Here is a 72,089-nt window from a genome sequence, read left to right as displayed (position 1 = left end):
TGACAAGGGGGGGTGGAGACCAAGAGATTTTCCATAAATGAATTTCTTGTCTCGACCCTCCTCAAGGTACGTGGGGGAGAGTTCCCAATGCACCTAAGAGGAATAAAAGGAATTAAGAGGATTATTTAGAAGAATTAGGTCAAGATTAGGAGCAAGTGGGATTTGTAGGAAGATTTGACTAGGAGAGAGAATGAGTGGGGATAATTAAAAATTGAAGAATAATGCTAATTAGGATTAAGGGAGTTCTAGAAGAATTAATTAGCCTAATGATGGAAAGCCTACCCATAGTTAGATAATACTTCTTCAGTAAGTATGTGAAGTACAATGAAGAGGCTTGCACTTGCAGGAAGGCCAATAGCTTAGAGTACACTACTCATCATAAAAGGAGACTCACTGACTACATATAAATCCAAACTACAATCCAGAGAAGTGTTGAACGGAAAAAGATAGCATCTCTTATGCTATAGTACAGTTCTAGTTAAGCTCAATACCAGAGGACTAAATCATCTTCCATAAACCTAATTTGATCTCTACTGATCAACCAACTCCTCTTCCTGAATGATCTTACATTATTTGCACATTAAATTCATTGACCATGACCTCTTACATTAACCATGATGATCTACATTGAGATCTTACATCTATATATACTAACCCTCGACCATAAACAATCAGCTTGGCCACTAGACAATAAACCAATTACATAATTACAAACCATGTCAGCCTTAGACCAAACAAGTAATATCAACACATAAGACATCCTGGAAATACATCAATAGGTCTTATCCACACATTACGTTAAAGCTAGTTCATAACCTAGATCAACCGGGACCAAGTATAGGTCCACACACCAAAATAATGATCTCCAACCACCAAGTCTCATAAATGATCACCAATAGCATCCTGATACTCCATTAGAAGCTGCACCAACATCACTTATGCAATTCATCAAAGATCTTCATCAAAAGCTCTATCAGTGAAACCCTCACCGGAACCAAAAACCAATCTTCTAAGCAAATAGGATAGCATCCAACCACCAAACCAAAATTGACTGACTGAATATGAGTATAAGTATCATGAACAAGCCAATTCCATCATCAGACTATACCGGAGCATACTAGATCATACTAGATCCAAGTTAACCACAAACCACTCAACCTACCAGGACTAGAAGGGTGTCGGTAAAGCATCCAAATAGCTAGTGTTGGCATCAATGACAAAACATCAATGCAATAGATAATTAATTCCATCAAATGGCCAACAATCTCCCCCTTTGGTATTGATGGAACACTAGATGTGAAAAATATCTAAGTACCAAGAAATGCCAAACAAGTCTTCCCTTGTGGAAGATAGCCAACAATCACCTGCATATAGCTCTGAATAACTCTAACTTTTACTTTTCATATTTCTCCCCCTTTGACATTTTCTTTTTCTTTCTTTAACTTTTTCACATCAATATCTCTCCCCCATTGACATCAATGCCAAAAATCTGACAGAAATATCAAAGCAAAAACATAAGCCTTTGAATCACAAAGCTGACTACTCCCCCTTAGCAGTAGCATCCCACATTAGTGCCAGAATGAATAATATATCTAATAATGCAAGCTAGACTGATGCCAAGCTTCATCAATCAAGTCTCTACGAAGGGGCATAAACTCCCAATCTGTCTCTCAGGTACTCAAATGATTCCTTGGATAAAGGTTTAGTGAAAATATCCACAATCTCTTTAGTGTTCACATAAACTAGTCTAACTTCATTTACTTCCACATTCTCCTTCAAACAGTTATGCTTGATAGATATGTGCTTTGTTTTATAATGAAATACTCAATTCTTTGATATATCAATAGTAGGAAAGTTATTATAGTGAATAACTACCAGTGCATCACAATCCACCTTTATATTATTCAACATTTGATTCATCCATAAAACTCGTGTACAGTTAGTAGCAGCAACAACATACTCATCTTCAATAGTAGATAAAGAAGTACATTACTATTTCTTGCTGATTCATGAAACCAACTTCTTTCCAAGAAAGAAAGCTCCACCATAAGTACTTTTCCGGCCATCAGCATCTCCAGCCCAATCAACATCTGTATATGCATATAAAGTAAGTTTATCATCCTTAGGATACCATAAGCCATATTTTGATGTACCTTGCAAGTATCTAAAAATCATTTTCACTGCCATCTCATGATTTTCTCTAGGATCACTCTGAAATCTTGAAACGATACGAACAACATTAATAATGTCAATCCTAGTCTGAGTCAAATAAAGTAGACCTTCAATCATATATTTGTATGTTATAGGATTTACAGCTGCAGAAACATCTTTTCTTGTCAATTTCTCGCTTGTAACCATAGGAGTACTTACTGGTTTAGAATCTCCCATACCAAATTTCTTCAATAATTCCTTAGCATATTTAGTTTGACAAATGAAAATACCCTTGTCAGTCTGAGTAATCTACAAACCTAAGAAAAATTTCATCTCACCAATTATAGACATCTCAAATTCTTTCTCCATATTCTTAGAAAATTCTATGCATAACTATCTTCACCTCAAAAAATAATGTCATGAACAAATACTTCAACAATCAATATATCATCATCAATGATTTTATAATATAAATTAATTTCAGCACCACCTTTAGTAAAACCAACCTTCAAAAGATATTTATCCAACCTTGCATACCAAGCTCTAGGTGCTTGTTTCAATTCATATAAAGCTTTCCTTAATCTGCAAACCATATCTGTATCATCTGATAGTGAAAAACCATCAGGTTTCTCAATATAAACTTCCTCATCAAGATCCCCATTTAACAATGCACATTTAATATCCATCTGATAAACCTTGTAGTTTTTATAAGCGGTATAGGCAAGAAATAATCTTACATCCTCAATCCTAGCTATAGGTGCAAAAGTCTCTCCATAATCAATTCCTTCCTTATGAGAATATCCTTTACAAACCAATATAGCCTTATTACTTATAACTTGACCATCCTAATTCAATTTGTTCCTAACCACCCATTTAGTTCCAATAACATTTTTATTTTTAGGCCAGGGAACCAAGGTCCATGTGTTATTTTTCTCAATCTAATCTAATTCTTCTTCCATAGCTTTCAACCAGTGTTCATATTTATATGTCTCAATTGTTGATATCAGTTCAAATTTTGAAATTAAACATACCTCATTAGTTTCCAATCTTCTTCTTGTCATTACTTGATTGCTCTTATCCCCAATGATTTGGTCTTCTGAATGATTCAATCTCACATACCTAGGGCTCTTCTGACTTTCTGTTCCTCTTCCCTGTTCTTCAGTTACTGTATAATTATCTAATGTTACAAGAGTAACTAGTTCAACTCTATATTCCTATAAAGGTGCTACTAGTTCAGATATAATTATTTCCATTGTTGGTTCCTTCTCATAAACTTTGATTTGACTTCTATTTTTCTCATCTACTTTGACATTGGCACTCTCCACAAATCTCTGCAATCTCTTGTTATAAAATCTATATGCTTTTCTTTCATTAGAATAACCAAGAAATATGCCTTCATCACTTTTAGGATAAAATTTCCCAATAGTATCATCTCTCCTGATATAACATTTACTACCAAAAATTCTAAAATACTTAACTGTAGGTGTATTTCCAAACCATAATTCATAAGTTATCTTAACCGGTTTCCCCTTTGATATGTACTCTGTTGAATGTATAAATCACTGTACTCACTGCTTCTCTCCAGTAGATATGAGTTAGATTAGCTTCTATCATAATTTTTCTAGCAACATCTAAGATAATTCCATTTTTTTTCCTTTCCACAACTCCATTCTGCTGAGGTGCCCGGGGAGCAAAAAAATGTCTTCTTATACCATGCTTGTCACAAAGTTATTAAACTCACTGGATGTGAATTCTCCTCCATGATCTGATCTCAAACATTTAATCTTCAATCCTATCTCAGTTTCCACTTTGGCCTTAAAGATTTTAAACTTTTCAAACGCTTCATATTTTTCTCTTAGAAAAGTAACCCATATCATTCTAGAATAATCATCAATGATAATATGAAATATCTATCACCATGTAAATTTTTAACTTTAGCAGGGCCACACAAATCGGTATGAATAAGATCGAGAACATTATTTGATTTATCTTGTATACTCCTAAAAGAGTTTCTGACCTGTTTACCCATTTGACATTCTTTACATACCGGATTATAGGGCTTCATAATCTTAGGTATACCCCTAAGTACCTTAGTTGAACTAATCTTCACAATGCAATCAAAATTCACATGACACGGCCTTTTATGCCATATCCAACTCTCATAAACCTTTGTAATTAAACATGTCTTCTCACAAGAGTTGAAATGAAATATATTACCTTTTGTCTATGTACCGGTTGCAATCTCCAAGCCAGATCTGTTAATGATTTTGCATTTTCCATCCTTGAACTATAATTGAAATCACTTATCTATCAATTGTCCTACACTCAAAAGATTATGCTTCAAATCTTCAACATAATAAACATTGTGAGTATTATTCTTACCATCCAATGATATAGTTCCTTTTCCTTTGATAGAAACCACCAAATTCTTGCAAGGACAGAAACTTCCCTTTATCTCTTGTCATATGATGTGAACAACCACTGTCAATTATCCATTCATCCTTGTCTTCAATTTTAGCAGCAGCTACCTTCTCTTCAGGTACATTCTCTTCCAATGTCAGATCATCTTCCTTGATAGCTAGGAATACCCATTCCTTCCCATTATCAGATCCACTAGCAGAGTCTTCTACCGGTTCATCATTTGAACCAGTAATGCCTTCCTCTTCCGCTATGTAGCATGATTTGTCTTTGTTTTTCTTGTACTTATATTTGTTCTGATATCCAGGGTTAGGCTTAAATGATCTTCTAACTCTTTTTTCAAATCTTGAATTCCTTTTAGGACATCTAGATGAAAAATGACCAATCTTATTACATGCAAAACATTTAAAAGGTGCTTTTCCTTCATACTTACTTCCTACCGGTCCTTTAGGTACTCTTCTAGAAAATAGTGCTTCAAGTTGCTGAAACTCATCATCTTCTCTCTTAATATCTTCCAACTCCTTTGCATATAAAGTTTTCTAGTCTTTCTTACTGGTTGTAGAAGTAGATGCATGAAAAGAAGGTTCATTCTTCATATCTCCAGAAGGTCCAAATTCCTCAAGCTCAAAAGAAGATAGTTTCCCAACCAAAGTATCTATGTTGATAGATGTGTTTCCATTATTCTCAACTCATTAATATCAGTAGCCTTCATTTTGTAAGGTGGTGGTAGGGCTCTGAGGACTTTAGAAACAATTCCATCTTCGCTCAGAGTTCCACCACAACATTGAATTCCCATAATCTCATTTACCCTTTCCGTGAATGCAGTAATCCTTTCATCTTCTTCCATCTTCAGGTTTTCATATCTGACCTAGTAACCATAAAGTTTAGCAATATTCACTATAGGGTCACCTAGATTAAAAGTCTTCAACTTATCCCATATATCCTTTCTAGATGATTTGTTAGTTAATCTTATTATTTGTTGATCAAAAAGTGCACACAAGAGGGATTTCTTTCTCTACAATCATTCTCAAACTCCTTGTCCAAGTTAGCCAGAGGAGGATTGCCAGATCCCGGATTATAGGGTGTGACAACATTCTGTGTGATCTCCCAAATCTCTTTGCCAAGACATCTTAGATGAGTCTCCATCCAAATCTTCCATAGTGTGTAATTTGTTCCATCAAGCCTTAGAATATTCCTTTCAAAGATATCTTGAGAAGAACTGGATGAACTTGAACTGTCAGTCACCATAGGATCTTCTTCAAGCGGTTAAGCTTTCTGCAGAGAGGACCAAAGCTCTGATACCGATTGTTAGACAGTTGAGATAACCGAAAGACAACTGAGGAGGGGGGTGAATTAGTTGTCATAGATTACCAGAAGAATTAGAAATTTTAACTTTAATACCAGAACCCCAAAAAATAATGCCAGAGTAGCAGTTAATATATTAAGCATAAACAATAATCATAGAATAAAATCCATCCACACAACACCAAGATTTGTACATGGACAACCTGGTAAAGGGAAAAACCATGGTGGGAAGCCTACCAATAGTTAGATAATACTTTTGTAGTAAGTATGGGAATTACAATGAAGGGACCTACACTTGTAGGAAGGCAAATAGCCTACAGTGCACTGCTCATTACAAAAAGAACGTCACTAACTACATATAAATCTAGACTACAATCTGGAGAAGTGTTGAACTGCAAAGGATAACATCTCCTATGCAAGAGTACAGTTCCAGTTAAGCTCAATACCAATGGACTAAATCCTCTTCCATAAACCCAATTCGATCTCCAATGATCGACCAACTCCTCTTCATGAATGATATTATATTATTCACACATTACATTCATTGACCATGACCTCTTACATTAACCATGATGATCAACATTGAAATCTTACATCTATATATACAAACCCTCGACCATAAACAATCAAGATGGCCACCAAATAATAAACTAATTACATAATTCCAAACCATGTTGGCCTTAGAACAAACAAGTAATATCAACACATAAGACATCCTGAAAATACATCAATAGGTCATATCCACATGTTACGTTAAAGTCGGTCCATAACCTAGATCAACAAGGACTAGGTATAGGTCCACACACCACAACAATAATCTCCAATGGCCAAGTCTCATATATGATCATCAATAGCATCCTGAAAATCCATCAGAAGCTTCACCAACATCACTTATACAATTCATCAAAGATCTTCATCAAAACCTCTGCCGGTGAAACCCTCACCAGAACCAGAAACCAATCTTCTAAGCAAGCAGGATAGCATCCAACCACCAGACCAAAACCAACTGACCGAATATGAGTTTAAGTATCATGAACAAGCCAATTCCATCACTAGACTATACCGAAGCCTATCGGATCATACCAAAACAAAGTTAACCGGAAACCACTCAACCTACCGGGGCGAGAAGGGTGTCGATAAAGCATCCAAATAGCTAGTGTTGGCATCAATGACAAAACATCAATGCAACACATAATTACTTCCATCAAATGGCCAACACCTACCATGTAATTTGATAGATTTAGGATAGAATTTAGGGGATAGAATTAGGCCAAAAGTTTAGTGGGGTGGATGCATTGATCACCATTTTAGCTTGTGCCCCCCTAGGTTATCGCGAGTATTCTCAAATAGTACCAGTGCATGTGGAGATTATAGTTCTAAGGGGGTTTTAGGGTTCGACATATGTGCATGGAATGAGTGCCCATAGTGGTCTAAGTTAGGTTTTAGATCTGGGGGTCAGAAAAAGGGGTGTGTGGTGCGAACACCCGCTCCAATTGAGGTTAGGTCCCAGGTCTAGGTTTTTAGTGTGTGTGACTGTGGCATAGCACAAGTGCCACTATTTTGATGTGAGTGTTGGATGAATCAATGTAAGCACTAGGGAGGATGGAAAATGAATAATTTAATGAGTATAGGTGTAAAAACTGACTTAGTGGGTAGCATGGATGCTTCAGGAATAGGATAAGGGGATAGTTAGGAAGAATGCCAAGGGATAATGAAGTGGTTTTCTTGAATGCAGATAGATTTAGGGTCATTGGCATTGAGAGACCACTAGCCGATGATGATGCAGCTATACAGGCGGTCAGGCAATGGTCGAGGATCATAGCGCACTCTGCCATGATGACTACACTGGTAGAGAGGTGGGATAGCAGGACCTGTACCTTCCATCTACCTACATGAGAGGCCACTATGACACTATTGGATATATGGAGGATCTTGAAGATCCCTATTCATGGTGTGATTATTGAGTATAGGCTGGATATGGCAGACTTCTATCTTTGGGAGGTTTGCGAGTGGGATGCACTGCCTATGATGGACATGACACATGCATTTAGGGAGAGCGATGGAGAATGGACATATTTCTTGCCTGGTGCTTGTGATTTGTGGATTTTTGAGTGGATGGGTGATGGTTGACCTGGGAGGACATGGATTTCCCATTGGGTAGAGCAGGTGCGTGTACTATATGATACACAATTGTGTGGAGTATGCATGGGGATCAATGATGCTTTCTTAGTTATATCATGATATGCTTTTAGTTGTGTATAGAGATTATGCAAATCTATCAACAAGGGTTACCTTCAAATGTGCTTCTGAATTTGGCTATGTAGATGTTTTTCCATCAACATTTCGAATCACACTATGTGATTCATCATTAGGATGAGAGAGTTGTAGAAGAAGAATCATGAAGTGTGATTCGAAACATTGATGGAAAAACCTCTACACAACTGAATCCAGAAGCACATTTGAATATAGCATGAACTATGGAAATCTCATCTCTCAAGGGTTACCTTGCTTCACTTAAGGGTATGGGAGCACATTGTAGTGACTCGGCTGCTCAGGATACAAGACAAGCATCAACGATGACAATATGCAGATTGATACAGGGGATTACTGCACTACACATGGATAGGGGCTATATGGTTTTGGCATTGCATTTTTTATGAGCTTATGCAATTTACATGGTAGCCATTTTTGGATAGCGAGTGTTGGAGGGGAGACAGGCAGTTGCATTGGGCGAGTGTTGAGATGTGGCTTTTTGGTAGGTCAGTATATTTTATGGAGTACTATACACCATATAGGGTGGCTCAATAGTTCAGAGAGGTACAAGATATAGTGGGTGATATACCATTATGTATTATTTTTGACCCTTTGAGGCGGCCATTGTACTATGATTGTTATATTCATTTTTTTGAGAGACATATATATGTGATATATGATTTTTTGGTAGCGCTTATATATGCATGTTCTTTATTATGGAGAATATGATGTACATTATTTATTATTTTATGATGTGAAGTATTGATAATGATTATGCATATGTTGTGTTGACCTATTTGTGATACACAATGGATGCTTGCATATGCATATACTTATGATATGTTACTAACACTTTTGTGGGTGCAGGATGGATACTTATATATGCATGTGTTTATGATATGTTATTAACACTTTGATGGATGTAGGATGATTATCTTGTCTTATACAAACTATATGGATGCATATGTTTTAAGATTCTATGATATGTATATATATTGCATGATGTATTATTTTTGGATTTTTTGATGATTTTGAGAATACATAATGTGATTTAAATGGATTAATCTATAATGAATATGCACACTATAATGAATGACCTTAAATAAAATGAATAATGCAAAAAAAATTGGAAACTCCAGCTAAGTGACGTGCAACACTAAAAATGAGTAATGCAATCAAAATTTGAAATGCAACCTAAATGATGGACAAAAAATGAGTAATGCAACACACGAAAGATTAATGCACTAGATAAAAATGAGTAATGCACCTATATGAATAATGTAAAATTTGTTTGAGAATATGCCAATCACAATGCAATGACCTTTGGTAGGATAGAAGAACATCGAGGGGGGACAAATTGAAGTCTTCAAAAGGTGAAAGGGGTATATGATGGAAAAAATGAGATGATATGAGATGGATAGGGAGATTTGTTGTGCATAAAATATGGAGAGCCAACCTAGTTTGATATTTCCAAAGGTAGTCTACACCACAAATTATAGGAACTGAGATGTCATGAAAACCTAAGGTATGGACTGGCTCTCAGAAAAACAAGTATGTCTTTAATACAATCCTACAAGTGTTGATAAACACTAATGCAAGGTTGTCAGTACGTAGAAAAACATGCCCCAATATACCCCTCTCTATAACATACCAAGATATAAATTGGTCTTGGCAGCCATCGATAGGAACAGTCATAGGAAAAGTGATGAAAATTAAAGCAGATAAATGAAATCATGCAAAAAAATGCACAAGGCCAACTGGCATTTCCTTCCAAGAGTAGGACTTAAGATTCGTGGATATACTGTCAAATAGGGGATGGATACATCCTTATGGGTAGAAGTAACTGATCGATGTGAATAGGCAATAGAGTAGATGGTATGAACATCTGTATGTAGATATGATACTTGAGTACTGAGAGTTGATGGAGTGCATGTGGATGGGCATTTGAATAACACATGAATCAAGAAGAAGGTTAAGCGTAAGAGTGGGAAATAAGCTCAGTTAACTAGGATGAAAGCTCTATTTGATGGGATGAAAGCTCAATTTAATGGGCTGATACATATTCATAATTCAGGAAAAGACTCATCGTCATATGGGTGGTTATTTTGTGGAGTGTTAATGATTGGATGGTTTTCATGTTGGGATGAAAGGGACAACCGGCAGCAGACGGGGTGATGGATGCCATGGTAGAAGGTTTATGCAATGGCGAGTATGGATATCTAGTGAGTGAGTGGTGGAGGTAGAGTCTGACTTGATAGATGATGGATCTCACTTATTTACCTTGACACCTACGAATAGGTTTCAACCAAGGTACTTGCCATAGTGCCACAAAGTGGTTGTCACTAATGGATGAATTGATTATTTATTTATTATTTATTGATTTTTTTGTATTTTTTATTTTATCAATATTGAAACCTAGTGTTTGAAACTCCATATTTTATCAATAATGAAACCTAGTGTTTTAATAACATATCTAGGAAGTTGGTAGCAAAACCAAGGAAAGGAAAAAAATAGCTTCCTAAAATAATTCACAGGTCTCTACTGATGGAAGATGTCACTAATATGGTTATTTTCTTGAATCGGGTCACAAGAAATGAAGACTCAAATGACTTTGAGGGGTGAATGTTCTTGTTAATTAATATCATATGTGAGGGCATACAATTTATTAATTGGGCCGATATTATTAGTAATAATATTTGTGAGCAGTTACTCAAACTAAAGGACAATCATAACTTCTACATGACATCGTACCTCTTCTATGCCATTGTTGGGATGAAGAAATGGCTAGGATTGAATGCTGAAGGCATTTATAATGATGCGACTCAGATTTACAATTATCATCCACAATTGCAGTTGGAGGAATGTTATCATCACTTCAGGAGGATTAATGATGCTTTCACTATGCTGACAGTTAGAGAGCTATAGGGAAATATTGGACGCAAAATATGCTCAGAAGTAGAAGCATTGATTCAAAAATATGGTAGTTACTTTATACAGTTTCCAAAGTTCACATACATTTGGATAGGATGTTATGATGGCTTCCCTCTCATGTTGTCAAGGTTTGTTGAAGATAAGTTGATCCTCATTGAGGTATGCTGACAGATTGCACAAGTTAACAAAATTTGCTAGAATAAAAGAAATGGTATTATTTCTTTTCCCATTGGACTTGGTTATTATAGCTGTGAGAGCTTTACAGATGCTCAAAGTATCGAGAGGTCTATAGAAAAGATTCACCTATATCCTTATGAAATTATATTTCCCTTTGATAGCAAAGGATATGCTATAGGAGAGTTAGAGCTCAGCACCGGATTTGAACACTTTCCTGGTATGGAAGATTTTTGGCAAGACTGTGAAGATGATTTTGAAGTACAGAAAAGGGACTGGATTGTATTTTCTATCAAATAGATAATTGATTATAGAATTGAAATAAATGTGAACATCATTGAGGATGATGAATCTGATTTGAACGATGGTTTTTACTTTGAAAGGATTCAACTTCTTCCAATTCTACCCATCAATTGGTTAGTTTCAGAAATAAGAAGTATTCAAGAAAGATCAGCTTATGTGGTTCGAAGGACCCTTGAATGGGTTAAAAGTAAGAAGATTGAGTCTACGGCAACTAGACTTTCAAATAAAGTTAATTCCTTAAAGGATAGAAATGGAGCACAGGGAAGTTCTTCCATTCCAGCTAATTTGCAAAGATCAAACCCAGGGATGAGTCCACACCAAAATATTTCCAAAGGAGGTGATGATGGAGAAGATCCAGAAAAGGGGAAGGATCTTGCCAAGGCATGTGAAGTTAGTATCATCACTACGAAAAAGAGATCGAAGATAAAAGGAAAAATAATGAATCTTGTCCAGGAGCTTGAAGATTAGTTGGAAAGTGTTTGACCTCAATACCCTCCCAATATTGAAAGCTAACAAATTCCTTCCGCCTCACCATCTATCATTATTTCATCTCCTCAACATGGTGATTTTGTTATTCATGAAGAAGCTGAAATGAATGATGCTCATGCTAAAATCCAATCTCCTTTTTTCCCAAATAATTTAACATCTTTAACCTTTGAATATGTGAGCAATCAAGAATCGTTGGTATCATCTTCATCATTCTAGTTACAGCAAAGATTGCAGAATAAGAAGAGGAATGTCCAGCTGGGAACTCCTAGTTTTGATGCAGTTGCAAATGTACTTCACAAGACAGCCAAACCCAAGAAAACCAAAGTTGCATCCAGATTGGGAATTAATCCATCATCGGGAAATTTGTGTGTTGAAGTAGCTCAGCCCATTGTTGAAAAAGATGTAAGTGAAGCTAGTGAGGCAGATTTTAACATGACACTGTTGGATCTAGGTCCTACAACTCACGAGGGAGCTATCCATAATTTTCAAATTTTAGCAGCTATTCTTGTTGACAAAGCAAATAAGGATAAGTAAAATAAGGATCAACTAAAGAAACAAATTTAGGTTCTTTCATCCTACATCAAATCTATTGTGGATTCTTCAAATACATAATTGGAGTCATCCTCGACTTCAACATTAGTGCATACCGGAGGAATTATTGAGAAGAAGGTGATGGAATATATACACAAATGCAAGAAACAAAGTAGGATGTTAGAAGAGTGGATTAATCAAATGAAGTCTGAAACACAAGATTTTATTGAGAAGGCCAAGGATATTCACATAAAGTTGGATGTACAGGAACAAGAAATTGCAGCAGAATTGAAGAATGCTAAGGAACAAGAAATGTCTTGGCAAGATACTTTGAAGGAATTCCAAAAGATAGGAAAAGAAGATATGAATGTACTCATTGCTGAGAAGTTTTTCTCTCATAAAGAAGAAAATCAATCCACTACATGGTGCAAAAGTATAAGTTGGAAATTGGAGAATATCAAGCAATGCTTGGATGAGTATCAAAAACTCTTGATAGCCTGACAAAGATGAAGATAATAGAAGATACAATGAATATGATTGGTGATGTATCAGTAAAAGAGGATTTTCAGCAAATAGATAGTCAACTTCTCTTAAGATATTTTCATGACAAAATTGATACTGAATTAGTAGATGCACATGTGTCAAATGCAAATAGAATGAAGAGACTTAGTGTTGTTTCAGTTGCCTTAGATGTTTGTGGAATGTCTTCATATTATCAGGATTTGGTTAACATTCAAGATAGCCAAGCAATTGCTAAAATAAAAATGGATAATGTGGTCATTCCTAGGTACAAGTTCATGGTGGACACACTCAAAGCATACAAGTCATTTAAGGCCAAAACACCAATTTAACAGAAACAAATAATCAGCTAGCATGATTTTTGGGATATCGAAAAGTAATGCCATGTTCATATCTTTGTATATTTTCTTTTGTTATGTGTTTCTTGGTTAGTCTTGAGTTTATTTCTGGTTTCATTGTATCAGTTGTAATTTTCTATCTCATAGAGTCAAGGTTAATAGGTTGACTTTTTCTGTGCATATATATGGTAGTTATTAACTCATTGTAATTTGCACAGAAATGAGTTAGTTTTTAACTCATAATCAAAGTTGGTTATGAGGTAGTTATTTTGAGAGGCTATAAATATTAGAAAGATAGATGGAAGAAGGACTTTTTGGATTTTATGAGTTTGGGACAGCTAAAATTTTTGGATTATATTATTTCACCATTTTTTAATACAAGGCAGATTGGGAGTGCTCCTATGATTGTTAAGTATTCATTTGCTTGATGTTATGTAATTATTGTGTGACATTGAAATAACAAGCTTGCAAATTACTTTCCTAGTTTCATGAAGATGATGGTCATGTAACCTTATAGATTTCATTAGTATCTCTGAAATATATAGGCGTTATGCAAACTTAATGTTCTATTTCACCCTCTTCTCATGTGTAGTCTAGAGTTGATAGTGATATGTTTAAAATCTAGTGTAATCTAAATGTCAATTCTTTTCAAAGTTAATTATACGTGAAAATAAAAATACCCCTATCATACGAAGGAGCTTCCCCTTTCAAATGCAGAGGAAGATCATGTTTCAATGAAAGATCTATCTAACTGTTGGGAACTTTTTGTCACTCTTCCATTGGGCACATAGTAGAATATTTTGAAATGACAAATCTATTTACTAGCAATAGCAAAACACATAAGATCAATATCAGAATACATAAAGCAATTACCAAAATAACAACTATATCAATTAAGCATAAGCAACAATAAGAGAATAGATACCATCCACATGACACCAAGATTTGTATGTGGAAAACCTGGTAAAGGGAAAAACCATGGTGGGAAGCCTACCCACAGTCAGATAATACTTCTGTTGTAAGTATGTGATTACAAATTGAGGGGCCTACACTTGTAGGAAGGCCAACAGCCTAGAGCACACAACTCATTACAAAAGGAGTCTCACTGACTACATAAAAATTCAGGCTACAACCTGGAAGGAAGAATGAATTGCAATAATAGCATCTCCTATGCCTAATTATAGTTATGGTTAAGCTCAATACTGGAGGACTTAAACCTCTTGCATAAACCCAACTCGATCACCTATGGTCGACCAAATCCTATGCATGAATGATTATTACATTATTTGCTTACATACCATTCCATCATCATTATCCATCATGATCTACAATGAGATCATACACATATATATACACTAGAATCCGCACCAACACAGCTAATGTATAATATCAAAAGATCTTCAAAAAAGATCTGCTAGTGAAACCCTCACTGGACCAATAAAGCAGGCTTACCAGTATATAAGATAGCATCCAATCACCAAGTAAAAACCAACTAACTCAACATGTATCTGAGTAGCATGAATAGAAAATCTAAGCCAATTCTGTAAGCCAAAGCATACTTGAGTATACCAGATAACCATGAACTTACCAACTAGAAACCAATCATCCTACTGGGACCAAAAGCATACCGATAAACAACCAAAGTAGCTAGTGTTGACATCAATGAACAAACATCAATGCAACACATAATCAATTCCTCTAAATGGCCAACAACATTTCTTCACATAATTGTATGCATCTACCATTGTAGCGCAATAGTATCCTATTCGCAAAAGGTTTTTAGCCAAAGTGAGACCACTTGAGTGTGCCCCATAGATACCTTCGTACACTTCACATAGTGCCCATTCTGTTGGTATTTTGGTATGGTTTTGTCATTGATGTCAACACCTATCAACACTTATCAACTTTGGCACTTTGGAGAAATGGTTATGTTCATCGGCAAGCAAGTTACTTTATGCACACTCACTAGTATCTGGTACACCAATAGGATATATTGTTCACTGGCACTTGGAATAACATGGAAAACATCTAGTTATGTCAAAGACATTGTTTGGACACTTTATCTTGGACAATTTCTCATTGGTATATTCATATTTGCATATTTGTTGTTACAAGCAAATAGGTCCAGGTTATGCACCGGCATGCTTATCTATTCTAGATTAGCACGACACACTTTGGAGATGATTTTGTTGTTATTGTAAATGCATTAAGCCGACATGTTGAATCAGTTATTGCATTGCTTATTGATTTACTTATAATCATTTTATTATAATATCTTTAAGAGCCGACCTACTAAAAATGGTCTTAGGTTATGGTATATATGTAAGATCGATAAGCGATTGGGAAAAAGAATTATAAGAAGGTATATGCGAGAATAAGAAGAGCTATACATGCAGACATCATTTGAAGGTGAAATAAGGTTTTTGTGAAGGCAATCAGAATTACATCGATACTGAATCCAACATATGAAGATGCTATTTTGAGCAGTACATCGTTATTGGATTTAACCATCCAATTGTAGTCAGTGTGACTCCTATTTGCGTTTGAGAAGTGAGCTCTAGGCACTTGGCCTTTCTGCATGTGCAGACCCCATTTGTATACATATACTATCTGCAGTAGTATCATCTGATTGTGGGTAAGGTTTCCTACCATGGTTTTTCCCCTTACAAGGTTTCCACGTACAAATATTGGTGTTATGTGTTGTGGATGTTATTGTGTTTCTATTTCATATATTAATCTTTACTGGTACTGTAATTAACTGATAAATTGTCTACCAGCATAAAGTCTGATTTACCGGTATTAAGCATTAAGGTTGGTTAAGTTGTTTTTGGTTTGAATTTGTTAGACATCTGATTCACCCCCCCCCCCCCCCCTTCTCAGTTGTCTCTAGGACCTAACAATTGGTATCAGAGCTCAGTCCTCTTTTTGCAGAAGTTTAACAGCTTGAGGAGATCCAATGTCTACTAACTATTTCAGGAAGGACAATCCTAAACTTGATGGAACCAACTATGGTATATGGAAGATCAGAATGGAGACACATTTAAATTACATTGGAAAGGACATTTGGGATGTTACAAAGGATGGCTATATTGCTCCTATATACGGTCAGCCTAATCTACCTACCTTAGGAAAAGATGAAGAAAATGATTGCAAAGCAAGAAAAGCACTTTTGAGTGCATTATCAGATCAACAAATCATGGGATTATCAGATAGGTCTACTGCTAAAGCTATTTAGGATCATTTGGAAAGATTGAATGAAGGAGATTCCATAGTCAAAATTGCAAACTTGAAAGCTTTCGGGTCAGATATGAAAATCTAAAAATGGAAGAAGATGAAAGTATTTCTACTTTTATGGAAAGAGTAAATGAAATTGTTTTGGGTATTAAATGTTGTGGAGTAACCTTAAGTGAAGATGAAATTATTTTAAAAGTTTTAAGAGGATTTCCACCAGCATATAAAATGAAAGTTACTGCTATAAATGAGTTGAGAATAATGCCTAATACATCAGTAACTAGGGATACATTGATTGGAAAACTTTTAGCTTTTGAAATTGAGGAATTGGGTCCTATTGCTACTATAAAGATAGATTTAGCTTTTAAGGCATCAACATCATCTGCACCATCATTTGACAAATCTGATTGGAAAGCCTTTTATGCAAGAGAACTTGAGGAAAGTAGGAGAGAAAATGAAGAACTTGAAGAACTTGAAGCACTATTTGCAAGGAAAATGCCTAAAGGTCCAGCTGGAAGTAAGTATGAAGGTAAAGCACCCTTTAAATGTTTTAACTATAATAAGATTGGTGATATGGCTTCAAGGTGCCCTAATAGGCATGCTCAACTAAGAGAAGAAGATAGAAGAACATAGAAGCCTAACCCTGAATATGAGAGATACAAATTTAAGAAGAATAAAGGTAAATCTTGTTATCTTGTTGATGAAGGAGTCACGAATGATTCTGATGAAGTTCTGACAGACAATGGATGGGTTTTTGTTGCTATAATAGAAGATCAACCAACACCTACTGGTCAACTGGTAGAGCAGGCCCTGGCATGTAAAGTTGAAGTTAAGGATGAATGGATCATTGATTCAGGATGTTCACATCACATGACTGGTGATAAAGGTAAATTCTTGAACTTTTAGGAATATAATGGAGGTCTGGTAAGATTTACCTATATTTACCATGCAATCAAAATTTACCTAAGATCCAATACAGAATGAAGATCCAATTACACCGGTATCATCTAAAAATTCCATTGTAACTGAGGAAGAAGAGCAAACGAAGACACCCCAGTATGTAAGACTGAATCACTCTGAAAATCAGATAATTGGGAACAAGTATCATGGAGTTATGACAAGAGGAAGACTGGAAAATGAAGAGGTATGTCTTATTTCTCAAATTGAACCATCATCAATTAATGAGGCATGTGAAGATGAGCACTGGATTAAAGTTATGGAAGAGGAACTAGAACAAATTGAGAAGAGAAACACATGGACATTAGTTACCTGGCCTAAAGACAAAAATGTGATTGGAACAAAATGGGTATCAGAAACAAACTTAATGAAGATGGGAAGGTAATAAGAAATAAAGCAAGACTAGTGTGTAAGGGATATTCTCAGAAAGAAGGAATTGATTATAATGAAACCTTTGCACTGGTAGCTAGAATTGAGGTAGTCAGATTATTCTTGGCTTTTGCAGCACACAAGAACTACAAAGTATATCAAATGGATATTAAATGTGCATTTTTGAATGGAGATCTTGAAAAAGAAGTTTACATTGGGCAACCTAATGGATTTTCTTTAACAGATAACAAAGATATGGTTTGCAGGTTAAGGAAAGCTTTGTATGGGTTGAAGCAAGCTCCAAGATCTTCGTATGCTAGATTGGATAAATATCTTTTGAAGATTGGATTTTCTAAAGGTAATGCTGATAGAAACTTATACTATAAAGTGACTAATTATGACATCTTAGTTATAGAAGTTTTTGTTGATGATATAATCTTTGGAGGAGAAGATGGATTACGTAAAGACTTTTCTATTGAAATGCAGCATGAATTTGAAATGTCTATGATTTGAGAGATAAAATTCTTTTTAGGACTGTAGATTTCATAGACTAATAAAGGTATATTCTTAAGTCAATCCAAGTACTTGAAGAAGTTACTTAAGAAATTTGGTATGGAAAACTCTAAACTGGTAAGCACCCCTATGACTACAAATGACAAATTATCACTAAGGGATGAATCTACTCCTGTTAATCTAACTAGGTACAAGTCTATGATAGGAGGCCTACTGTATTTGACACAAACAGGACCTGATATTATGAATGCAGTATGTATTGTTTCAAGATTTTAGAGTAATCCTAAAGAAAATCATGAATCAGTAGTAAAAAGGATTTTCTGGTACAAGGCACTACAACCGTTGGTTTATGGTATCCTGGAGATGAAAACATTGAATTATGTGCATATACAGATGCAAATTGGGCGGGAGATGTGGATGACAGAAAAAGCACCATCGATAGAGCATTTTTTCTTGGAAGGAGATTAATTTCTTGGTTGAGTAAGAAACAAAGTTGTACATCTTTATCAACAACAGAATCAAAATATGTTACAACAGCAACAAACTGTACACAGGTATTATGGCTTAAGCAAATGTTGAAGGACATAAAGGTAAAATGCAAGGAACCTATAACTATCTATTGCGATAACAATGCAACAATTGATATAGCTAAGAATCCGGTTATAAATTCTAAAACTAAACATGTTTCTATCAAAGTGTATTTTCTAAAAGAGAATGTTGAATCAAAAGAAGTAAAACTGGTTATGTGAATACTAAAGAGTAGATTGCAGATATTTTCACTAAGGCTTTGCCTAAGGAGACTTTTGAATATCGCAGAGACTAGCTTGGGGTCATACCCCCACCGGTAGAGACTTAGATAGTTGATGTTTGTCATCAACCGACAGAACTAACAGAGAAATATTTTATTCCAGCTTTGATGAGGAGAGCTACTTCTCAGGGGGAGTAGTTGGTATTTTGTATTTGAATCTGGTTTTTGTATTGCTTTGGCATTTGATGTCAAAGGGGGAGAGATTGATATGGAAAAACACAAGGAAATCACATGTTACTCTCAGGGGGAGAGATTGTTACCTTGGGAGAGATTGTTATTTTGGGAGAGACTGTTACTCTCTATATCTATATTTTGATTTATGGTTATGATCTCTTTTGGGAGATTGTTGGTTTTTGGTAATTGCCATTTCTGTTTTGGTATTTTGATGATTTTTCATCTTGTGTTGCCATCAATGCCAAAGGGGGAGATTGTTGGTATTTTGGTATGGTTTTGTCATTGATGTCAACACCTATCAACCCTTATCAACTCTGGGACTTTGGAGAAATGGTTATGTTCACCGGCAAGCAAGTGACTTTATGCACAGTCACCAGTATTTGGTACACTAGCAGGATATATTGTTCACCGGCACTTGGAATAACATGGAAAACATCTAGTTATGTCGAAGACATCGTTTGGACACTTTGTCTTGGATAATTTCTAATTGGTATATTTTTATTTGCATATTTGTTGGTACTGGCAAATAGGTCCAGGTTATGCACCGATAGGCTTATCTATTCTAGATCAGCATGACACACTTTGGAGATGATTTCATTGTTATTGTAAATGCATTAAGCCGACATGTTGAATCGGATATTGCATCAGTTATTGGTTTAATTATAATCATTTTATTATAATATCTTTTAGAGCCGACCTACTAAAATTGATCTTAGTTTATGGTATATATGTAAGATCTTATTTGTAAGATCGATAAGCGATTGGGAAAAAGAATTATAAGAAGGTATATGCAAGAATAAGTAGAGCTATACACGCAAACATCATTTGAAGGTGAAACAAGGTTTTTGTGAAGGCAATCAGAACTACACCAATACTGAATCTAGCATATGAAGATGCTATTTTGAGCAGTACATCATTATTGGATTTAACCATCCAATTGTAGTTAGTGTGACTCCTATTTGTGTTTGAGTAGTGAGCTCTAGGCGCTTGGCCTTTCTGCATGTTTAGACCCCATTTGTATACATATATTATTTGTAGTAGTATCATCTGATTGTGGGTAAGGTTTCCCACCGTGGTTTTTCCTCTTACAAGGTTTCCATGTACAAATATTGGTGTTATGTGTTGTGGATGTTATTGTCTTTCTGTTTCATGCATTAATCTTTACTGATACTATAATTAACTGATAAACTATCTATCGACATAAAATCTGATTTACTAGTATTAAGCATTAAGGTTGGTTAAGTTGTTTTTGGTTTGAATTTCTTAGACAACTTATTCACCCCCCCCACTCTCAGTTGTCTCTGAGACCTAACACATTCAACCTCTTGTTTGTCTAGACATCTTAGGAGGGAACCATCAAAATGCCTTCTGAATATGGTATCTACAAGGATAGTGTAATGGGAACAACGATGAATAATGGTTTGTTGTTGGGTCTTGGTGAGGTGTGGAGGAATGGTGTTATCTCTTAGGTAAGTGAAGGTCTCCCGATACTAAGGGGATTCAGGACCAATGAGTATGCACACCATTTCAGTCTTTGATAGATCATATGCCAGTATGAAGAGTTGCTCAACCAAAAACTCCCACTTTTGACCATGTGTTGGCATCTAAAGGATAGAACCAAAAGTGGCCATTACATCCAGAACTCTATTATTTATGCGTGGAATCTGATCAAATTTGATTAATGTAAAGTGATGCTTGAGATCCTCAACCATAATTTGATAAGGGAAAAACTTGTCATCTTTTTTTTGGTACTTGGCATTGACTTCTTTAATGCCAAGTTGGTAATCACCATAGACATGTAATTATGATATCTTCCATTGGATAGCCAAACTGAGTGTAGTGATTAGTGCTTCATATTCTACAGTGTTGTTGGTGCATTTAAAGGCTATCTTGTACGATTTAGGGACACAATATCCTTGGGGTGTGATCAATAATATGCCTGCCCCTGATCCATTCTGGGTGCAAGAACCATCAAAGTATAACTGCCATGTGGAAGATGTAGTGACAGTAATTATGAATTCATTTGGAAATTCTGTGAGGATAGGGTGATCACCTAGAAGTGGAGTATCAACTAGCTTGTGCGCTATCACTTGTCCTTTCATTGCTTTTCTATCTACATATTCGATGTCGAACTCACTTAGTAACATGACCCATTTACCATTTCTACCAGTGAGAGCAACCTTTGATAAGAGGTACTTGAGAGGGTCGAACATAGCAATCAATTTTGTTTTATTGTTAAGCACATAGTACTAGAGCTTTTGTGTGCTAAAGACTAGTGCTTAGCATGCTCTTCCAATAGGAGTATAATTGATCTCATACTCTGCTAATGTACAACTGATGTAGTATATAGCATGCTCTTTTCCATAATCATCTGTCTATGCCAATAATGCCAATAATGCCCCCAATGCCACCGTAGTAGCTGATATGTACAAAAGGAGTGGTTGTCTTGGAATGGGAGGCATAAGAACCAGAGGTGATGCAAGATATTTCTTTAGTTTCTCAAAAGCTTTTTGACATAGGCAATCCAATTTAAATTTGGTATCCTTGTGTAATAAGTATGCAAAAGGGTGACATTTGTCCATGAGCTGTGAGATGAAGTGTTTGATGGATTGGAGCATTCCTTGGAGGTTGCGCAATTGCCTAAAGGTCTTTGGGCGAGGCATATCCATGATGGCTTTCACCTTTGCAAGATCAACGTCTATGCCTCTGTGGGAAACAATGAAACCTAATAGTTTCCTAGATGTGACACCAAAGACACATTTCTTGGGATTTAGGCATAGTTTATACTTTTCCAATATTTCAAAAATTTGCCTCAGGATAGGGATGTGCTCATGTCTTGTCTTGTATTTTCCTAGGAGATCATCCATGTAATCCTCCATGATTTTGTGCAAAAGGTCATAGAAAATTGTTTTCATTTCTCGTTCGTATGTGGGTCCAACATTATTGAGACCAAAAGGCATGACTTGATAACAAAAGGTGCCCCATGGTGTTGTGAATGTTGTTTTTTATTGGTCATCCTCCACGATCCTAATCTGATTATATGCATAAAATCCATCTATTAGTGATAACATTTCATGTCCCGTTGTGAGATCTACAATCATGTCTATGTTGGGGAGCGGACAGTCATCCTTAGGGTAGGCTTTATTTAAATCTCAGAAATCCATGCAAATACAAATGCCCTCAGTAGGTTTGCCGATAGATACAACATTGGATACCCATTCAGGACAATCCATTGGTTTTATGATTCCAACATTCAACATATTTTGAATCTCTACTTTGACAAGGAGTGCAATGTGCGGATGCATCTTGCGCAATTTTTGCTAAATTGGTTTTGCATTTGGATGAACAATAAGATTGTGAGCTACCAATTTAGGATCTAGGCCTGTCATGTTAGCATATGACCAGGTGAAATTGATCTTTATTTCTATGAGGAAATTTATTAAGTTTTGTTTCTCTTGATCTAACAAAGACTTAGCAATGAGCACGTTCTTTGAGGTGTCTTCAGTGTTGACATTGGAACTATAAGTTTCTTCTATTAGTAAAGTTGACCTATCTTGTTGTGGAGGCACAATGGTAGGGAGGTCAATTCCCTCATCATCAAGTACCGAATCCAGATTTTTGCTTTAAGATACGCTGTTTGTTTTTACTTTTTCCTCATCGAAAGGTGCCTCGAGAAGGTTTTCACCTAAGGAATCATGGGTTTTCTTTTTATTATCTTTTTTGCGACTAAGGGCATTGACCTGACTACCCAAGTATCCATTCTCATGTAATTGAATCCCATGAACTTTATTGTAGTCTTCTATGTTGTGCATAGTTAGGAGAGCCATGAGAGCATTATCATCGACACATATGTCCAAAGAAGTTTTATCTCATTGGTCCCAATCTATAAGCTTAGGATGAACAAGTTGCAGCTCATGTGGGGTGGAAGGGATTATGGGGGTGATAGTGTTGACATGGGTGTCAAAGAGGATATACTCTTCGTACTCAAAAGGCATTTCATGGAATTTTTCTTCATTAGAGTCTTCGACATCCATGGAGGGACTCGAAGGGGTACCAGTGATACTGATCTTAGGTACTGGAGTATAATCCAAGCCCCTATTATACTTGTATGAGATGGGATTTATCAATGCTTTGATTCCTTTCTCTTCTGGCCCTAGGTTGTGTCCTTTATAACCCATCTTATCCACTATGGTTAATGCTTTTGGATACATCTTCTTGGGAATATTTGTTTGTTCTTCATATTCTTCACGATACAACCAGGAAGAAACATCTATCTTGAGACTCTCTTCATCAAGTGGGCCCCATTGCTTGAATGTGGTGTCCTTACATTGTATAACAAGTTTGTGATCTCTTTTTATTTCTTTAAGTTTGCCAAATAACTTAGGAGACAAGGGGAGATTTCCTATTAATAAGACACCCTCAAGTTTGTATACTCCATAGCCATTGTCTACAATCTTGATCATGGATTCTGTTTGGGATGAGGTGGAGGCAACTTTAGATGCATCAGATGGAGGAGTTGGAGAGGGTCTATTTAATGGGAAATGATATGGATATTTTCCCTCTATGAGATTGCAATATTAGAATGGTGTGGATCACCTCTAATAGTGACCACTCTACCATTGAAGGGAAATTTAATGCATTGATGATAAGTGGAGGGAATGGCTTGAAGAGAATGAATCAATGGGCAACCGAGGAGAATGTTACAGGGGAGATTTAGATCCAGAACTTGGCAAGGGTTCTCAATTATAATAGGTCCCACTTAAAGAGGTAAAGTGATCATTCCTTTGGAAACCCTTTTTGCATCATCGTAGGCTTTGATTGTGATCTGTCCTGATGTGTCAACAATGTCCTCACAAAGCCCCAATTTCTTGATTAACTTATATGTATAATGATTGAGTCCAGATCCACCATCTATCAAGATGCATTTAACCTTGTGTGTCTGGATAAGAGCTTCAATATGTAATGACTTTTTATGATCATCATCCATGGGAGAATCTTTGGAGGTGAAAACAAGGTGTTGCTAGGAAGAAAGGTTTCCAATGAGGGATTGGAATTGGGCAGCATTGATGTTATTGGGGACATGTGACTCTAGGAGGGCTTGTTCCAAAATCTCCTTGTGGACAAGGGAGGTCTTGAGGAGCTTTAAGATGGAGATATGTGTGGGGGTCTTCCCAAGATGGCCAAGGAGGTCATATTAGTAGGTGGATGATATAGGGAGAGAGTTTGGTGGAGGAGGGGTTCCTTAGACAATTACCCTCCCACGATGGGTAGTTACATTGCAGTCATCCTAAAAATGGGAAGCAGAAGGTGTGGTACCTTGAATGACTATTTTAGTAGGATTAGGTCTTCTTGCTAGTTGAGGAAGGGTGAGACTTCCTTGAATAATGATCTTAGATCTGATTTGGGAAGGAGGTGGGGTAGCTCCTTGGATAGTGACTACATTGACATGGTTATCTATAGGCTCAATATGACCCACCAAGAAGTCAAAGCTGGATATATGATTGGTATACTCATAATTCATAGCATTAGATGATGAGGTCTTTCCTTTGTTAGGTTTCAGGAAGGGTTCTTGGTACATCTTGAGTTTATTTTTATTGTTACAAAATTTTGTTGTTGCTACCTCAATATCACCCTTGTCAATGAGATCTTGTATGTAGTTCTTTAGTTTGATACACTTTTGTGTACCATGCCCATTGGTATGGTGATACTCACAAAATAATTCTTATTATACCACCTAGTCTTGGTTTGGTTGGGATCAAATGGGTGAGTTATCAGAAAGACAACCGCACTAGCTTGGACAAGCTTTTGGAACATGACCTCAATGGGCTTAATAAGGGGAGTATACTTCCTTCCAGCCTGATTATTAGATCGAGGTGGTCGCCCCTACACTGAGACATTATTGGAGGGACTCTGAGATTGATTTTAATTATTTTGTTGAGTGTTGAATTGGAGATTAGTGGTGGTGAACTTTGGAGGGGTGGCCACGGTTTGGACCCGCTTTGCATCAGTGACACCATTGTTGACTATGTTCTTGTTTTTAGACCAAAAATTTGGTTTATCATTGTGGTAAGAGGAGGTATTTTGACTTGATTTTTGAGATTGCTTTAGAGTGCCATCCTCTTACAAAACAAGTTCAAGATCTAGGCCCTTGTCACTCAACTTTTGGAAGGACATTATGCACTGAGATGTTAAGGGTTTTGATAGTTCGGGTACCAGAGTTTTTTGAAATAATTCAATTTGGTGTTGTTCTGGCATATCCCACTAGAATTTCTTGATAAGGTGTCACCACCTTTGCAAGAAGATGGTGAAATTTTCCTCAAGCCTCTATTTTGTGTTACAAAGGTCCATCATGGAAACATCATTCACAATTTTGTAAGCATAATGGGCCATGATCTTTTCTACTAAGTCTAGAAAGGAGGTGATAAAACCTCTAGGCAGAGACAAGAACTATGCAAGAGCATCACTTGTGAGACTCTTAGGGAATAGTATACAAAGATATAAGTTGCTATAGGAGACTTCTTGGCATAAGATGTGAAACTCACAAACATAGTCTCAGGGGTCCCCCTTACCCTCATACTTTGTGAACTTAGGCATCTCAAACCCTTGTGGGTAAGGTGAAACTGATATTGAAGAATCATAAGGACAAGGAAAAAATTCCTCAAATGAATAAGGTTTTCTTTTGTTAGTCGCTTCATGTTTTTGATGATGTTTTTCATGTCCTAGATTTCCTTGATTATATTATGTTGTGGGTCTTGGATATGATGAAGTGTGTTTTCCCTGAGTATCTGATGAGTCATGGAAGATATACCACCACCAATAATGTATTGACAAGATGAAGAAGTGAGAATGTGAGATGTGATGACTGATGTAACAGGGACTTGAGTGACAATTGGTCGCAACTCGTGGATTGTTGTGATAGGAGGAAGAGAGGCATTGATGAAATTGGTGGTATTATTAAGAGCAATGGAAGATTATGGAATAGAGACATGTGGTCAGGTAGAAGAAGATGGTATAGAGACATTTTGGAGAATAGATGTGATTGGGTTGGATAATGGTATAAATTTCAAGGAAGAAGAAGGTTGGATAGAAACCACGGGGATGGATACCACTAGTGCTATTGATTGAGGTTGAATGATAGGTGCAACAATTTGAATAGGAGCGAATTATCCTTATGGTTGTTGATCAAGAATGGATCTGTTGAAATCAGGGTGAAGGCGAGCTCCATTTTCAATAAGAGTCTTTAGAAGACCAATAGGATTATGTCAAATGAATTTCTCCATCATTTATTGATTGTATGAATCCTCTAAGAATGTTCTCACTTTCAGGGAGAGTCCATCTTGATCAACCATGTTAGGGTCCCCTTGTGGTTGTGGATCTTGAGTGTTGCATTGCACATTTTTCCCTTGCATGGGATCTTGTATAGGATCTTGATATAGGACACTAATGTCCACCATGCCATATTTTTGTTTGGCCATCTTCTTCTTTTGAGATCGAGTTGTGACCATGCAAGAATAATCTTAGGAAAAGGTGTTGGAAGAAAACTTGATAAAAAGACTTAGCTAGGATTTTGGACTTTTGATTTGGTTTGGATCTGATGAAGTTGGATAAAATTATTGATGGGGTCCTTCGATTAGGAAAAGAGTTTGATTAAGGTTTCCCCTTAGTCCTTAGATGAGGATTTTAGGTGGGGGATGTTGATGAAACCACAAACAAGGTAACGACCAAGTTGGGTAAAATTTATACCTTAGGATAATGATCAAAGTCTCTTTCTACTAAGGATTGACTAATGATCCTAAGAAAAATAAAGACCTAGAATAGGAGTCTTGATCTACTCAAAAGATGAGGCAAATATACTTGGGCGAGATTATTTGCCAAGCACAAAAGCTAAATGATTAACTACTTAAAGATGAGTTCTAAATATAACTTCACAAGGTATAAAACCTTAGAGTGAGGTTGATTTGATTGATTGATTGGATGATGATTGATTAAGGATGATTGATTTAGTTGAGGATAATTTGATTGAGGATGCAGTTGATTGATGTGCTAAGTCCTTGGATAATGGTAATGATGAAAGATCAAAGAAGGATGATGATGATAAGTAGAAAAAAATGATGACTAGATTAACCTTGAAATGGAAATGACTTAATAAGTGATAGGCATGGATGGAAAATTGTATGAAGGAATGCAACCACCTCAATTTTGATGATATTTGGTATTGAAAGACAACCCTGATCCTTGGTGTAGGGCACAAACTCTTAGTTCGTCACTAGCATAAAACTCATTGCTATGACCATGGATACAATTGTGATATTGGTGCAAAAAGGTCCTATGTTTGAGAAAGAGTTTGTGGTTGGTATACCAAAACTTTCGACGTATAATGAATTGGACTTGTGTGAGATTCTTCTTCTTGATTGGATGATGGATTGACTTCTTGGGATGCTTTTACAACTTAGGCATATGAAACATGAGGTGAAGATGTGATGGACTAGATCTGGACTTTGACTATGCAAGGTGTGAAAATTTGGACTTGAGAATGTTTGACAAATGTGCAAGATGAGGGGATTGTTTATCACTCTACTATTGGTAAGAAAAAAACAAAAATAGCAAACACATTGGCCAATTGTGACTCAAAGACAATCATTCACCTTGACAACACTTCCTAAGGCAGGGAAGGACAATAGTCATGGATCTCACTTGGTTTCCCAGCTACGCTTACTCAGAGTAGATACTTAGATGCTTGACCCCACTGGCTCCACCCTCAACACTCATTTCTCTAGGGTAGCCAAGCATGAGTTCCCATGAAAACTTCCCATAGTGAACTTCATATCTCTACTAAGAGCTATAAATATGTGAGCACCTTCAGAGTTCCGACCTCCTGCACCAATGACTAGAAGGTTTTTGGCTTCTAAAAACAAGAGATCTTATTTAGGGCATCCATTCGTGTGGCCATACATGTGACACTTTACACTCCATAGTTATGGAAGGCTCCCAACCTATAGAGGTTGTGCTTTATAGGGTTTATGGGGAGACATAGTATCGGTATGGACTAATCAACACACGTTGCTTGCAACATTCATTACAAACACATTTATTTATAGTGGTTTGCAAGAGCTTGGATTTAGCTCATTACCACTTGGGTTGTTCCCCTCTCACCAATGCTTGTGCGAAGTGCTAGGCAAACCAGGAAGGCAGGCTCTCTAAGGGAAAAAACATGCAATAAAAATAAAATAAGACATCGCAAACATGATATTCATTGATCCGTAAGAAAATAAAATGTGTTGCTAATATAAAGAAGACACTGGTAAATTTTTTTACCCAAAATGAAATGTGTGCTAATCTAGAAATTAATGAAACACAACTAGATTAGTGAAAAATCAAGTCTTCACCCCACATTCTGCAAAATAAACAGTCAGTAGTTTTTGTTTCTAGTCTTAGACCAACCCTACAGACCTACAAAACTCAACATCTGATCAGAACACAAAAAATTATATATGCACAATGGACATGTTGATATATAGATAGATGCGCTAAAGCACTTGCGCAAGCGCTGAAACACTTGCGTACGCGTTAAAGCAGTGCCTGCTTGTTGAAAATAGAAAAAATAGAAAATAGACTATAAATTCCCAAAAGCAGAAATTATACCTGAAAATGGTCGCACTGACACAAGACTCCTATGCCAAACCACGAGCATACACATTGTAACAAAAAGATTAGCAAATAATGAAAAAATTCAAAAATTCAAATTTGAACGTTCGACAGAAAGCAGGAAACCGAAGCGCTGAACCAAACCATAGTCATTGAAATGCCTGTGCACATGCTAATTTTACAGCAATATAAATAGGACAATCATAAAAAAGGAAGATTTTTTTTAATTGATGTTTCGATATTTTTTTTTGGTTATTTTTTTTATTTTAAGTGCTTAAGACAAAAAGTATGAGGAATTGCAATCTAACAATGCAATTTTGTTTTTACTAAATTAAATGCGGTAAAACTGAATCAGACGTGGTGAAATACATCTTGTATAAAAGCACGGGATAGTAGATTTTAAATTTGAAATGCACGTGCTAAAGAACCTACGCTCGTGCCAAATCAAAGGCACGTGCGTTGAATCTGAGGCACATGCTCTGATTTGCATGCTCTCGCGTTGATCCAAAACCTATGACTAAAAATCATGAAAAATCTATAAAAATAGTTAGATTTTCAAGATGTGGGTCCCATGGGTCGTGCCAAAATGAACCAAGGAAAATCAACCAAGGCAGTAGAGGGTCATTTTACAAACAAATAAGCATAGAAAAGAACGTAAAAGCTATAAACTAACTAACTTATACCTTGCAAGAGAAGACCTCTCTTGTTCCTCCAATTGAGTGAATGATGAAGTGGAATGTGCCCTATTGCTTCACTTGATTGGATGTACTCCTTTGTTTGATTGTGGATGGCTCTCCAAGATTGCACAAAAAAGGATGATTGTGAGATTTGGTTAATGGATGCAAGATGAAGGGATGAAATGATTAAGCAATGGAGAATATGGATTTGGCTATAATGTGGATATTTGGGATGATTTCTAGGCTCAAACTATCAACATAAGACTGCACAAATTGGAGATGATGAATGAGGATATGGAGACCCCAATTTATAGAATTGAATAGAGGAAAATGGACAGTCAATATTGAAGAGAAATGGAGGGCTAGGATTTGAGGAGAGGAGATCACATGGATCAAAGGACAATGACATGACAAGGGGGGGTGGAGACCAAGAGATTTTCCATAAAGGAATTTCTTGTCTACACCCTCCTCAAGGTACATGTGGAAGAGTTCCCAATGCACCTAGGAGGAATAAAATGAATTAAAAATTTGTAAGATATTGTGTGCATGGGGATTGGAAAAGGGAAAAAGAATTTTAAATTTTCTTGGGAAGGTGAGAATCATGGGAGAACGCGAGATCTTGAAAATCTTACATTCACCTAAAAAGGGAGCATTTAAGGTGGAAGGTGAAGAAGGGGACAAAAGGATTTAGTTGTAATTAGCTATGGTTGACTTTTGTACCTAATCATGGGGATTCGGTACTAGCAAGGGATTAGGGGGATCATTTAAAAGAATTATGTGAGGATTAGAAGCAAGTGGGATTTGTAGGAGGATTTCAGTAGGAGAGAGAATGAGTGGGGATAATTAAAAATTGAAGAATAGTGTTGAGTAGGATTAAGGGAGTTTCTAGAAGAATTAATTAGACTAATGATGGATTAGGAATAAGCGTTTTGTAGGAATCACCTAGATTAGTAAATTAATTGAAATTAATTAATCAAAAGGGAGGATTTGGAAGAATCAATTTTGAATGCCTTAGAAGAAGAAAGTAAAATTGATTTATTAAATAAAGATCAATCATTGGACTAAAGACTAAAGACTAACACAATTAAATTAATTAATTATGTAGAAGGGTTAAATTAATTAAAATAATTAATTTAGGTGTCTACATTAATATTCCCACCACTTAAAAATTTCTCCAAAACTAGACCTCTTATGTATCAAGCATATCAAACATGAAACAATAAATGCAGAATAAACATGAAAACACAACCACAAATGGAACACCAGATTTTATACGTGAAAAAAAAAATGAGAAAAACCACGGAGAGTGTTAACTCTCAAGAGAATATAACTAGTTATATGGTGTTTACAAAAGGTGGCTCACTACTGGATGAGTCATTTCCAGATGACAAAAATGGCTCACTACTAGACTGCCCACTACAAGATTACAAAAGTACCTTACAAGAGAAATGCTCAGTATAACATAAATAATTGAACTAAAGAAATTTGCATCTCCAAATGCATGAGATTAGTTCCAAGTTAAGCTCATATCACATTAACAAACCCTACAATAGATCCAATGAAATATCTCTATACAACTAAATATCTATAGTAGATCCGGCGAAGTAATACTACAACACTCTCTGTACTTTGACTCTGCACCAACTATCTTCATTGTCCACAACTCACACTTCACACACTACATCTCATCACATACAGTCTCTATATATTACACCTTCATATACTTCTTTATATATATTAGAAAGCTTGCATACTAGGATAATGTGTTGCCCTAGCTCAACACATTATCCAATAAAACCTTAAACATAATCATGATAACCAAGTCAGCCTTAGAAAGATCTCTACATGCTTCCCTTTACATATTTCATTCATTGATGCATATACCTTAATTACTAGAATGGGATATGGGTCAACTGAACCCATAGATATTGACCCATAAACACAAAATTCGAAACATAACAACTCCCAATTCTAAAATACAAATTCCTCACATACCATAGATACTGAATCACAAGACATGAAAAGATACAACTAAAATAGTTGATATCAGAACACACAACTGATATCGAGATCAGTGTAAACACAACTCAAAATTCTAGAAATAAGGATCCTCCATAAATAACTCCAGTAGATCAATTACTTCTTATTGCATCACATCCCATAGCAATACCATAACTTGCATCATTTTTTCATAGCAAAAAATGCACATAGCAGCTACATATACCATCCGAACCAAAACAGATGACTAGTTTGACATCAATGACAACAATGACATAATTCACACAAGTTTAACAAATCCAATCCATGCAAGTGCAAACATCCATGAGGAAAAAGCAAATTAGGAACTCTAGACCCGTTTGTATACCAACTCCATAGCCACCATTAGTACATGTATTTGACGGAGATGGGCTAATCTAGAAGCTTCTAGATCATCCAACAATCAACTTCATAGCCTTCGTTCATTTTGGGTAAGAAAATAAATGCCTTCCAATATTGAGAAAAATTAAGTACCCATTATAAGAACATCACTTCATATTTAAAAACAATCCAAGCTTCTTCATATTGCTAGGGGCCTCTTACACTCACCCATTATGAAAACTTTGTTGCATGCAACCATAAAGTGTTAAAATTACACATTAGGAAAGATTTTGTTTTCAAACAAGAGCTTCAAATAAACATCATTTCAACATGAACAATTCAATTTTCTTCATCTTCACAATCCTTCAAAATGCATGCTATCGAAACTAAAACAACTGCAAAACTTCCACTAAAAAAATGATCAACCTTTAGCTGACTCTTTTAGATTCTCTCAAGCTTCCCAAGCTAAGAAATCTTCACATAAGGAATACCTAAAACCCAAAACACTAAGGATCTTCACATGCAAGCATATGCAAGTGACATGCGAATTCATGTAAGTACATGCAACAGACATGCAAGTACATGAAACTCACAAAAATCACATGCAAGCAACCTGCACATCTTGGAACAAATCTCTAATACCAATTAAAGGGAAATTGGGCATCCCAAAAAAGCCATATGATATTAGCACGCTCATCGAGCATAAAGTACAAACACACATCGCTATGCCATAAAGAAGAATTAGGAATATTTTATCTCAGATATTAGCCCTTAGAGGAAAGTGATTGCAATTTAAGATCTTTCCAGATCGAACAACAATTTTAGCAACATGCAAACATTAAGATTCAACATTACAAAATCATAAAATAGAAAGATTAAACAAAAGAACACACAATTTATGTGGGGAAAACCCTTTTCAGTGAAAAACCCCAGGCTTAAAAAATAGAGAGACATTGTATTATTCAACAAGACAATATAGTTACACTACAATCTACAGGTTCTAGGCCTTTACATGGAGATTTACATCCTACTCCATCCTAGAGAAAATCTGGCAGCATAATCCTGTGAAATTAATTTTTCCTTATAACTCTTCTAGCAATTCTTATATTTATAGAGCCTACAACACAAAAACAAAAATCTCCCAAAAGTGTCTATATTTAATGTATTTACGAATGTAATTAGAAACTTCCTTTGGCATAACTCTTGCATAAATAATATTTGAATATAAATATCTTTTATTTCACAAATACAAGTTATCCAAGATGAGATAAACAATCCTTTTGCTGAATTAAATTTTTCCATTTTACTCCAAGCTTATTTGGGTGGAAGATTTGATCCCGCTCAGAATCCTTCCAAATTCATGCTAAATAATAGGAAGCAATTGCCACATGTTGCTTGAGCTGAACTTTGAGGACCTCCTAAGAATTTTACTTCTTCAAAGTTCAGCCATTGTGACAAGTGTCACAATTTTCCTCTCTCATCAAAGCTTGTTGCATCCAATTTGCTATCAGGATCCACAATTAAGCTTTTCACTTTGGAAAATTAATATATTTTATTAAATAAATAAAATAAAATCAGCACACGAGACCATTTAATTGATTAAATAATTACCCTTGGGACTTTAATGGTTGAGGCACCTTAATCCTAACAAAAGTTGTTATTTTCAATCTCTTATCTTCATCTCATCTCATTTGATCTTTGGCCATTCATCCTTCTAGGATGAATTTAATCATAGCCATTGATCAATCATGGATCCTCTATTGAAATCCATCTCTTTTCTCATTTCTATTGACCACATCTTCAAAAAAATTTCATCATTATCACTTCATGTTACACTTTCAAATGTGCTTTGGTTACACTTAATTTTTGAGAGAATTTGGAAGAAATAATGAGAACAATGGAGGCTTGAAGGACTCAATGCAATTATTTTTTGGTTTGCACCATGTTTATTGTACTTTGAATTTATTTTTCCCTCATTGCGTAGATTAGGATTTTGTGTAAAATTTTAGTTGGTGATTGTTCTTATGTTTATGCAATTGGATAATTTATAATATTACAAGTTATCCATTTCAAATTGTCCTACATTCTCATCAAAGATGGAAGACATGAGAAAAGTGTCTTACCAAAGAGTAGTTGGAAGTTTGATGTATGTTATGATCTACACTAGACCAGGCATTGCCCAAGCAGTGGGAGTTCTTACAAGATTTATGTCTAATCCTAGTAGAGTTCATTGGGATGTAGTTAGAAGAGTCTTCATATATTTAAAGCTCATCTTATAATATTCTTTCTATTATCATGTGGCAATTTGATTGAAGAATATTTTTCTTAATATTCATGGTTATGTGGATTCAGATTGGGCAACTGATGTTGATAGCAAAAGATCCACTAGTGCTTATGTGTTTACTTTATTTAGTGGTGCAATTAGCTAGATGAGTAAGCAATAGGTTATGGTTGTTATGTCCACTACTGAAGTAGAGTATATGATATCTACTCATACTTGTAAAGAAGCCATTTAACTTAAGAAACTATGTTCAAATATTGGAATAAAACAAGGTGTAGTGATAGTTTATTGTGACATTTATAGTGCGATCTACTTAACTAATAACCTAACATTTCATGTGAGGATCAAGCACATTGATGTTCAATATAATTTTGTCAAATATGTGGTCACGAATGGTAGGGTGAATTTCATTAAGATAAGAGACTTTGATGAATGTTGTAGATTATTTAGCTAAGGTTGTGAGAAAAGAGAAGTTTAGATGGTGTATGGAATCTATGGGCCTTTGGACCCCTAGCAATTAAAACATGATGTTAGTACCCCTCTAGTTGCTCTTGCAAGGTGTTTTACAAGTGGGATATTTGTTAGGCAAATAGTGTCTCAACCTTATAATAATAAAAGGTCAACATTGATAAAAGGTGTGGGGAATTGCAAGGGGGTATCCACCTTGTCTGGCCCAAGGACTGCAGGGACTAACAAGAGTTCAGGGACAATGCCCCTAAAAGCCACATTTTGTGTATAATTTTGGATAATAATTTTTGATTGTTTATCACTAGGCCATAGATCTAATATGGATATTTTGTGTGTTTTTATTGTTGTAGAAGACAACCCTATTTTATGAGGGTATTTTATTATAGTTATGTATTGTGATGTCTTCTAAGAGTTTAATAGTTATTGAGTTGCCTCTGAATCTCTATTGGTAATACTCTTTTGAGATGATTGTTTTGCAAGTATATATCAATTTGTTGTTGGTTTTTGAATTTGTTGGCAATATGGCATTATAACAGACAATGAAAGATTGTTGACATTTCAATAAGGATATTGAGAAGGTTGTTGATGATTATGGATATAACTGATTAAGGATGTTTACTATCTTGATATTATTATTTTGTCATTGATGTCAAGAAATTGATTTTCTAATTCAGTATGATGTTGCCATATCTCGAGAAGTATGATTTAAAGAGTATAAAGATGTCGGTAAAAGACAGACGAAAGAATATGATGAATAAGGGGATGAATAAGGTATTCAATGGGCAACTATTACCGAGTCAGACAATGATGAGATTACGATGTTTAGATTGTTTTAACATCATACATATGTTGTAAATTGTAAGGTTAATACTATACTATGTTATCAAGCAAAGAACCTAGTCGGTAAACCGTAAGAAACCAAGCCGGTAAACCCTAAGGTTATCGCTATCGGTTAATGAACGTGGAATGTCTACTGAGTGAAGTTTAGTATTTACCAAGTTGTAACCAAATTGTAACCGAGCTATAAGAGAATGCATTAAATGTTTACATGCGTTATTTAATGAAGGAAGCTAATGAGCTAGAATTGATTAAATGATTGGTATGTCGTAAATATAGTTTGTTAAGAATCTATGGCAAAGGAAGATCAGCAAGAAGATCTACAGTTCAGATTGAACCACAATACCCTAGCACAAGTTCCAAGAAATATATGCAAGTTCCAAGGCGAGGTAAAACGTTTTCAGATCGAAAGATGCATTGAACCTGCACAAGTTTGAAGATTTGATGGCTATGATTGATCATGGGAAATGTGATCAAAGAGATTAAGTGGTTAGCTAATTGTTTATAAATAGGAAACTGTTGATAAACAATGTATGCAGGCAAGTGTATGCACAGGGATGCTACATAGTGATTACTAAGCACAGAAGCTCGAAGACCTATTTGAATAACAGAGTATAGAAGCCCAGCTGATGGACAAGATTAGTTCTATGTCTAGATTGTATTGAACAAATAAGAATCTTCTTTAGCATTTTAGATGTGAAGTTGTAGATAGATTTTTATTACTATTATTTTGTGAAAGTGACAGAAAATCTCTTAACTGAGTGGACTTAACAGTCTTATTTGTAAAACCCTCTAGCAAGGTGACATTTTGATTGAGTGTTTGAAATCCTTTAACAAGGTCACTTCTAACAAGGTGAAGATCCTAACAGATCTGAGGGAAATCCCTTAACTAGGTCACATATAGCAATGTGTTTGTAATCTTTAACAGGATTTGCTTTCAACCAAGCATACTCTAGAAGAGTATATTTCTTAGTGGGTCCAAAATCCCACAGTGGTTTTTCCCTATTTGGGTTTCCACGTTAAATCTAGTGTTATGAGGTTTATGATGTTTATATGCTTTTGAGTTTGCATGTTTAACAGTTTTGGTTATATTAATGAAGTATATGTTACCGAGGTTGAATTTGATGTTTTTATGGAAGATTAAGTTTGTATGATTCACCCCCCCCCCTCTCATCTTGTTGGCTATTGGATCTGTACTTACATTTACTATCAGAACTATCTATTGGTATCAGAGCCTTGGACTCTGGAAGAAAATTTTAAAGGCACTTGAGTTAAAGATCGAAAGATGTATAAGAGGGATGCACCGAAGCTGAACATGTCAAGTTTCTCTACATGGCAGAAAAGGATGAAGCTGCACCTATCAGGAGTTGGAGAATATGCTATATACTATCTGGAGAACGATTTTGTTACACCGAGCACGTATCCATTGACAATGGAAGAGATAAAGGCAAAGCAAGAAAATATCCAAGCAATGATTGAAATAACATCTGCATTGACTGATTCAGAGTTTAATAACCTAGAAGGTTGCAATGATGCAAAGGCAATGTGGGATAAGCTCATATCAGTATATGGAGGAGATGAACATGTTCAAAGAGAAAAAGTAAATAGTCTAAGAGGACAAGTTGAATCTATGAGGATGAGTGAAGGTGAGAACATAACTCAGTATAGTACAAGACTAAAGGAGATTGTTAATCAAATTAAAGGAGCAGGTGCAACTATTGAAGAAAAGGATATAACAAGTAAGTTGTTAAGAACCCTTCTACCAGCTTATGCAATCTGAGTCTTTGCAATTAATGAATTGAGGTCTGTACCTAATATGCTAGTTTCTTTAGATGCTACCATTGGTAAGCTACATGCATTTGAGTTAAGTAACTTTGATAACATTGGATCTTCAGTAAATAAAGTTGAATCTACATTTAGTTCTTTTCATCTTGATGAATCTAATGATTACAATGAAAGAAAGTATAAGTACTCTGAAGGAGATCATAGTGGAGCAAGTGAAAGATTTCGTAAGAACATGGAAGAAGTACACAAACTGTATGAGGAAATCAGAAAGCAGGAAGAGTTTGAAGAACTATTAGCCAAGAGGTTACCGAGAGGAAAAGGTAAGTATAAAGGAAAACTACCTTTGAAATGTTTCAATTGTGATAAGATAAGACATATGGCTTCTAACTGTCCTGACAAAGAATCTAGTGAAAAGAGAGATTACTGAGATGACAGACAAAAGGATACTCATTACAGAGGACACCGAGACTTCAGAAGAAGAGATAGAAAGACATGCTTAATAGCTGATGAGAAATCCAATGATGATAAATTAGATGACATTGATACAAAGGAAGTAGTTTATGTGGCTATCAAAGATGGATTAGATGAAGAAAAGTATGAAGAAAAAGCCCTAATATCTCACATAAACACTAATGATTCTTGGATCATAGATAGTGGATGTTCACATCATATGATAGGAGTTAAACACAAGTTTGTTATGTTAGAAGATTATGATCGAGGCTATGTTAGATTTGGTAATGATGCACCATGTTCGGTAAGAGGTAAAGGATCCATAACACCTCTTGACAATGCAAGATGTAATGATGTTTATTGGGTTAAAGGTTTGAAATATAATTTGTTGAGTGTAGCATAGCTAAACAACACAGGTTACCGAATAGAATTTCAGAAAGGAATTGTCAAAGTTCATGACAAGAATGGAAAGTTAGCTGCTACCGGGACACAAACAAAAGGTAATACATTTCATCTTGACTCAACTCGGAATAAATGTCTTTATGCAAAGATAGATGATACCTGGTTATGGCATAAAAGGTTTTGTCAAGTAAATTTTGATAATCTGATCAAAATAAGCAAGAAGCAGTGAGTAAGAGGTCTACCGAGTCTTAAAAAACTTGAGAATGCTATGTGTCGAGGATGCCAAATGGATAAGCTGACAAGATCAAGCTTTACAAGTAAGTCTTACACTTCTAAGGGAATTTTAGATCTTGTGCACACTGATCTTTGTGGTCCTATGAAAGTTCAAAGTTATTATGGTGATAAATATTTCATAATTTGTGGATGACTATTCAAGGATGATGTGAGTAATGTTTTTAAAAGATAAATCAAAAGCTTTTCAAATGTTTAAATGGTACAAGGCAAGAGTTGAAAATGAAACATGAAGACAACTGAAATGTCTTAGATTAGATAGAGGAGGAGACTTCACATGTGATGAATTCAACTTATTCTGCAATGATCATGGTATTAAAAGACATGTCTCTACACCAAGAACTCCACAGTAGAATGGAATAGCTGAGAGAAGAATCAGATCTATTGTTGATTGGGCTAGAACACTGATGATTGAAAAGAAGGTGCCACAAACATTTTGGAGAGAAGCAAAAAGCACAACAGTTTACACCCTGAACCAAGTACAATTGAAGAAAGGTACTTTGAAGACACCATATGAAATCTGGTATGATAAGAAATCTAATGTAAGTTATTTTAAAATATTTGGAAGTAGATTCTATGTTCACAAAGATGATAGAAATAGCAAGTTTCATCAGAAAAGTGAAGAAGGAACATTTCTAGATTATTCTTCTAGAGGCAAAGCATTTAAATGTCTGATCAAATCATCTAACAAAATAGTAGAAAGTGCAAATGTGAAAATTGATGAATTTGCAGAAAGAAATGATGAAGGAAATTCAAAGGAACCAGAAGACTATGATGAATTTGTCTATGTTCAACCAACAAGTCTTACCAAGAAAACTGTTGAAGAAAATGAAGAGAATATCCAATTATTGAGTGATGAAGAAAATCATACAGAGCCTACCGAGCCTGTATTAGCCAAGTATGTCAAAAGACATCATGTACCAAGTTAGATAATAGGAGATAAGGATGATCCAGTGATGACAAGGAAAAAAACTGAGACAGAACTCATGTTTGATATTTGAATTTGAACTGAGAATAGTGAAAGAGGCATTTAACAGTGAAGATTGGATAAATGATATGATAAAAGAGATTGATCAAATCAAGAAGAATGACACATGGACACTAGTCCCAAGACCGAAGGACAAAAATGGAATCGGTACAAAGTGGATTTTCAAAAAAAAGCTAAATGAAAAAGGAGAGGTCATTCGAAACAAAGCAAGACTAGTTTGCAAAGGTTATGCTCAAGAAGAAGGAATTGATTATGGTGAAACTTTTGCACCTGTTGCTAGAATTGAAGGAGTAAGAACATTGTTGGCATATGCTACTTTCAAAAACTTCAAGATATATCAAATGGATGTCAAATCTACATTTCTGAATGAAATATTAGAAGAAGTTTTTATTGAACAACCTGAAGGATTTGTTGAAGACAATAATAAAGATCAAGTATGTAAAGTGAACAAAGCTTTATATGGTTTGAAAGAAGGACCTAGAGCATGGTATGAAAGATTGCACTCTTATTTGATTAAGATTGGTTTTATAAGGATAAGTGAGAACAACAATATGTACATGAAGAATTATGAAAATGGAATACTAATCTCAGCAATATTTATTGATGATATTATATTTTGTGGAAATGACTCTTTATGCAAGAACTTTGGAAATGAAATGAGCAAAGAATTTGAGATGTCATTAATCGGTGAGATAAAGTATTTTATAGGTTTACAGATACTGCAAATGAAAAATGAGATTTTAATTACTCAATCCAAGTACATAAAGGAAATCTTGAAGAAATTTGGAATGGAGGATTCAAAACCAGTAAGTACTCCTATGACTACCAACTGCAAATTATCAAAGAATGATAAATCTGCATCTGTTGATGAGACACTTTACCGATCCATGATTGGAAAGCTACAATATGTTGTTCATAGCAGACCAGACATAGCACATGCAGTAGGTATAGTTGCAAGATTCTCTGTAGATCCTAAGGAAACACACATGATAGCAATTAAAAGAATTTTTAGATACTTGAAAGGCACTGATGATTATGGCTTAGTATATTAGAAAGGAAATGATTTTGATTTAAAAGTTTATACTGATGTTGATTGGGTAGGCAACATTGATGACAGAAAAAGAACAAGTGGAGGAGCTTTCTTTTTAGGAGAAAGACTAGTGAGTTGGCTTAGCAAGAAACAAGGATGTGTTTCACAGTCAACAACAAAAGCTGAATACGTTGCTGCAGCATTGAATTGTACCAACATTGCATGGATCAAACAACTATTGGAAGGTATAAATGAGAAAGTTACAGAGCTAGTAACTATATTCTGTGACAATACTAGTGCCATTAACATTTCAAAAAAATTTGTTATGCACTCTAAGACAAAGCACATCTCTACCAAATATCATTATCTTAGAGAAGAAGCTTAAGAGAAAAAAGTGGTGTTGGAATATGTTAGCACAAAGGAACAAATAGCAGATATCTTCACCAAGCCACTACTAAGGGACACTTTTGAATATCTTAGAAGTAAATTAGGGGTCCTACCCCTATCTTCTGCTCACTGACTGAGTTCGGTGAAAGCATCAATCTGATGACTCTATCGAATATCTTTTAGGAGTTGATGCTGATTTGCACACTTTATGATGTTTTCTAAAGGTGTACAGGAAATATTACAGGAAACAATATAGGGAATAGGAATTGAAGACAAAATGCTCTGACCAAGACTGAATTGACACATTACAGCAGGAATTCACTTCATACAGGAAGAAATTATGTTTTAGTTCTTTACTTTTTGGCATTGTTGTCAAAGGGGGAGAAAACTGAGAAAGGGGAGAAGACTGAAGATTGGAAAGAAGACTGAAAAAAGAGGAGAAGTCTAATGTATGGGGGAGAAGTCTGATGACAGCAAGAGAGCATTTCAGCATTTTAGAATCACGACAATCCAAATCTTTTAAGGTCAAATCAATTGGTTTTCCCATCAATGCCGAAGGTGGAGATTGTTGGCAATATAACATTATAACAGACAATGAAAGATTGTTGACATTTCAATAAGCATATTGAGAAGGTTTTTGATGATTATGGATATAACTGATTAAGGATGTTTAATGTCTTGATATTATTATTTTGTCATTGATGTTAAGAAATTGATTTTCTAAATCAGTATGATGTTGCCATATCTTGAGAAGTATGATTAAAGAGTATAAAGATGTCGGTAAAAGACACATGAAAGAATATGATGAATAAGGGGATGAATAAGGTATTCAATGGGCAACTAGTACCAAGTCAGACAATGATGAGATTATGATGTTTAGATTGTTTTAACATCATACATATGTTGTAAGTTGTAAGGTTAATACTATACTATGTTATTAAGCAAAGAACCTAGTCGATAAACCGTAAGGTTATCGCTATCGGTTAATGAAGGCGGAATGTCTACCGAGTGAAGTTTAGTATTTACTGAGTTGTAACTGAGTTCTAACTGAGCTGTAACAGAATGCATTAAATGTTTACATGCATTATTTAATGAAGGAAGCTGATGAGTTGGAACTGATTAAATGATTGGTATGTCGTAAATATAGTTTGTTAAGAATTTATGACAAAGGAAGATCAGCAGGAAGATCTATAGTTCAAATTGAATTGCAACACCCTAGCACAAGTTCCAAGAAATATATGCAAGTTCCAAGGCAAGGTAAAACATTTTCAGATCGAAAGATGCATTGAACCTGCACAAGTTTGAAGATCTGATGGCTATGATTGATCATGGGAAATGTGATCAGGGAGATTAAGCGGTTAGCTAATTGTTTATAAATAGGAAACTGTTGATAAACAATGTATGTGGGCAAGTGTATGCACAAGGATGCTACATAGTGATTACCGAGCACAAAAGCTTGAAGACCTGTTTGAATAACAGAGTATAGAAGCCCAGCAGATGGACAAGATTAGTTCTATGACTAGATTGTATTGAACAAATAAGAATCTGCTTTAGCATTTTAGATGTGAAGTTGCAAATAGATTTTTATTACTGTTATTTTGTGAAAGTGACAGAAAATCTCTTAACCAAGTGGACTTAATAGTCTTATTTGTAAAACCCTCTAGCAAGGCAACATTCTGATTGAGTGTTTGAAATCCTTTAACAAGGTCACTTCTAACAACGTGAAGATCCTAATAGATCTGAGGGAAATCCCTTAACCGGGTCACATCTAGCAATGTGTTTGTAATCTTTAACAGGATTTGCTTTTAACCGAGCATACTCTAGAAGAGTATATTTCTTAGTGGGTCTGAAATCCCATAGGGGTTTTTCCCTATTTGGGTTTTCATGTTAAATATGGTGTTATGAGGTTTATGATGTTTATATGCTTTTGAGTTTGCATGTTTAACAATTTTGGTTATATTACTGAAGTATATGTTACCGAGGTTGAATCTGATGTTTTTATGGAAGATTAAGTTTGTATGATTCACCCCCCCCCTCTCATCTTGTTGGCTTTTGGATTTGTACTTACATTTAGTATCAGAACTATCAGAATTATATATTGGACAACTTTGGAATGTTGGGTTTTTCTCCTAAAAGGGTTTTCCCCATGTAAATCATAGTGCTATGTTATAAAATCAATTTGTTTTATTCTATTTAATTTTTGTAACTATTGTAAAAATCTATTTTTTTTTAATGTAACCCTCCTCTCAAGGTTAGTGTAAGAAGTTGTTCTACTACCTTAACTTCCTTTCATTTATTATCATCATTTTGATGTATGTCTAACATAATACACCATCATTATACAAAATAAGACTATATATCTTGACATTGTACGATAATAATAATTTATTATTACAAAAAAGTATAGCTAAGGCAGGTAATAATAATATAGATCTATTTTTGAAATCAAACTTGCTGATTGTGTATTCTGGAGGTGAAAACTGGTGCGTCTCCCTCAAATAATGGCGTGCTTTCCTTCCGATGGGTCTGCAAATGCTTTCCAGAGCCATTGCTTGTTCAAAAGTGGCATGAGCTTCATACTGTAGATACTATCGAGCATAGCAAATATTTGTACAGGGAGGATTAAGACTTGACAACTTGTAGAGCATTTCGGAGATTCGACCCACCTAGCGAAATTGCCATGGATATTGACTGTTAAACAGTTAATTCAAAACGTTACAGCACAGTATACATAAGCATTCAATCAGGTTTCATTTTCGCAGTTTGGGTTTACGGTTTGGGGTACTTGCTATATTTTGTTAACCGTGAGCTACAAGGTTTAGGGTTTCACGTACTTGTTGTATTCTTTTAACCATGAGCTACCAGGTTGTGTTGAATGCGTAAATCCCATCCTATAAACGGTTGTATATATCGCCCGTCTTAACCAGTAATGCATTGAAATTGGAGGTGGATAATAACAGATTGGAACAAAATTTCAATAGATCTGAGTGTCATCACCTTATAATGCGTCACATGAATTGGTGAAATTGAAAACGTCTTTGTTGCTATACAGTTTAAGCTTGGTCACAGGATAATGAATATAACCATTTGCCAAGCTATTCCAAGGAGTTCAACGGAGTGAATATTTGACAGTTAGGGTTTGCTGCAACAATAACAAATTTTTAGGGTTACAAATTTCAATAAAAGAATATAGTCATGGCCGATAGAAGGCATTTGGGTTCATGGGTGGATGTGGGTTGGGAAGACCAACCTCATGTTCCGTAGTGGCTCTACACGAATGACAGATGGAAGGACATGGCGATACAGGTAAACCGAGTGGAAATAACAAGGTTTTTCGGCCAGTTTCAAAATACTTTCAAGGCTTCTTTCATAATAGACGTAGTGTGGCATGGAGGCAGAATAACAATTGAAGGAGATTCACTCGAGGGTGTTTTAATAATGGTGAGAATCAAGGGAATTCTAAGAAGAAATAGATGGGTTTTTCAAGGAAATGGTCTTTGGATCTGGGAAATCAATGAACATTTGCTAGGGTCGTTGGCTTGGCAAATAAGGAGACTCCGGCTAGGGTTTCTATTTCTTCACAGCAGGTGGGAAATAAGGTAAATGTGAACCTCAAGGAAGCTAGTCCGGAAAAGGTAAGTAAGATACCTACTGATCCTATTCTGTCGGGGGTTTCTTCATCACAGGTTTGGGCTCCTATCCCTTGTATTGATATTCTGGGTTCCTATGTCGATCAGAAAGCGAATTGCTTGCATTCAAATGCTATTTCTGGGGAAATTTGGGGTGATCAAATTAGTTTGTTAAAGCTTTATCATAAGTTGCAGAAAAGATGGGGGGATATGCATTATTTTCAATTATTGTTGATTCTCCTTCTTTCACAGATGAGGTATTAAGAACTTTGAATCATTGGTTTGGAAAACATTTAATTTCAATTGTGGCTTGGAAACCTTTTTTTGTTCCTGCTTGGTCTAGTTCGAAACTTATTCCTTTCTGGTTTGGTTTACCAAAAAATACTTTTGAATTTATGGATCTAGATGTTCTTGAGAAAATTGGAAATACTATTGTAACTTTTTTAACATCTAAAATGGACTTTGTGGAGGGGGAGGTTCTGGTAAAAATTTGTGTTCTTATTAACCCTAACAATGTTTGCCCCCATACTTGTAATATCAAGTCTCATGATGGTATTTGGCACCAGTCAATTAAGAAATTAGATATAGAGCTTCTTGAGTCTCCTTTACTTTTGGATACTCCGCTACTTATGGATTTTAAGAAAAACTAGCAGGTTGTTGGCTCTGTCCCTAAATCCCTTACTAAAGATATTTTGTCGGTGGGACCTTCGATTGAAGGATGTGGAAATGTCTCTTTGCATAAATTGGTAGTAACAGGTCACATTAATCTTGAAAATAATCCATTGTGTCATAGTTCTGGGAAACCAAATGATCACACTTCAGGTTCGGTCTCACTTTAACCTTTTCTAAAGACATTTAATAATAATGGGGGTATAGTGATGGATGCTAATCCCCTGATAAATGAAGTAGATCGTTCATTGATAATAGATTGCCCTAAGATGCCAAATAATCACATAAAAGGTAAGGATGACAATTTGCCTTCATGCATTCATAAAGAGGTTTTTGATTCTTCAAAGAATGTGAATTTAGATAAAAATGTAGTGATTGATATGGAAACTATTAAACAGGTACCTACCATAGGTCTTCCTAATGATGCTTCTTTAGTTCAGGAAATTAATAATTTGGTGTCTAATAATTCCCCTTTGAATATTGAAATTAATATGGCTAATGAATCTTCCTTAGGGAATAGTAATCCATCAGAGGTTGTCCTAGTTATTATGCTAGATGAGAATCTGGTTCTGCAAGTAAATGATATTTTTAACAATCATGCACATCAGATGGATGAGGGTATTACTGATAGAGTTTTTTGTTCAATTGAGAATGATTTGGGGGGTATAAACTCGACCCTTCCAATTTCGGAATCTGCTAATCCTTTTGCGATTTTGGCTGCAACAAAATTGGGTTTTGAAGATAATCCAATTATCCTGGCTTCTCCAAAGTCATGCAAGAGTTTACCAATTGTCCAAACAACTTTGGTTTTTTCACCATCAGTGGTTTCTCCTGGGAGAGGTAGGCCTCCAAATAATCTGAAGACTCAAATAGAAATTGATGTTGGAATTCAAAAGACTTTGTCCCTTTCTCCTGCTAGTGGGCAAGGGAGGCATTCGGTCTCTCTTGGTAGGCCTATGAAAACATGCCTAACTCCTGTAAGTGTAAAAAAAAAAGGAGTAAAAGATCTATGACTAGTCCTCCTGTGACAAGGTCAGGGGCTGTGAAATGTAATTTGCAAGGTTGCTTTGGGGAAAGCAAAAATTCTCCGACAAATGGGAAGAGGGGAGCTTCGGCCTCCCCTCGAGGACAATGAAAATTATTTCCTAGAATGTTATGGGTTTAAATTCCCCTGACAAGAGACGCTTAATTGAGTCCTAGATGGACTTATTTAAGTGTGATATTTTTATGTTGCAAGAAACAAAGTTGTCAAAGGAGTCTACTAATTCAGTTTTTTCATCTTGGAGAAGGTGGAATTTTCTTTCTTCTCCTTCTTGTGGTGCTTCAGGAGGTTAGGCACTTCTTTGGAATAATTATAATATTGAGGTACAGTTAGTGGCATCTACTACAAATTAGATATTGACTTTAGTTATAAGCAAGATTTCGAAGGTTAAATTCTGGCTTTTTAATATTTATGCCCCGTCAGGAATTCAAGGGAAGAGTAATTTTGTTAGAGTAAAGTAATTAATTAACTTTGCTCTCCTCTTAAGATTTCCCTTTATGCACATATTAGTCATTTAATAATTAATATTTAATTATTAAATGCTCACACCTTAGGGTTAGGTTTTCCTTTTGGTGTTGATCTCCTTTATAAGGATTGATCTCTTGTATTATTCATATTCTTGATTCATTTTTCTCTGATAATATATCTTTTCTCTTTGTTAGAGCCAAAACCCTTGTATTCGTTCTCTCTCTTTCTCTGTGACAGGTTTCTTGCATGCAGGTTTCTTTTGGGTTCTGTGGATTTGTATTTTTCAAATCCTACATGGTATCAGAGCTGGATCTCCTGCAGCTTGCTCAGAATTTTGAAAGATTTTGAGATCCAGGTTTTGGTTGCATCAGATCTGTGTTTGTCTTCTGTTTTTTATTTTGGAATAGGGGGTATTTTTTTTTTTGGTGCACTTTGAGCCCAAACGGACCTCACCGTTGAGCTCGTAGCGCCCAAAAACCCCTATTTCCATATAAAATTCATCCGATTTGGACACAGTTGCACCAGAAGGCAAAAAATTTTTGGCCCCAAGGCCGTACGGCCCTAGGGCACGAAAACCGAGGCGGATTTTCAAAAAAAAAAATCAAAAAAAAAATTTAAAAACGCAATTTTTTTGTTTAAGAAAAGCGCAGCTAGTGTAAACAGCCCGCTCCGTCGGTGCGCAACCCGGTGGCCACCGCTCGGCCACCGCCGCCGGCGGAAACCACCGACCGCGGCCAGGCTTCCACCGTCGCGCCGCCCATCGCCCACGCACAGCTCGCGCCCAGCCCGCGCTCCGCCCGCGCGCCACCACAACGCCGCCCCCTGCGCCTACCTCTGGTCGCCCAGAGGACCAGGGGCTTATTTTTTTTAAGCCCTTGAGGGCTTAAAGGGCCTATTTGGGCTTTTTTGGAGCAGTTTTACTAAATCGGGTATAACTCGGGCATTTTAGCTCGGATTTTTGAATGAAAATAGGCATTGGAAAGCTGGTTCCGAGTCCGATCTAAAAGATGTAGATCTTTTTTTCTGATTTTTCCATTTTGTAGTGTTTTTTGCTAGTCGAAGTCAGAACAAGTTTTTTGCACTCCAGGAGCCATATCTTTTGCATACGGACTCCGTTTTTCGAAAGCGAATAGGCGTCGGAAAGGTGGTTCTGTGCTCTTTTCAGATCTACAGTCTATTTCATCAGAAAAATCTTTAGGTGCTCCAAATTTTGTCTCAACCCGTTATTGCTTTCTATCATTTTCTGGCTTTTAGTTTGTACTGGGGATTAGTTTTTTGCATTGTGGGGGGGTGTTTTCTCTTGCTTTCTATTATTTACATCAGAAAACTAGAATTTACAAACACCAATACAAAAAAAAATCAAACCCCCTTCTGCATCTTCTGTCTAGTTCTGAAAGACCACTTAATAATAATTAAAAATTCAGAGCAGTTGAGGCACAGTTTACAGGATGGCAGACAGACCTATTGAATCTCTCACACCGCATAATTACCACACTTGGAAGGGTCGCACGATGACTCTTCTCCAGTCAAAAGGGTTATGGTCCTGTTTGGATGAGGTTCAGCCTCAGTTGACACGTCCTTTTGAGATTATGCAGCACAGGAACAATATGGATCAGGCTATGGGATTGATGGCTTTACACATTTCTGACAGTCTTCAGTTTCATCTTGAGGGTTGTCTCACTCCTCGAGCCATTTGGACCAAGTTTGAGGGACTTTTTGGTACTATCAACGAGTTCAGAGCTTTGCAGCTTGAGGCAGAGTTAACTTCCTTGGTACCTGATTCATTTCCTTCTATTGAGGACTTTCTGATGAAGTTCAAACAACAAAGATCTATCTTGCAAGGTTGTGGTAAGACTAAGACTAATACAGAGTGCATTTTCCTGATTCTCTCTAAGCTTCGGGGTCCATTTCAGATCTTCTCTTCGACCTTCTACTCCACCATGGATGCCTTGGGTGCTCGACATGTCATGCCTTCTTTTGAGGTCTTTTGTGATCGTCTGACTCGTGAGCAAGCTAAGCTTAAGCAGTTGGATTCACTTTCAGGTTCACAGAACCAAGCATTGGTAGCCCAGTCCTCCAAAGGAAAACAGAAGCAGAAACCGAAGCCTAAGAAAGATTCAGAGGCTAGTGAGAATCCCTCCAAGCCACCACCTAAGTCTGATTCAAAACCACAATTCAATTCTAAATAGGGCAAATCTTCAAAGTCTGGTGAGTCTTCCTCCAAGACTAAGAAGAAATCAGGTGATCCTTGCAGTTTTTGTGGCAAGGAAGGACATCCCGTTTCCAGGTGTTGGAAACGTTTAGAGGCTTTGGAGGAAGCCATGCAACAGCATAATATCAGTGCACCACAGCCTCCTTCACAGCCCACAGGGAAAGGTCATGCTCTTTCTGCACGAGCATTGTCCTCAGCGTCAACTTGGATTCTAGATTCTGGTGCCTCTCACCATATGACACACACACAGGATTTGGTCACCGCTCTTGCTCCTACAGGCACTCGACATATTGCAGTTGGTGACTCAGCACAACTTTCCATTCAAGGTTCTGGTACTGTTTCATTGGATGGTGGTTGTCTTCAGGATGTGCTTTTGGTTCCTGACATTTCGACAAACCTTCTATCTGTTTATCAGATTTGCCACTCTGGCTCTGGTAAGACAGTTGAGTTCTCTCCACATGATGTGGTTATTCGAGATCTTCATGATCCTGACTTGGTTGTGGCTACTGGGAGTGTGGATTCTGCATCTCACTTATATAGTTTTGATGGCTTTGAGAGTTCAGACACTGTTGGTTCCTCTCCTATAGCACATGCAGATTCAGTGAGCAGGCTTTGGCATGAGCGTTTTGGTCATGTCAATTACAGATATCTACAGCAGATGAGTACACAGGCACTTGTGACTGGGCTTCCACAAATTTCTTGTACAAATGGTGTATGTCGTGGTTGTGTCCTTGGCAAACATCATCGAGATCCTTTTCCTAAGGGTCGAGCCTCTCGTGCTAGGGCAGCCCTAGAGTTGGTACACAGTGATCTTATGTCCTTTTCGACTCCTTCTTTTTCAGGGGCCCGTTATGTACTCACTTTTATTGATGACTTCTCCAGACGTACATGGGTGTACTTTCTTAAGTACAAGTCTGATGTGTTTGACTCTTTCAAGAAGTTTAAGACATTTGTGGAGAAGCAATCTGGACTTTCTATCAGGAGGATACGCACAGATAATGGGGGGGAGTATGTAAATCAGGCTTTCAGAGATTTTTGCACTGAGTATGGTTTACAACATCAGTTTACAGTTCCTTATACCCCTCAACAGAATGGTGTTGCTGAGAGAAAGAACAGAACCTTACGAGAGATGGCAAATTGTATGATACAGTCTCGAGCTATGAGTTCTTCATTTTGGGCTGAGGCAGTCAATTGTGCCAATTATATTCAGAATCGAATGCCCCATAAGGCATTACGACATATGACTCCTGAGGAGGCTTGGACCCATGTCAAGCCTGATGTTTCTACATTCCGAGTTTTTGGTAGTGAGGCTTGGGCATTTATTCCTGATGCTCAGCGGATAGCCATGGAGAGGAAGAGCCGACCACTCATATTTGTTGGCTACTGTGAGGATGTTAAGGCATACAGGTTGTTTGATCTTGATTCCAGAGAGGTCTTGTTTCGGCGGGATGTCCAATTTGATGAGTGCTATCCTCAGATGGATTCTCCATCACCAGCTTCTCCCTCATTGCCTACTCCTTCCTCTTCATCTCTTGAGGATTACTTATCTATTGAGGATGATGTAGATCATGATCCACCATCTCCACCACCACCAGTTGCTCCGTCTTTGCCGAAGTGGGCCCGTGATACTGTTGATGCAGCTGGTTCTTTGGCAGGTGATCCTTCAGATACTCGTCGCACTCGTGCTCAGACATCTGGTTCTAGTCTTTTGAGTCATACCCTTTCAGATGATCCTCAAAAGTTTTCAGAGGCGACAGGACACCCAGAGTGGGATAGGGCCATGGATGAAGAGTATTCTTCTTTGATGAAGAATCATACTTGGGATCTTTGTCCTCTTCCTAAAGGAAGAAAGTTGGTTCGGTGCAAGTGGGTGTATCGTACCAAGTATGCTGCAGATGGTTCTATTGATAAGTATAAGGCCCGTCTTGTTGCGAAGGGGTTTTCTCAGGTAGAGGGTATTGACTACTCTGAGACCTTTGCTCCTGTCGCCAAGATGAATTCTATACGCCTGGTACTTTCACTTGCAGCTTCACAGGGATGGACAGTGTTTCAGATGGATGTGAAGAGTGCCTTCTTGCATGGAGACCTACATGAGGAGATCTATATGGAGCAGCCTCAGGGTTTTGTGCAAGACACTTCTTTGGTTTGTAGACTTCGACGTTCATTATATGGTCTCAAACAAGCCCCCAGGGCTTGGTATGAGAAGATGGACTCCTTCTTGCTTTCCTCGCACTTCACACGCAGTCATTCCGATCACACAGTCTATATTCAGCGTCAGGAGGGTGATCTTTTGATTCTAGTGCTATATGTAGATGATCTCATCATTACAGGTAGCTCATCCTCCATGATTCAGAGTGTTCAGAGAGCTTTGATGGAGCAGTTTGAGATGATCGATCTTGGTCTCTTGCACTTCTTTCTGGGTCTACAGGTTATTCAGTCTTCGGATGGGATTTCCATTTTTCAGGAGAAGTATGCTCTTGATATGCTTCAGCGATTTGGCATGCTTGATTGCAAGTCTGCCCCCACTCCATTTCAGTCAGGTGTTGTTTTGTCTTCCACTTGCTCTACTCCTTCAGTAGACCCCACTTTATACAGGCAGTTGGTTGGCAGTCTGTTGTACCTGACACATTCTCGTCCTGATCTTTCCTTTGCGGTTGGCCTTGTCTCTCGGTTCTGCCATGATCCTCATGAGAGCCATTGGCAAGCAGCCAAACGTATTTTGAGATATATTCGGGGCACCACACATTATGGCATTCACTACTCTTCAGGATCCCCTCACATCATTGGCTTCACTGACTCCGATTGGGCTGGTGATGTCAATGATCGGAAGTCTACTTCTGGCTTCGTTTTTTGCCTTGGTTCTGGTCCTATCACATGGTCTTGCAAGAAGCAATCTGCTATTGCATTATCATCTACAGAGGCTGAGTACCGTGCAGCAGTGTTAGCCAGTCAGGAGGTTTTATGGCTTCGACAGTCGATGACAGAGTTTGGGTTTCCTCCAGATTGTCCCACTATTCTTTGGTGTGACAACCAAAGTGCCATTCACATTTCATGCAACCCAGTGGAGCATCAGCGGACAAAGCACATTGAAATCCACATGCACTTCATCAGACAGTTGATTCAGGATGGTTCTCTCATCTTGGAGTATATTCCTACAGAGGAGCAGGTTGCAGACATCTTCACTAAACCTTTGGCATCTCCGCGCTATCTTCAGTTGCGCTCAATGCTTGGGGTGAAGGAAGTTGTCCTTGGGGGGTCTCAGTGAGGCCTTCCTTCCTTCATGTTTTCTTTTCAGCATGATTCTTTATCTCTTTTTGGAGAGGAGTTTTTTTTCCCACTGGGTTTTCTCCTTTACTCCGCTTTATAGAGATTTTCTTGTATTCGGGTACCTCATCAGGCCTTGTTGCCGGGACCCTCTTTTGCATTGTAGTTCCTTTGCTTTTTTCTGCATTGTTTGTAGCTACATTGTAGCTCATCTTAAGGGGGGGTGTTAGAGTAAAGTAATTAATTAACTTTGCTCTCCTCTTAAGATTTCCCTTTATGCACATATTAGTCATTTAATAATTAATATTTAATTATTAAATGCTCACACCTTAGGGTTAGGTTTTCCTTTTGGTGTTGATCTCCTTTATAAGGATTGATCTCTTGTATTATTCATATTCTTGATTCATTTTTCTCTGATAATATATCTTTTCTCTTTGTCAGAGCCAAAACCCTTGTATTCGTTCTCTCTCTTTCTCTGTGACAGGTTTCTTGCATGCAGGTTTCTTTTGGGTTCTGTGGATTTGTATTTTTCAAATCCTACAAATTTATGGCGTGAAATAAAGAGGATTTCTTCTCCCTTAAGACATGGTTCTTTTATTATCTTTGGGGGTGATTTTAATGCTATCACTGATTTATATGAGAAAAGAGGAGGTGTTTTCCCTAATAAAAAGATTATGGATGACTTTGGGGATTTCATTTGTGATATGAGCCTTTTTTATTGTACGTCTCAGAATGGGGTTTTCACATGGACAAACATGAGAAGGGATTTTTCTCAGATTGTTGAGAGATTAGATCGGTTTTTGTTATCTGAGAATTGGATTGATTCAGATTTTGAATTCTTTTCCTCTATTCTACCGGTCTCGGGTTCTGATCACTTTCCAATTTCCCTATCAGTTATTGAGGATAGGGCTTCTTTTAAGTCTCCATTTAAATTTGAGCCCATGTGGTTTAGGGATTCTTCCTTTTTGCCTCTACTTATGAAATGGTGGCATTCTGCTCCTTTCTATTTTGTGTCCCATATGTTTCAGACTTCTAAGAAGTTAAGTATTTTGAATTTGAATATTAGGGAATGGAATATCTCGCATTTTAAGAATATTTTTTAGGAGAAACAAAGGATTCAAGATATGATTGAGTGTCTTAATACTCATGTGCTTCAACATGGTATGGTGCCACAAGTTTTTGATGAATTGAAGTCACTAAACTTACAGCTTGAGGAGGTGTTAGCTAGAGAGGAAATCTATTGGAGGCAAAAATCTAGAGAGTTATGGCTTTCAGATGGTGATAAGAACACAAAAATTTTTCATTCTTCAACTAAGATTAAAAGATGTAAGAATAGGATATCTTGTATTCAATGTCAAAATGGGAATTTATTGACAGAGCCAGAGGATATTGCTTCAGAGGCAGTTAGGTTTTTTAAGTCATTATTATCTTCAGAAAATGGAAATCTCAGCAATGATATTATATCTAATATTCCTCCTTTAGTATCTTTGGAAGACAATAAGATGTTGATTTCTCCCTTTTCCTTAAAAGAAGTTAAGAGTGCTATCTTTGCCATGAATCCGAATAAAGCTCTGGGACCATATTGTTTTACTCCTTTATTTTTTCAGAAATGTTGGGATTTTGTGGGAAATGATGTTTTATTGGCTCTCGAGGAAGCTAGGAGAAATAGGTCTGTTTTAAAAGAACTTAATACTACAATGATTGCAATTATTCCTAAAAGAGAGGATACTAAGACTTTTGTTGACTTCTACCCCATTTCTTTATGTAACACTTTGTACAAGATATTTACGAAGGCAATTTCCCTTAGGTTGGCAAAAGTTCTACCTAGGATCATTTCATTCGAGCAAGGTGGTTTTGTTCCTGGAAGGGAGACGACAGACGCTACAATTGTAGCACATGAGGTGCTTCATTCTATTTCCACCCAAAGAAAACCGACCATGATACTTAAACTAGACATGATGAAGGCTTATGATAGAGTAGAGTGGGGGGCTTTATGTGTTGTTCTTGAGAAGTTAGGTTTTTCCAAAGCCTGGGTCAAATGGATTCGTGCATGTATTTCTTCTGCAAGATTCTCAGTTTTAATTAATGATTCTCCTTGTGGTTTTTTCTCTTCCACTAGGGGTTTGAGATAGGGAGATCCCCTTTCTCCCTTTTTGTTTATTCTCCTAGCTGAAACCTTTAGTTGGGCTATTAGGGTTGCTAAAGTGGGGGGGCTTTGGAAAGGTATAAGGATTCATAATATTATCCAAAGTATTTCTCATTGTCTCTTTGCAAATGATACTCTGTTATTTGGATATGCTTCGCTAGTTGAGGCAAAAGTGATTAAAGGAATAATACAAAATTATGCATTGTTTTTTGGTCAGAAAGTGAATGGTGATAAATCAAAGATTTTCTTCCTTAATACATCACAACTGGTTCAGCATAGGTTGCAATCCTTTTGGGGATTTGAGACTGGAAATCTTCCATGTACTTACCTTGGGATTCCTTTCTTTGTTAAACAGGATAAGATTGGTTTGTGGGATAAGATTATTTTGGTCATTTCTAAAAGAATTCTCTCATGGAACCATAGATGGTTAACTTTGGCGGGTAAAATTGTTCTCATCAAGTCTGTTTTGAATGTTGTTCCCATATATCTCATGTCTATTTTAAAGTCTCCAAAAGCAGTTATTGTTAGTTTATAGGATACCCTTAGAGATTTTCTTTGGAACAATAGTAAAGATGGCAAGAAAAAATTCCCTTTAGTTGCATGGGATAAGGTATGTTTGCCTAAGGAACTTGGGGGAATAGGAATTCGGAGTCTAGAGAATCAGAATTTAGCCTTAGGTGCTAAGTTGGTTTGGAATTTATACGACAAGCCTAGCTCCTTATGGGCACAGATTATGTTTGCACATATTTAAATAATGGACTGAGAGAGTATATTTTTAAAGTCTCAAATTTGCCTTCGGGTTCTGCCATTTGGAATTTCCTTTGTAAATGTAGATCAGTTATTTTGCCTCATCTCTCATGGATTGTTCACAATGGTAGAAAGGTTAGATTTTGGGATGAAGTATGGAATGGATACACACCTTTGGTGAATATTAGGGATTGGTCTCCTCTGATCACTATTCTTTCCTCCCTTTGGGGTATTTTTGTAGCAGATTATTTTGAAATTGTGACTAGTGGACCCCTTAAGCTAGCTAGATGGAAGTTGATTGATTTTTTAGATGTTGATCAAAGTATGAAATTAGATTTTGAGAAAATTTTGGAGGATAGAATTGTATTTCTTTCTGATTTTGAGGATGAACTTATTTGGACAAAGAATATTTCTTGTAAGTACACTATTAAAGATAGTTAGAACTCTCTTATGGTTGCTAAAGATTTATCATCCTGGCCTTATAAGTTGTTTTAGCATTCGGCTTGTCTTCCTAAAGCTGGAGCCTTTGCTTGGTTGGTAGTACAAGATAGAGTCCTTACAGGTATGAGACTTGATAGGCTTGGTATTACTGTTGTTTTCCCTTGTGTCCTTTTTAACAAAAATTTGGAATCTTCTTCACACTTGTTCCTACATTGTGATTATGCTTATGAATGTTGGGAGTGGTTGTTTGAGAAGTTAAATATATCCTTTGTTATTGGTAAGGATCTCATTTCCCATTTTAGGTCTTGGCCCTTTATGTTTGCCCCATCTTTTTATGCATGCCTTTGGATCATATCTCCATCTATTGTGATTTGGAATATTTGGCTAGAGGGAAACAATAGGATATTTAAAAAAACAAGTTCTCCTGTGTCTGAGGTTCTATTAAAAATTGAGTCTTCAATCTCTGAGGTTGCTTTGTCATTTATTTATAAGAATTTGGACAATCTTACTTCTTTTTCGCACTGGGATAGTAGAGTTACTAGAGCTTGGAAGATGTTGTCGGTTTTACCCTCTCATGGTTCAATTTTGAAAAAGAATGATGCAATAGGTAAGAGATGCTCTGCTAGATGGAAACCTCCTCCGAAGGGGCACTTTAAACTGCATTTTGATGGGGCCTCTCGTGGTAACCCTAGGCCGGCTAGGGTAGGCATGGTAATTTATGATCACAATGCAAATTTTATTCAAGCTAAGTGTCATGCTATTGGTTTTAAAACTAACAATTATGCGGAATTTCATGCTTTGGCTTTTGGATTGGATATGGCAATCTCTTTGGGAATTAAGGACTTAATAATTGAAGGTGATTCTATGGTGATTATTCAATGTGTTATGAAAAAGAAATCAAATTGTTGGAATTTGCAATATATACTTGATCTAATTTTACAAAAATTAGAATTGTTTGAATCTTTTTTGTTATCCCATTGTTACAGAGAAGTTAATAAGATTGCAGATTATTTGACAAATTTAGCCATTGATAGCAATGCTAATCAGTGAGAGGTGGGTTTTGAGGAAATTCCTTCTAGGGTATGGGAAGGTTTGGAACAATAGTTATGTGATTTTCTTGAGTAATGTTGATGTAAAATTTTATGATGATAATTATTCCTACTTTCCCCTTTCATTTCAAGTATTCATGTTCGTTGTCTGGAGGAGTGTTCGAGCTCATGGTATTTGATACAATAGTGTTTTTCCAAAGGTTTTTTGATACTTTCTTTTTTGGCAGGAAGGTTTTTGGCTCATGGGATTTGGCACAGGGCTTTGGAAAATTTTGTCTTCTTCCATTGAAAGAAACTGTGGAATCTACATTTGAAAATTATATGGGCTCTATGTAAAACTGATATTATATGTGTTGTGACCACATTTTAGATGTGGTTTTGCATGGGGTGTATAAACTGATCTGCTAGATACTATAGGTTTATTTTATGAGCTGTGACCAGAGGTTTTCTTCCCAGGGTTCTTTCCTCTGGTATGCTCTTTGAATCCTATGTAAAAAATAAAATAAAAAAATATTAATAAAAAAGTTTAGTGAAATAATCCACTTTTATTGAAAAAAAATAAAAATTTATCATTACAAATGATATATGTCAGCATATACAACACAAAACAAATTTTGACATTCATTATACTTCCATAATGTAAATTAGATCTATCTTCAGAAAACTTCTTTGCAAAAATAGCTTTATAATTTTGAGACATCTATTGGAACTCACCCACTGATCATCTAAAAGAAGATTGAAGGCTTTTTATCATTGCATGATCAATGTGTGATTCTCTGCATGATCTTTTTTCTAACAAAAATGTTCAATGGCCCATGCAGCTGTAATTTGCATCTTGTGCTGACGCATTCCTTATTTTATTTTATTTTTTCCTCACCATGCAGCCAGTTTGCATGAGAAGATTTTTTGTCAACAACTTTTTTATAGTTTTCTTTGAATCGCAGATTTTTAGTTCTGGTTTAAGAACTCTCAATAAAGGTTTTATGTTCAATATATGATATAAAAGACAACCGATTTCAACATAAAGGATATTAGAGTGTTTTTCTTTATGATCACAACCAATACCAATTTCAATATAAAGGATATTGGAGTGTTTTTCCTTTATGAAAAGTGTGAACAAGTGTGTATGATTGGGATTTATTTTCCGGCTCTATATCTTTTTAGCAGCTCTTCAATATAGTCCAGTGCTTTAAATAGTTTTTAATTGAATAACGTATTCAATAAATCATATGGAGAAGATTGCAATATCATATTGAATATAAATATAACTGAAAATAGGTGGTTTGGGTGGGCTCTTCACGAATTAATCTTCTTTGGTTCATATAAGATTGTATGTTTAGGAGATCTAAAACATTTATGCTTCTAAAACTTATTGCAAACAGAAGTTACGGTTACATATGATGAATCCTATTCGAAATTCTTAAAAGCATCACATGATTCCATAAGATAGTGACAATATTAAATTTAACTCATTTAAAACAAGAAAAGCATTAACTTTTAAATTCATAAGCTAAACCCTCTCAACACTCTGCACAAAGACATCTTTTAGTAGAAAAGTAGAAACAGCTTAGCTTTGGGCAAGGCACATGCTTAAAAGAAAATCCCAGTTTTCTCCTCTTAGTGCATTTTTTATGCTTCTGTACAAGTACTAGAATGCGTCTGATTAAGTTAGTCTTAGAGGACTTCAGTTTATTTTCCTGACAATACAATGTATCTTTTGGGTTATAAGAGATAGCATTTGTGCCTTCCCATGAACTGTTGTTTCCACAACTTGAGGAAACCATTACCATTTTCACCTCAACAGGACATCCAAGAACTTCTTGTAATGCATTGGATATGGTTTTCTCTAAGCTTTCGAGTTTTACTTGTTGGTGCTGGTTTATTAACTCCACATGGGCTACTGCACCCGCATTGGCTGAACAAAACAGAAAATATTGATCGTGTTAGATCAAGTAAAGAAAATAATTGTACTTGTCCATAAATGAATGCAATAGGTAAGTCGCTGTTACTCAAAACTTCACATAGGTTTTTTGCAAGAATACTTCATCTCAAACAGTATAACACCATTACACACTTTGCAAGCCTACATTTAAATACCTTCTACCCACATAGATGCTGCTATTTGTAGGCACTGATAGTAGATATTATAGGATATTTCATAAGATATTTAACGCAATAATGTCTAAAAATCAACAATAGCTCTTAAAGGGAATGCCTAAGGCCCTAATAAAGACAATGGGCTAAGAAATCACATACCTTTGCATACTAGTAGGGACACCAACTTTGCTTGACCTTGCAACAAGTCCTCAAGAGTAGTAGACTGACTATTTTTGAGCACTTTTTGCCATATCTGCCCCACTTTGCATGGGCTCATAGGACTGAGCTCCAGTGTTCCTGTCTTGCTTGCACAATTTGGCGATGAAGATGGCACTAGAAAAGCATTTGCCTTTGTACCATTTGAGTGAAAAGGTTTGGTTATGTTTTGGTTGCAAAAAGCATTAGTTGAGTTTTGGAAGAACCCACATCCTGAATTAACTGAATTTGCAATGCCGGGGTCTTTAGCTTCAATTGTCTTGGGATTAGATACTGGAAGAATTTTGGCTGGAAATTCATACACGTTCTGGTGATCGATGTCATGACATGTTTCCTCTTCTTGAATATCTATTTCATCCACTTCCCTTTGGCTCAAAATAGGATTAGGGTTTGTCTCATCTGGTCCAAATTGTAGAAGGGCAGCTGTGAGCCAAGAAATGCACTCATTTGAAGCTCTCAGTTGCTTTTCTGCTTCTGAAAGGATTTTCAATGCACGGCCTAACTTCTCTGTTTGGTCCAGAGATGCTGCACAGGTACATTGCAGTATTAATTATAGAAATGTACCTGTCACTTTTTGCCTGGTAAAGTACCATGGCTTCTCATCTAAGAAGAGGAAAATACTGCTGCTTGTAACTACAGAATCCTCAACTAATTATAAGGTCTAATTCATACTGCTAATTGTAACTACAGAATATCTACCATCATTATGATAAAATCTGCTGAATTATGATTTATCAGGCAACAGGACAAGCTATTGATTTTATCCTAGTTGTCCAGAGCTATATCAAAGGAAAAATCTATTTACAAAACTATGTCTTGGTTACTCGAAATGCAATATTGTTTTTGGAATTGTTTTAATCAAAATATGACTTACAGTAAGAGCCGCCCAAGAAAATTCTAGCTTCTTGTGCCTTTGAACTATTGGCCAGAATATTCATGATTAGAGTAGCTAGCTGTGAAACAAGGGTAAGTGGCTTGACTCCTGAATCAATGATATCTCGTGTGCATCTCACTGTATTTTCAATGTCAGCTGTCAATGCGAAGTCAAGTAAATCCAGTAGTTTTTCGTCTGGCAACAAACCAATCTGCAAAGTAAAAATGCTAATTAGAGACAATGCTCAAATGAGATGTAACATTTAAACGTATAAATCAGTTATGTAGAACTTATTATTATCTATCAGAATCGATTGACACTAATACAAGATAAATGCATATGCCTAAACAATGTTAAAAATGAATTCGATATGTTGCATGCAACCTGCATTTCTTGTATGCATGCAGCATTGAACATAAAATGCAGTGCATTTTGCATGTTAAAATTCCTACGCACTTCTAAGATCCAACTATCTCCAGTTTATAAAATGCATATGCTTTTTTAACATTTCAATGTTCAAAATATGAGTTCTTTTTTAAAGTGGGTATAGAATCTTGCATATAAAAAATTATAGAGATGAAATGCACCATTTGACGAGCCCTTGAGAGTGTAACTTTTGAAGAAAGGAGACTGAATTGTTCCAATGCCATCTCTGCCTCCGATAATGAACCGCTTGCTCTTCTTGTGATTAAATGCAACGCTTCTTCTTCAATATTGATATTTTCTGCAACTGCTATATTCTTAAGCCTATTCAACATATCCACATCCCTGATTTTCTGAAAGTAAAACATCTGACATCTTGACAGTTCTGTTTTAGAAACCTTTTCTAAATCTACTGTAATCAGAATAAACACCACATAACCAGGAGCATTTTCCTCGCATTTCAGGAATACAGATCTCAGTATTTCGGGACTCAATTCATGACAGTTTTCTACAATAACGATCATGTAGCGAGAAGCCACAGAATCGATTTTTAATGTCTCAAGGATTAATTTAATTCTTTCAATATCATCATAGTCAGCTGCATTTAGTTCTGTGACATGAGGGCTTTTTTCAGACAAGCAAAGCTGGCATTCTTTGCATTTACAACAGGGTTTTTGTTTCCTGTTGGGAGATAAACAATTCAAAGCCGAAGCAAAGATTCTGGCAGCAGATGTTTTCCCTGTCCCACTTGGCCCATAGAACATATATAAAGTTGCAATCTTTTGTGTAAGTATTGCATTCTTAAGTGATTTCTTTATAATTTTCTGTCCAACGAAGTCCTTAAAATGTTTAGGCCTATACTTTTGGCTCAAACCCAAATGATTTGCTTCACGCTCTCTCACACTTTGATCAGGGTCACCTTGTAACCCATGAGATTCTTGATTTTTCAAAGAACGAAGTGGGTGATTTTTCTGTGTTTTCCATCCTTGCGAGGTAAAATTTCTTTGGTTTACATCGTTGGCGTTCTTAGATGCATGCAATGAATCTGTTATCTGATTTTTTTTCTTGTCACAGGTTTCATCGTATGAAAAATTGCATCTTGTGTTGATCTCTTCAGTGCAGCTTGAATTGCATGAGGAGCCTGACGAGCAATTTGCAAACCCATCATAAAATTTATATGATGAGCCTAAACCAGATTGCATTTTATTATTGATTTTACCGGTTCCCCTCCTTATTCGGAGCTTGCTGACAGGACTACGGCTCCTTCTGAGACTTCTGCTGTTGACGTCATACAGTCTTCTGAGAGCCTGAGATCTGATACTGTTTGTGATTCCGTGATGCATCTTGAATCCAGTTTCTGCCTCCAAGACGCTGGCTGCACTTGAACAGATTTGCATTCTTCGGAACGACGAGAATCTGTGATTTTCATACAATGCTGCTTTCTTCCATGTTTTATCCACGAATCTATCCTTTCTTGACAGATTCTTTAGCATTTGCAGGTTCATTTGATGAGCCATGCCCTTTTTCTCCATTTCTGTTTTACTTTATGAGTTAAAAAGTCACCAATTTCAAACAGCACAATATCAATGCTCTTATTAAGCAGTAAATTATTAATAATGGAGGCACTTATTGTATGAGCTTCCATGTTTCTACAAAAAGTACATTCATATATCTCCATAAGCTATTTACTTATCTGAAAGTGAGGATCTGATATGCTTTTATTTAGAATTACATCATGAAATAAACCACCAATTAGGATGAGATAGAACAGTACCACTGCTGTTGTATCCATGTCTATAACCTAAGTACATAGTTTTAAAGGTAGAAAAGTTACATAATTTTACAGTTAGACCATAATGTAAAAGATCAGAAACACTAACAACACAAAAAAAGCAATTCATCACAGTTCAGAAAACCAACATCAAAAGAAAACCGCATTAGCAACACAAAAAAACCTTAAGATAAACAAACACTTAACTAAAAATTTTATTGGTACACTTGAATTTACCTACCTTGATGAGAAATACTGTTGTCCACTTGAATGTGTTCAAGTTTCAGAGATTGATTTCAAAAAGACCATACTGCTAATCCTTGAACATTCCCTGTCTCCAAGCAAAAGCAAAAGACTCTTCAACAGAATTGAACATTAAATGCAGCCTGAAACGTATCTTAATGAACACTTGGGTTATCGATATGTCCAAAATAAATGAAGAACAGCTTCTGTTATCACATTGTCTGCATGTAGATGTATTAATAGACCATTAATGCTACAGGGATGGTTATATTTACTACGCTCATTAAGTTCGAATGCATTAATTTGCATGGTCCATATTCATAGTCATTCATTTCGAAACCTAGTGTAAACTTTTGGGCAATGCTACAGCTATTTGACATGTCCAGCTTTCATTTTCGATCTTGAAGTCCATGTGAATCCTCTGTCACATGGCAAAGGAAAAACGAGATTCCAGTGTCTTGTTGTATCTGTTTCATTTATTTCTACATAAATAAACTGATTTATTTAGAAAACTCTCACAACACTATAACGCATCCTAAAAGAAAACATTAACATACGAGGAAAAAACGCTTTATTCAGAAAGAAGAAGCTTTCCGCGCTTTTTATAGTTCTCTGGATTTTGTTGAGAAGCTCTTCAATTTGTACAGTTCATCAAGGTTATTCTGGCTTTAAAAGACTTGTGGCGCAGTAAAGCACTTTCTCAAAGATGAATTGTGCTCTTCTAAATAGAAACACTGACACGTATTCATAAAAATATGACTGAAATTTCTGTACGAAATTTTTTTAGTTGAAAATCACATCTCTGTAATCTGTATCATGCAGGGAAAATGACATGGTTGACCCATATTTTAAAAGTGGCTCGAGAAAGTGGTGTAATGACCGTGAAAATTTATTCCACGTTATTTGGGATGAGCTCTGAGCTACTTTAATGGGTTCTCTTTAAATTCCATTAAAAACATGCAGGATAACAAGTCACATTCATTCCAATCTAATCCAATCATATCATGTGATTTTACGTACTTAGAATAATTTGAATATAAAAAAAAGAAAGAAAAACTTATTTATCTCAATGAAAACACTTACCTCAGTCACGCACCCACTGTGACAAAAGCTTCATTCTGATCCGAACACAAATGCCCCATCAATATTGTGAAGAAGCTTTTGATTCTCGCATTTCGAGCTGGAAACGTAAACATCATTATTTACAGCCCACTGCTCTGCAGTATGCCTGTCAAGAATCGTTCTGACAGCCAAATTAAGAACAATTCTGAACCGGAAATTATTATTTATTGTTCATTGTCACCTGCGTTGGGTTAGAGGTTAAAACTGGGGACATCTTTTCTATAACAGAACTAGGTAGTCGTTGGCTATAAATATGAGATTTTAAAGTATTTTAGTCAAATTTAAAAAGATTTTAGGGGAGAGAATTCAATAGGGGAAGAGTACTAGGTTACTGTTCATATTCTAATAACTGTTCATGTCTTGTATACTTAACTTTCTCATTATTAACTTAAAAAATCAAAAAACAAATAACTAAAAGTTCATTAATAAATTACACATGTAGTTATAGTCACTCATTTTTTAGTTTTTTTGGACCATAATTGGCCCATTTGTGTACTTTTATTGGTACAGTATTGGTGAATTTAAGTTTACAATTATTCGGGCATATTTAAATAGGTGTCAACAACACTTTGAAAAGTGTACTTTCTGACCCTTGCAAGCATAATGGATCCCACACTGTGCATCGTTACTACCTAGAAGCCAAACAGTAGCTATAAGTAGTTAAGTCACATGCAAAAACAACAAGAGAAACTGTCAAAATCCAATATACTGTTTAGAATCTATGGGTGCACGAAGTTAGCTATAAGGGCTATTGGTACACTTCCCCTAGTTAATGTTCAATTTTATTGACAACATTGCACCAACAGTTGTCACTTTAAAGTTGTTATTAGTATGATGACTACCCATAATTGAATGAAATTTACCCTTAATTATGCATTTCTCAAAATCCTACGTGGAAATCCACCAGTATAGATAAAATTTATATAACCATTGAAATTTAAATTAATCTTAAAAAATCTCAGTACCTACTAATTTTTCTTAGGCATGTCCACTTCCATGAGACACTAACCCTATTGTCTATAGATTTAAGGGCAGAACTCCGAGGTATAGACAAGTGGACTTGGGTTCATAATATGTGAAGATAATTCATAATGATAAGATGACCTTTAGTACTAAACTTTATTAGTCATTAAGAGTTTTCAAATAAAATGTCACCTTGACCTACAAAAACAAATTATTTTTGTTCCATATAAAATTAGTATTATTAACATTCAAACATAATATTAAAGACTATTAATATTATATTTACATTCACATATATAATAAAAAATATACATCAATATTAAAAAAAATTATTAGTGTTTCTCAATATGGTCTCTTAATTGAACAAAAATCAAATATTTACTTATTAAAACTCAACAATATTTTGACATTTTTTTAGGGAATGACTTAAATCACACACACTAAGCTTACACTTTTAGGCTTAAAAGTGTTGAACACTCAGAGTTGACTGAGATTTCCAAGGATTAAAATGTTTCTTAAGGTGTTTGGTCACACTAAGAATACACTTCTAGACTTAAAATTATTGAACACTGAGTTGACTAACATTCTCTAGGCTCACACTAAGAATACACTTCTAGACTTAAAATTATTGAACAGTGAGTTGACTAACATTCTCTAGGCTCACACTAAGAATACACTTCTCGACTTAAAATTATTGAACACTGAGTTGACTAACATTCTCTAGGCTTAAATGTCGGCACGTGATATAGTTATTTATGAAAGATTACATGGTAAGCAGGGACATATTTAGTATCATTTCCCAAAGTGAAAGACAATGTCATGGCAATAGGCATTGTCTCTGTAGGTTACCAAGGAGGAAGTACAGTCATCATTGTAGTGTAATCTCGCATGCTTTATGGGCAATTTTAACCCTCCCCAACAACTACATTAGAAAGTTCTATTGTAATCAAAGTGGCTCTCACAGAGACTCTAGCAAGAAGAAAGTTATCAGTTTGAAGCTTCAGATTGAAATTAACAGAACCATGGGAGGTAAAAGGAAGAGAATGGAGGAGACTGCCATTGAGAACTGGAAGAGTCGTCTGTAGGTTTGGAGCATTCTCCATGCTGCCAAGATGACAAAATTTACGGATAAAAGGAAGGAGAAACGACCTGAAATCACCAAGATTTTCAAGAAGGGTTGGAATGAAGGGATTCTCACCATCGAAAACAGGAAGATTAAAGTGACCAAAACAATGATAGCGGAGGCAATTGGCATTCCAATGGAGGGCATCAAATTTTACAGGGACAAAAAAATCTTCGATGCTGCTGTGAAGAAGTTCTCGAAGAAGGAGGAGGAAAGGGCTAAGCTGGTGAAGGGTAGCCACACCTACTTTTCACCTAAGGTAATCACATTAATTTGGCGAAAGGTTTTACTTGCTATTATGGAGTTTATCACACTTGATGGTAGATATACTAGGGTTTATAGCTACCACTTTATTCTGCTAAATCATTTTAGGTACAAGGATAAGATTTCTCTTCCCTACTATCTTTTTGGCTCCCTTAATGCAGGGATTAAGGATGCCATTCGCAATCCCCACATTAACCCAACAATGCATGAAAGCTTGATGGTGATTCTGTATAATCACATCAAGAATACAACCATCCAGATGAATATTGCAGAGATTTCTGATTCGGATGAAGATTTTGATGAGTTGGAAGAGGAAGAAGGTGACAGTTATGATAGGAAGCAGAGACTGAAGATGACCCCCAAATGGTCGGACCAAGCAAACGAAAGAAAAAATCAGAACAGGGGAGACAAAATAGAGGGTTTGATAAAAATAAACAGAGAGGGGAGCATTATAGTTGGAATGAGGAGGAGGAAGGGACTGACAATGAAACAGACACCGGAAGCGAGGAGGCTCAAACCCAAGTGAGCTTGAAATAGAAAAAGAAGAATTTAAAAGGCAGGGAGGTGGAAGAAAGGTCACCTCTCAGGTCTGATTTGAAGTAGAAGAGTGTCATGTTGGAGGAAACGACAATGAAAGATGATCAAAACACTGAGGACAGAGAGGTTAGTATGGAGGTCAATCTTAATACCATGGATGTCAAGAGCTAGGAAGAGCATCAAGTGGACATAGGCCTTTGCATAAATAATGGGACAGAGAACTTCAAACAAGCTCTCAACTGGATTCAAAAGGAAATCGAGGGCATACAATTCAAGCAAGCCCATGAAGTTGGGAAAATCGAAACCTTACAGGCCCTAGGTTCCAGAAAATTCAACTCCCTCCCAGAATGTCTTAGTGAGCTAACCAAGGCGATTGGCAATGCGGAGGAGATTATAAATGCCAACCGTAATAGTTTTACTTGCCTGGAAAATAGAGGAGATGCTACTGATCACAAACTGGATGGTATTGAGAACACACTTAAAAAAATTGGGGAGCAGAGCCACAGGATCCTGAAGGCTGTGTCGGCGAGCATGAAAACCCTCATCTGCAAGCTAGAGAGCTACCAAGGGGAAAAGGCTATGGAGGGTATTATTGAGGTCAAAGATGACACCCCTGAGGAGAAGGAAACTGAGCTCGGAAGAAGAACTTGAGCCAGTACTAAAAGGATGCAAAACCAGAGCAAAGAAATAGAGGACATCAAGCGGGTTGCGGAAACTATGGATCAATTGGAGCTGGAAGCAGCGAAGATGCTTCCAAATTTGACCTAAGCCCGGGCTTATGTCGGTCATTTTTGGTTTCTAGTATGTTCTAATCTTTTACTTGTTTGCATTTTGTATGCCAGCTGTCTTTTCTTTAGCTGATGTCTTTTGTTTAGCTATGCATTAATGCTTATCTTTTGATCTTCCTTCTGTACTGGGTTTCAGGGACCCATCAAAACATGTTTTCCCTTAATCAAAAACATTCTCTAGGCTTAATATGTTGCTTAGTGTGTGTGGTTTAAGGCTGACCTTTTTTAAATACTGATTTCTATTTAATTTCCCATCAATAATAATTGTAATGTTGTATAGAAACACGTTAAAAAATTGAATATGTATATTTTAATTATTATGTATTTATTTTATTTTTTAAAGAAATGTATTTAATATGTACATTGATAAATGTTATAATTCTATATAGCAATTGTTTGTATATCATCTTTTTTATATTCCCACACATTTCTATATGTTTAGTATTTATTTTATTTTTACCTATCATATTTTTATGTATTGAGCTTATAAACATATTTATCACATTCATCTATATAAACATATTTATGTAGTCATTGGCCACATGGATTTGACTATTTACTCACCCTTTTTCAAAATTTAAAATTCAAATTTGTTCAATAGATCCCATTCACCTTCCCATCTTACACCAATTAAATACACATTTTACTTCAAAGTTTAATACAATGTGCTAATATTAAAAGACATTTAAATACATTCATATCAAGTCCAACAATTTTCAAACATTCTCTTTTACCTTAGAAATTTGAATGAGTAATTAATAACAAGATATTTTGCTTTGGTACTTCAAAACTTTTAAAGAATCTATATACATCATTTTAAAACCCTTGTCTATTATCTTCAAACCTTTGTTCAATAAATATTTTTTCTTTTTGTCAACTCTTAAATTAATTTAAAAAATCATATGGAAAAATATCTACATGTGAGTTATAAGTAGAATTGCACATTGTGCATGGAAGAGTAAAAACTCAAAAGAGTAGTTTGTGATTGCAATTTATCTTAGACCTAATAGACATTTTACTAATGATATACTAATCTTTTTAAAAATATATAAAAATCCATAATATTTAAACTGTCATTATACTGTTGAAACACTGTTAACAGCCTAACACGGTTGTAAATTACAGTTCGAAATTAAAAACGGGTGAATTACAGGCCCATTAGGACCATTAACTCTAAATTTATGGAGAAAAAATTGGAAATATCTCCTTAATTTGCAACAATCACGCCAGCACAGGAAAAACATTGGAAACGTCTCCTTAATCTGTACATGCAAGCTGAAATAATTCAAAAAACAAAAATTCACGTTTGTTCTACGCCTAAAATCAAAATATTCTTCACCCTTTTTTTCTGAGTGGCATTACTGATATGACAGGGCATTTGATACATTCAATGGCAAGTCCCACAATTTCTCCCCAAAAGCCGAGATTTAAGCCCAAACACTGACAGAATTGCAGCGTAATACCTAACTAAAACATTACCATATAAGGAATAATCAAGCAACATACCTGACAGACCAATAAAGGCTTCAGAATTTTTCCATTTCGGTTTACATTTACGCTATTTCGTGTTATTATTATTACCAGTTGTTCTCTTCAACGCCATTAATTGTTTAAAATTATCCAGAGACAATTGTGCCGTAAAATAAGGATTGTTTCGACATAACATTTCGTCCACTCTTTCCTGTCTCTCCACCTATCGATCTTAATGTTCGGGAAATTAAAATAAATGTCAAATCAGCATGAGAATAGAGAAAATGGTCGTCGTTACAAATACAATCATTCATCCATTTGTTACTGTAAAACTTTGCATCACTTGTATTTTGAAGTGACAGTTTTTTGTGTTAAGCTGCATGTTCAATCCATCATCCATTTTGTATGCGTGCTATTCTTTATTCGAGCAAACGTATATTTTAAGCCCATAAGCTTATAATAAATATAGAAAATTGTAGATGTCGCTGTCAGAAGGAACAGGGACCTCTACCAGTAATGATTTTGATCACGGTTTTTAAAATAGTCATTTTTCTAGTAATAAAGTTATTATTATATATTATGTTTTGAAAACTTTTATATTCACAACACCACCTTTAACTGTTATTGAAACTTGAAGAGAATATTCAAAGGATTGATCGCCATTGTATACAAAAGAGAATTCAATTCTCGTCGAAAATAGGTGGCAAGTTGTGGAAAGCATGACAACATGTTGAAAGATCATTCAACTTGTATTAATCTAGTTGAATTGGTGTTAATTGTGAAGTGTTGTAGTGCATATTTGTTCATTTTTTTAGTAATAAAGTTATTATTATATATTATGTTTTGAAAACTTTTATATTCGCAACACCACCTTTAACTGTTATTGAAAGTTGAAGAGAATATTCAAAGGATTGATTGCCATTGTATACAAAAGATCGAGAATTAGATTCTCGTCGAAAATAGGTGGCAAGTTGTGGAAAGCACGACAACATGTTGAAAGATCATTCAACTTGTATTAATCTAGTTGAATTGGTGTTAATTGTGAAGTGTTGTAGTGCATATTTGTTCATTTTTTATATCATTAGTGTTTTCGTGGTGTATCAAAATAGGTGATAATTTTTTGAGATATATTTATGTAGTTTTTAATTATTTTTCAATAATTCACATTTTAAGATTAATGAATAATGCATCTTTCATGATCATGAATGGTTCGCTTAACATTCATTTAATCTAGTGATACTCAAGGGGTGAAGCACTAGAACTTCCTAAGAGATCACTCATTCTCATATGAATATATCTTGTGAATCACAACTCATGATCTTAAATGATCCACTTAACACTCATTACATCTATGTATTGTTCACAAGAATGTAGCATCAAAAATTCTTTTGAGATCATCATCTTAGTTATACTCTAACTCAAGTGTATATAGTTATGTAGATTTTGTTATAATCAGATCCACTTAGCTTGTAATAAACTATCAACAAATATTGTGCCTTGTGGAACTTCATTCTAAACCTTGCTGACTCATTCATTTTCATACAAGAGGTGTTTTCATAGTGTATCAAACATGTGATGACTACTTGGGGTTCAACAATCCATTTTTATTCAATCTTCATCGAACCATACACTATGAATAGTAAATCACAAAAAATTAACTCTTGAAATGAAACATTCACTAATTGATCATGCATGATACATAGATATGTAGGGGTTTCTTAGTGATTTATCTCTTAGACATGTTTTATTCATTCAAAAGTTGGTATAGAATGTTGTATACCATGCAAGATTTGGATAAATATTGTAACGACCTAAGATCTAGAAACTTCGTGAAAACACAAGAGAGAAAAAGTATGAAAATATAATGTTATTCGATCAAAGGATGAAAATGATTAATTAAAATAGTATTGAATGAATTACAAAGGAGACCCCTTGGTTATATAGGCAAAGGTGAGCTTAGGATTGCCTAAAATTATAACACGTGTCTCAATCTTATGACTTGAAACATAAAGTGATAACTATCCTATTTATACTCTAAGTAACCTTAGGTAATGTGTGACTAGGGTCTAAGTGATGAACTACCTTGGTAAAATATCCCTTTTCACACCAACAATTCTTTCATTGAAATGAGTGAGGGGTGATCGGTGATTTCCTCTTATATATGTACACTAGGTGCACAATGTAAAAAAATTAGAACAAGAGCTACAAGATAATAGTTAGTTGGGACTAAGTCAGCTTATGTCGATACTTAAATTTAAAATTTTTAAAGTGAGTCATATATAGTACAATTCCACATTTATTATTTTCAAATCAATAAATGATTTATAATCTAAAAAATGAGATTATTTTAAACTATTTATGAATATTTATTTAAATTTAGAATAATAAGAATACCATAGAAATCAAAATCATATGCTAAAATAACAAATTGAAATGTGAAATAAAAATTAAAAATATAACTTCTCATCCTTATAACATTCAATTCTCTTAAAAATCCTTGAAATCTCAAAGAGAGAAATACCATGAAATTGTACAATGGATTCGTGACACATACATGGTAGAACAATATATTTTTCAAACAATGAAATTCATATGCAACAATAACAACAACCAAGACCCATGAGAGCCAACTTGCATTAATGCCACTACGGTTCACAATCAGCCCAAGCAGGATTTGAACCTTGGTGGCACCATTGACAATGTCACAACTTAACCATCACATTGTGGGATCAACGCCAATTTTTTATATTTTATTTTATTTTTACATTAAAAGTGGCATGACTTGTAATGGTAGAAAGGGGCAATGTGTAATTGTATAACATTTTTTTAACAAAAACCTTTAAATACCTAGCACACTAAAATAAAAGAACACAAATCAAATGCAACATATTGGCCACAATACTAAACCTTAATAATAAACATAAATATAAAATTAAAAAAATAATAATAAAATTTCTAATACTTATGTAAATATTTATTTTCATTTAATTATAGTGAATATTCTTAATTAAATAATTATATACTTCAATAAATAAAATAGTAAATAGTTTTACACTTTAATAATTAAACTTATAAATAATAATTTTTAGTTTATGATGGAATATGTGAACAAGAAGAATGTAGAGGGTGATAATAAGGACTAAAGCTATGCATATAGATCCTATTTAAGCTAAGAAATTGAACAAAATCATAAATGAAATAAATGCTCTCTTACCGAAAACTCCTTGTCGCAAACAAAAGATGTGTTTAGTTGTGTTCAAATTTAGATGCTTGATATGTGGTTGTTCAAATTTATAACATTCATTATCACTCATAATTCTTATGAAAATGGCTTCCAAGATGGTCTAATCATTGGTTGGATGGATAATTGTTCAAGGATTAAGATTGATCCAAGAGATCAATGGTTGAGAATTATTGAGAGGATTGGAAAAAGGAGGAGTATTTAAGTGTTACCTTGTGATTGGTGCA

General features: G+C 35.7%; 1 protein-coding gene across 1 annotated transcript; it reads right to left on the bottom strand.

Annotated features, from left to right (window-relative positions):
* Positions 1-58,180: 58,180 nt before the first annotated feature.
* Positions 58,181-62,055, bottom strand: LOC131075625 (protein STICHEL). Its single transcript, XM_058012457.2, has 4 exons — positions 60,505-62,055; positions 59,918-60,128; positions 58,987-59,568; positions 58,181-58,645 (listed from the first exon to the last, which is right to left on the bottom strand). The coding sequence occupies exons 1-4, from the start codon at positions 61,870-61,872 to the stop codon at positions 58,251-58,253; spliced, it is 2,556 nt and encodes an 851-aa protein (XP_057868440.2). The 5' UTR covers positions 61,873-62,055; the 3' UTR covers positions 58,181-58,250.
* Positions 62,056-72,089: the final 10,034 nt, after the last annotated feature.

This window comes from Cryptomeria japonica, chromosome 8 (genome assembly GCF_030272615.1).
Source record: "Cryptomeria japonica chromosome 8, Sugi_1.0, whole genome shotgun sequence".
NCBI classification, from domain to species: domain Eukaryota; kingdom Viridiplantae; phylum Streptophyta; class Pinopsida; order Cupressales; family Cupressaceae; genus Cryptomeria; species Cryptomeria japonica.
Note: the sequence above shows the minus strand (reverse complement) of the source record. Positions and strands in the feature narration are given on the sequence as shown.

Bases quoted from the DNA above. Each gene is read 5' to 3' on its own strand.
- LOC131075625 (XM_058012457.2), bottom strand. From the start codon at position 61,872: ATGGAGAAAAAGGGCATGGCTCATCAAATGAACCTGCAAATGCTAAAG. The intron at 59,569-59,917 runs GTAAGTCATATT...GTACCTGTGCAG, and splicing joins TTTCTTGGGCGGCTCTTACT to CATCTCTGGACCAAACAGAG. The intron at 58,646-58,986 runs GTATGTGATTTC...TGTTTTGTTCAG, and splicing joins GTCCCTACTAGTATGCAAAG to CCAATGCGGGTGCAGTAGCC.